Here is a 72,089-nt window from a genome sequence, read left to right on the forward strand (position 1 = left end):
CTTTTGTTGATGCTTCTATGGTTGCTTTGCTTGGGCTTGTCTGCATTTGCTGCAGTCAAAGGCTTTGCTATCCTGCTATTGTCGTTGTACCTTCTATTGTGTTATGGCATTACAGGTGCTTTCTTAGACTGTGTAAAAAATGTAAGTCTCTAATACAATCTCTATGTCAGTATTCAAAATACAACATCTAGACATAAAAATGCTATATATAGTGATCCAGAGCTTAAAAAAAATCTGTGACTTACAGGGGTTTGAAAGAATATGTAGCCTAACTGATAAATATAGAATAAAACAGGAAGTAAATACCTGCTAATGCTTCTCACTGAGATGATAAGAAACTCCAGATCATAAAAAGTGGGTTCTGGTTGTGATTTCATGAAAGACATTTCATGAAACACTGCAGGCAATAGATTACACCTTAGCAGCAGATACATTAGGATCCTGTCTAGCTCCAATTTATAGGAGGGAGACGGGGTTCTTTTAATATCTGTATACCTGGTGTGAGATTAAGAAACAATGGTTCAATTGTTGGTCCAACCAGTTTATTATAAATCCTAATCAGGGAGACAGGGAAGGGAAAGAGGGCGTTAGAGAAAATAGGAAAGAAGCAAGAATTGCATAAAACAGGGACAGTCACTGCTAGGATCCAGCAGCAGTCCCATTGCATGCTGTTTCGAAGGTCTGAGGCAAAAGCAGCAGGGGGGGAGAGCAGCAGCAGCGTGGCCAGCCTTGGGCAGCAAGCAGGTAGCAGGAAGAAGTTGCAGAGCCAATCCAGGAGGAAGCAGCAGGACTCAGATAGCAAGCCCAGGAGAGTCCATCAGCATGCAGGAATTCCATAGTGAGGAATCTGATGGCAGACACCTTTGTTCTACTTCAGCATCATGGTAGAGTGCAGAGCAAGTCCAGGAGGAAGAGAGGCAGGTCGTGAGGCTTTTCATGTCAGAAACCTCTTCTTCATGAGAAATCTGTTGCCAGAAAACCACTACCTCATGGTTGTAGGTCCCCTTTTCATCCTTCTGCCAGCATGGCATTCCTGGGTGATTGGGTAAGAGTCATGTGCAGAACTTCCTGAGATGGCCATCTTCCTCAAGATAAGCCCACAGAAAAGACTGGTTCCTGGCCATTAATCTGCGGCTTATCTCCCTCTCTTTGCCCCTGTCCTTGTCCATCTGTGTCCCTCAGACAAAGGATTTCTCAACCCTTGCCCAGGACTTGCTTGGACTTGTTCACCTGTGTCCCCTGCAAGATTTGAGACAATGATGTAAAAAAAATAATAATCATCATCTCTTACAGATCCCTAGCTAGCTTAGAATAACTAATAAAAAAGGAAGAAGAAAAAAAAAAATAGAAAACAGGAGTTCTTACATGTGAGACAATTTAAGAGATTGTGTAATATCATATTGTTAATATCTGTTTAATCTCTGATAAAATACAGCATGAGTGTCTTTGTAGATATAGGTTTTCATTCTTCCTTCACGTAATATTCTGCAGTAAGGAATTCTAAAAATTTAGTATATAGCTAGCACAATAAATATATGACTTAATATTTCTGTCTTAAATATTTAACACTGAAGTAACACGAGAAACCAAACTGAATACAGCAAAATAGTCAGAATGCAAAGATGGCAAGGAATATAACCAGAGTCAGCATAACAGATAGTCCATGGCCCAAATGAGGATAATGCAAACTCCTTTAAATCTATGGCTTACATAACATATTCTTCTGTATTTATTTGAGGGGGGGGGGGGGGGGAAAATGCTGATTCACAACAGCAGGGGAAAATTAAATCTCTTCTGTAGTTTAAAAATAATCTGTTATTCGACAATTTCAACTAACTCTTAAACCATCTTTATAAACCCCACTGACTGAAACAGATGGATGTGTAATTCAAATAATGAGCTGGATCCTCTCCCTGTAGCAGTCAATTATATAGGTTTTTCTTCAGTATAGTCTTCAAGAGACTAAGATCTTTCTCTATAAATAGATCACCTGAAATGACCTTGCTTAGGCAGTGTCAGAGCCAGAATGAACAGTAGGGTATGTATCTTGCTGCATTTTAAAAGCACAAAAATATTGTTTAAGAACGAATGTATCTGACAACAATTGTACTTAATTTGTCCTCAGTACTTATTATTGGGATCTTTGAAAGTGATACTTTATCTGGATAAACTGCCTAGAGACATCTGATATTTAAACATGAGTGCCGTGCAAAGTATTCCAGTACCCTTGTATTTTGCTGAGAAAATAAGGACAACAAAAGCAGTATACTCCTTTCATTAACATAAAATGTCTATCTCTAAGCAGTGAGAACTCATGATAAAGATTTAATTTGCATCTAATACTGCACATGAAATTATCCAAGGTGGTATGTGTGGAGTGTTCACGTAAGATATTACATGGGAACTTATCTTCCTTTATGCTTGTTCACAAGAACTCTGAAATATATTTTGAGAGAAGACAATGTAATAGAGTAGGTACTTCTATTTGTAAAAGCATTTGACAGTGCCGTGGAAATTTACCTGGGTCCATGGTAAAGAATCAATAACAAAAAATTGTGTGAACTGTATTCTAGTATTTGGATACCTCATTAAACAAGTGAAGCATCCTTCCTAACACTGGATAGGAGCCTCAGCACTGTTCGTATACACTAATCTCACCAGGAATCATTGAGAGGCAGGAAAAAACCAAACAGACTGTTTGCCTTTGGCTTGTGAATCTCTATTAAGGGTAAAATCTGTGTAGCTCATGGAGTAAGACAAATCCTAAAAAACCTTGCAAAGGCTGTGCAGCAGGCTGGACCTTGTCAGGAAACAGCTTGCCTACTTCCCAACAGAAAAACTCTTGCTCACTGTGGAGCAGCTGAGAAAGGGAGGATCAAATTAATTTCTGTTCTATTTTACATAAGCAGTTGGTATGTGAATATAATCACTGATTATATGTACCTGCTGTCGCAATGGTGTGTAACTCCAGAAACAAGAGGGAGCTGAAGCCTAGATATGCAGTTAAAACCAGACAAAACTCTACCTTTTTTTGCAAAGAGATGGAATGTAATATGCTAGAGTTCATAATCTGAGGAGCTTATTTAATTTTTAAAGTATTTTCTTCATAAAGAGACATGGGAAGTCTATAGAATTATTGTTACATGATACCTATGAAATAACTTCTGTGTAGCAATATTGAATATTCATACTGATTATGAAGCTTTCAAATGTATTGTGTTGATTAAATAAAGCTATGGATATACTCTGGCTCATTATATAAATGCAATTAACAATTGTATTAATTCATTCTGAACCACTATCATTTTTTTGTACATTTGTATTCAAAAGGATACATACCAAATGAGAAACTTTACAAATGATATGGAAAAGGATTTTTTCATCTTTATTTTGAGATGAGAGGCAACACTCTCACTTCTGGCTCACTGGAGGATCATTACTTTTTTCTTGCTATCTTAGTATTTTATGTCATTCAGGACAGTTAACAATGATAAGTAATTCCTTCTAGAGCTCAGAGCATGGTCGTAATTTAAAAATGTTTCTGTTGTTGAGTTCAGTGAGGTTAGTCATAAAACATTGCACTTTGTTTATTCTCCTTGATCCCATACCAGGGCATTTGTCTTGAATCTGCTGGAACTGGAGTGAAGGCTTTGGATTAGGTTTGGTGATTTACAGTAACCAAATCCTTGATTGACCCCTTCTGTTTACACAGCTCGTATTTTCTTTACAAAGTAATTGGTTCAAATTCGGCCCTCCATCTGGTCTCATAGCTGCAATTGTCTCTCAGGCATCCCTTGGGAAGATATTGGTTTCAATTTTTCTATATTCTTCCATCATATTCAGGGTACGCACATAGGAGAGTGTTCTCATTGCATTCCATGCTTAGTTACTGTGCTTTTCTCGCTTCTGGATTCTAGATATAGGAAGGAATATTGTATAGTTTTGAAAATATCTCTATTTTCTTTTTTTTTTTTGTAACATTCTTCCATGCTGAGAAAATGTAATTTTCAGAATGGTGTTCTTCCTATACTGATATAAATTATTTCTGAAAATAGTAAAAGCATGCTTCTCCTGGTCATTAAATTGTTGAGAGTTGAAGAGTTCTCTAATTTCTTTAGCAAGAACATAAGAATACTAAGTGCAATATTAAAGACTTAAAGAGCAGAATAAAATTTCTGGGAAAAAAATTTTTTAATTATTTTGACAGCATATGAAATTCATTAAGTGAAAAAGTGATGATTTGAATGATTTACATGAAGTAAGTTTAGGTTTCACTACAAAACTGTTGGGCTTTTTGCCAATAAATCTTTATACTCTAATTACTTGACAGGTTTGTTGAAGTCCCTTTATTGGGACTTCAAACACAACAATATTTGTCTATCCTCTGCTTCAGAACATCTTTAAAGTGTGGACTGCTGGAAATTAAGATGATAAACTGGGGAGATCTAGGTTTCATATTCTTGTTCTGTTTGCCTTACAAAGATAGTATTAACAGTCTTATTTGGGATGGTATGTCTGTAATTAGTATCTTTATATATGTGCCAGTATGTATGTGATATGTATAAAAACGCACTTCCAATAAATATTTTCTGATGTAAAAGATACCAGCAATATTTTTCTATAACTCATGCTCTCTTCTTCATTTCTTTCATAGTCTTTGTCCAAAACTCAATCTCTATTTGTCTCCTACTGTCTTCTTTGGTGCAGAGTACCTGATGATAAGACTTGCACTAGGGATATGCAGCTGTTAGGCACTAAACTCATCTTCATATCATGCTAATTGGATGTCTTTCAGGCTACTATTCTTGTTTCCCTGAAGTTTCAGTTTCTCCTTCCTCCAAGTTCCATGTCATCTCCTTATTCTTCAGTCTTATACTTTTCTAGTTTTTTGTTTATCATTCATCAGTAGATGTTCTCTAATTCCATTTCTTTCAACACTCATTTTCACAACTGTCTCCACTCCCTACAGTAGTCTGCTAGTAGAATTACTTTAGAGCCATACTTGCACATCAAATCACAACTACTATCTTAGCAAAATTTTGCATTTGAATTAAATTTCTGCCAGCTTTTGAAAAGGTGAAAAGAAAGCTAGAGAAAGAAACAGGTTTCAAAATATATCTCTCAATCTAATACAGCGTAGGTTACTTTTCAGAGTTAAAACACAGCCTTGGCTTCTTCTGGTCTGTGACATTTGCTCTATAGCTTCGTGCAACTTCAAAAAGAGAAATGGTGCTTGTACTGGCTGTAAGAAGAGTGATGAATGTCAGCCTATATTAGAAGAGCATCACATGCCATCTCCTTAAAATAAGGTGTTGGAATATGCTTGGCTCTGTCATCAGTCCATATATCTTGTGTTTGTTTTTTTTTTTTTTGTACACATTCTCTGCTCTTCTTGAAAACCCAAAAGAAGCTGAGTCACTTTCAGCTCTCTGGGGAAGGTAGGGAAAACTGTGCTACTGATGACCTGAGATACCATCTGCTTTCATTCACAGTATTAGTTAACATTGTTTTATTCTGTACTATCATGCTCAGATAAGACATTGCCACCTGTTTAAGATTCCCATTAATACTCTCATACTTTCTGGCTCTGCTTATATGAATAAATTAATAGTGTCTACATATTGGTGACTACTGGAAATGATAACTGAAAAGTTTAATTCCAGAATCATTCCAATTTAAATGTGCTGTAGTTGTCTAATCTAGAGACAGAAAATAAGGATAAGAAATGCTGTCTAAAGACAATAGCGTTATGCAATCAAACTTTCTGTCTGAGTCATCTGTTCTTTGCATAACTATTTGTGACTCTTACAAATGATTTTCAATAAATCTGAAGTAGAAGTAAATTTCAAGTAAAATTCAGCTCTCAGAAGTTTTGAGAAAATTGTTCCTGCCATGTTCCCTCTGTCAAAATATGTGCTCTCACTGACCACAAGCTCAGATACCTTACTCTCTATTTAAGAACTCTGTGGCCAATCAGTGCAAATGTAACTGCTAACAAGCCATGGCTTGCGCTGTCTTTTCTTCCAGTGGAGGTCTCAAAGAGAGACAGAAGGAGCTGTTTAAAAAAAAAAATAAAAATAAAAAATCAAAAAATAAAACAAAACAGGTGAGCAGCAGGGAGAGAGAGTGGGCTAAAAGTTACAAACCTACTGGAAAACATGCTTTCTTTGTTATTCTGTACTTGGGGTAAATTGTGTCTCCTGCTTTTTAGGTTTCTATCTTTCATAAGAAACTGATTATTTATGTGATTTATTTCTATCACAGTTTCTCTTACAATTTTAGGTGTCAAATCTTTAGGTATTAGTAGAAGATTGATTCATTGGATGTTTCATGTGGATATTTTCTCTCTGACTGATATCTCTAATATTTCTGTAGCTACAAATAGAGATAACGTTCCTGTGATACCATGAGATAATAATCTCCAGTCCTGGACTGAATGTCCAGTATGCAGCTGCTGTCATGATTCTTAGCTGTAAACAAATAACACTGTTTCTTGAGGACACAAGATGCTGTCTTAAGCTATTTTTATTTATTGTTGTAAAGTAAGTTTTAAGAAATATCAAGAAGTCATGCAATGTAAAGCAGACGCACTGCAGATAATGCAATAAATGTCTGAAAACATAAATAGCTAAAATAGATGAAAAAAATGATCTGGTTTATGAAAAAGCAAGACCTAATTATGATAAATACACCTAGTAGGAAATTTCTTCAAACTCCAGATAAACAGGGGGAGAAACCTAAAACATAGCAGTATAGAAAATAGCACATAAAAGTGTTAAAAAAAAAAAAAAAGCCACCATCACCAAAAAAATGTAGCAGCAAAGTGCTTAGAAAAGGTGTTTTCTTCTTGTGTGTTTTGTTTGTTTTTGTGTTTTAATAATAGTAGTACTGACGTGAATATAGCAACAAGAAATCGAGAAAACGATTCTAAAGTAACACAGGGCATAAAGACTCTCAGTCTCTTTCAGTCATTTCAGTAGAAAGTGAAATTACAACTGAGTTACTGAGGATTTGATAGCATTGGCTGAATATTGGGCAAGGAGACTCCAAGCATGCATGTGCTTATTGTTCATGCAGCCTACATGTAATACTTATAAAAACTATAGAACTGGACTGCCTTTATCAGCTTGATATTTTAAGTCATGAGTGTATGAATCTCATGATAGAGGATAACAATAATTGCAGAGGACAGTAGTGATTTTTGAGAAGATGCAGAGCCACGTGTTCATTGTTTCTTCACTACACCATGGAGAAATGATATAGTTGTTCCCTTTGGCTTAGAACAAGGGAAAATGACTATGAAATGCACAATTTTCAAGTATTGTCTGTCTTCAGCTTTAGAAAGAGGGATTTGAGTCTTAGGATACAAGATGTCGGTTTGTTTTTGGTCCTTTCAGAGAGGATAAGGAACTCGGGGTTTTTCAAGATTAGGTTAAAGACCTGGATAGGCAGCCAGAAAGCAAGATACAGCTTTAAGTCATGATAGTCATAAATGATACTTTTTTTTTCAGTCTGTTCTGAGTGCGTTTATATAAGTAACTTGTATCACCATGGGGGGGAAAAAGCTACATTGAGACAAAAAATTCCCACTTTTATATGTTATGTTCCACATAGACATTACTAAATGATTTTTGCTTTCAGAAACACAACTGTAGAATCTTGGACAACTTTAGCAGTCAGAATAAGACTGCTAGGAGTTGCAATGACAGTGTGAGCATGTTGTGGTCCCTGTCATATATCACCCAAAGAGAAGGAAAAATTTGAATATGTAGAAGAGATTCAGCTTATTAGCTATTGAATAAATGGCTGAAAAGCAAGTTCTTTTTATAAAGAGAATCTAAACACCTATAACAGTTTCTGTGATGATTAGTTAATATGTCTCTATCCATCTGCTCTGAAGGAATGGCTGGTATGGCATTTTCTATGCAGTTTGCCATGTGAACTCACAGGAACAGCTGAAAGTCACAGACCTTGGCTTGACTCAACAGTCCACTGGAATCCATGTGGAGTTATGGAATTTTTTTATTTTTAAGCTACCCCAGGAAACTTGGCCTGGTGAACTGATAGCAGATGGAAAAATCATTTCTCTTTTCTCATCTCTTAATATTAGAGACTTGTTTAAGAGGGACAAAAAAAAAAAAAAAACACCAAACAAACAACAACAACAAAAAAACAGCATTACATTTTTCTTTAAAAGGTATTTAAAAGAACTTCAACAAGGACACCAGAGACAAAACAAGGACAAGGTTGGTGTTCTTGGACTATGTGTTAAAATATAGCAAGCAGTAGCCAAAAATATTGGGCTGCTATGATTTGTCTCTGTCCAGCAGTGGCAATCTCTCCACCTCCACAGTGAAATTCTGTGTATTTTTAACAACCTGGCAGCTGCTGCAGTCTCTTGGTTGTTGTTTAAAGTTGTTGATAAACCTATTTGAGGAGGATGGACAGTGGTAGACCCCTGGGGAGCCTGAAAAGAAAGGCACAGGCCTCTCCTTCCTTTCACCCATGCGCTCAATGACTTGGATTTCTTTGTAACTTAACCCAGTGGAACACAAACGTGTGTTGGTCTTGGGGCTCAGATTGATTACTCATTTAAAAATCAAACAAACAAAACCTCTCTGCCCAAGAAAATTCTCTTTTCACCACCCACAGGCAGTGAGATTAGAATGGCATGATAGATTTATTTAACGGAAGTTTATGATGCAGGTTTAATTTGAAACATAAACAAAACCTCATACCAAAGTGCTGAGTCTGTCTGATTTTGATTCAGATTTTTGTACTAGTTTGGCTGTATTGAATGGTTTATTAAACTGTCCTGCCTCTTGTGCTGAAGTCTGAGTTTGTAAGCCTACATCTTTGAAAAGGGTAAGTGAACGGTCTCTGATCTATATCTCTCATAAAACCTTACAAAATACAGTAGATAATCCTTAATATCTGTTAATACACCTAGCTATTGATGAAAATGAGAATGTTATATATATGGGAAAATAGAAGGAAGTTTAACTGAAAGATACAGCAAAGAAGTCATCAGTGTCATAAAACAAGTTGTACCAGCTTTCAAATTGTGAATTTGTGCAATACAAATTTTAGAACAAATTTATCATTTAGTATTTAATAGAATTCTATCAAATCTACTTGCTGCCTCATGCAAAAAACATACACAATGACAGTCCAGCTATGAATGGTGTTTGAGTAGTGCATCTTCTATTCTAGATAATGAATTAAGATATTGTCTCCATTCTAAAATAGGATCACTGTGTCAGCTTTGCCTTTGTTATTGTGTGGCTCAGCTGTAGCTCTTGTCTGTTCAAGCAATTCTCTGTAGGACGCAGTTGGAGTCAAGGATCATGTTGACAGAAACATTTGTGGACCCATTGGCCATTAAATCTCTCAGTCTGAATTTTCTGGCAGACACAGATGTAAGTTGTAGCAAGCTTTCTACATTCTTCCCAGAAACGGACTTCCAGTTCTATATGGAGCTTAAAACACTGAGCAGACCATCACATACTTCAAGAAAAAAATACTTGGATTTCAAATACTCCTTCACTCACATTCTTATTAACCCACTTTTTCAGTAGTGACTTAGCATTTAGGGAACTAAGTCCCAGTGTTTAACTGCTCAGTGGTGAAAAATACCATTTCATTTGCTAGTTAAATCTTCCTTAAACCCTTATAGTTACATTTGAACCACTCTGTGGTATTTCTGAGAGTCTTAAGGGCTAGAGATCTTTTTTTGACCCTGAAAAATCATAATCTATTGCTATGATTTTGCTTTAGAAAAGGACTTTGAATGCTTGCCTCCCACTTAAATGGCTGAAATATATATGGGGGAGATCCTCTCCTTATTTGGTATGGTAGGGTTCTTCTTGCAGTTGACAGCATAAGAATGACATTTGGTCAGCTGATCAGAATCTCCTGTATATATGGCATAGATCTGTGAGCTAATTGAATACCTTCATATTATCTGGGTGCTTGAGATGGATCAGTGGGGTGAACCACAGTGTCTCCAAATAGTTGTATGTTATGCAATGTTGAAGTATAGATTTACAAAAATATAGATTTTTGGTCTGATTCAGGCACTGGATAATTACTATAATACTAACACAGGACTAAGCTCAGAAAGCTACACTGTTGAAAATGCAGGGATGAGCCATGAATCTGAATGGCAGAGGACTACTCAAAACTGGAAGAAACCTGGGGTTTACATGGCTATTTTTGTTTCGTGTGATACTGCAGGAGGAGATCAATTTGTGTGGACTTGTTTCTTTGGTTTCATCTGTGCTGCAAATTTTAAAAGTATTTTCGAGGTGGCAGAAGTTGAGTGGAACTGGGGCAAATTTAACTGTGACGTTACACACAAAAACAATTCCAACATTGACTTTAGGCAAAGCAAATACAGGATGCTATGATTAATGAATGTTATTAATGCTCAGTCTGAGTGGATAGTACTGTCTTGAAATGGATGGGCTTCTTCATCAGTCAGTCAGATGCTGGGTGGCTGCCATTTATGTTGGGTGGCTGTGGCCAGAACTGGACATCATTCATAGAAATAAACCAGTGTTTTAAAGAAAATGTTTGTTTTGTTGGTGGTGGTTGTTGTTGTTTTCTTAATAGTGGGACCTCATTACACTACAGGCAACAGATGGTCCTTATATTCTCTCTTTTTAAGGGTGTCTTTAAGGAACCTTCTCCACAGTCCCAACATTAGCTATTCAAAGGGGAAGAACTGTCAACAGATTGCCATGTCAGTCATATCAAAACAAAGAGAAGCAAAAGAGGGCCCCAAGCCAACCAGTTGCTTTTGCAGTTGTCCCAGCAGCTGGATGTTAAATAGAAAGTGAATTTTAAAATGGTAGCGTCTCAGCTTACTGTCCACATTGGTCTTTACCTTTTCCTTATGTTTTAATTATCTTTGATTTCTCAGTAAACAGTAAAAAAATATATATACACTATGTTTTCATGTTAAATTTTTGTGATAATCTAGACTTAGTTTAAATTAGTAATAATACATTTATTATATATACACAATCAATATATTTAGAGATATTTACTTTCAGTGTAGAGTCAGACAAGAAGTTATACTTCTCTTGGTGTAGATAGAGATATGTGGTTAGTTTTGCATGTCATTTCTTTTTTTTTTTTTTTAAATAAGTGAATCTAAATATATGTGCACTGGCTTCGAAACTTTTCATGAGTTTCCAGTATTCTGAAAATGCTGAAACTCAGTTGAATACAGGGGAGTAAGTCTTCCTTTGTCAAAGATTAGGAAACTTTTTTTTTTTTTTTCCCCTTATGGAAGTAATTAAATCTTTGGTTTCAAGGGTGGATGCTTGTGGCTCTGATTCAGAAAAGTACATAGTTCAAAGTATCCCTTTTAATCAAAACCTGCCCTGAAATACTACTGCTGCCATGGTTGCATATAAGGGTGCTTTATGTGGGCCAGGGTCTGATGGACTGTTTCTAGCTAAGAAAGAAAAGTTATAATACTTCCTAGATTGTAATGACTTGTGATGTGTCATTCTGCTGAGGACTGATGATTCTGTACACTACTGACATTTATGGTCCTTATAACTTCAGAATCTAGATGTTTTATGAATGTACTGAAACATATACAAAGCTGCCATATTTCTATATGATTTTTGAAATAATAAGTCTCGCTTTATTGTTCCATTCTTTGAGTTTTATTAACAGACTTTCAGGTTTCATTTATGCAAGGGATACGATAAGGATTGTTTGGCTTGAGTAAAGTTGTACTGAAAAGGAGTACCTACAGCAAGACTTGAGGCAAGGCAAGGATGCTATGAGATAAAGCAGGAAAAAAAATTGCAACATTTTACAAATAATCTGGTCCCAAGAGAATGTAACATCTTCATGCAGTCTCTTAAAAACAAATTTGCTTTTAGCTTCTAGTTTTAGTTGTTCACTAATACTGAAAACTCAGTCCCTTCTTACATAATTCAGTTATTCCATATCAGGTTTTTCCATGCAGGAAGAAATCCAGGGTTAAAAACAAATAAAGGAACAAACCAAACAAGCAAAGCAAAACAAACAAAAAAACCTGCATCATAGAAAAAGTAATCTAACCCCTAGAAAAAGCTTCATCCAAACTGGCTATCACATCATTCAAAATCCAAAGTACCAAAAAATAATTTCTTCATATTGCTCTAAGAGGAGCAGCCAGAACCAGTGACACTGTGACTTTTAGATGCATGCTAGAGTAATGGCTGGAAAAGACCTTGGTCTTGAGTAAATATGTGTGAGGATGGATGGGCCCCTGAACTTGCAGTCCACAGCTTAGTGTGTACTGTGCCATTAAAGAATTTGTATGCCAGGAACTAATATTGGCTTTAAAAATTCGGTTATTGATGATAAAAACTTTACATATTTGGATTAAAAGTAATTATCTAATTATCTCTTATGACAGATTTGTGGAATACATTCTTGATGTTATTGGAAAAGGTTTTTCTGTGTATCACTAGCCATTTCTTCTCTGAAGGCTGAATGTCAGGTTCACTGGCATGGGCTTATCCACTGGAAATGTATGAGTAGTAGGAAAAACTCCCTAACAGAATTAGTGAATACACAGTGGTTAGCAACACAAGCTCAGAATATACGGTGCTGCTACTTGGCCTAATCATGTGGGACATGGCAAGTTCCAGGGTATTGATCATTTCAGATTAAATCTAGCTCTTAAGTTTGAATTGGTCCCTCCAGCTCTGCTGTCACATGAATAGCAGCAAAAAGAAAGATCTCTTCCCTTCTTAGATAAGGAACATTCAGGCAGCTCTGTATCCCATCCCCCAAGCACAACTCTGTTACTTTAACAGCATTTACTGCATGATGACTGTGGGTAAAATGATATTTTAAGTACTGGGGCCATGTGTGCTTGCCATTTCTATTTCATTTTACAAAGCAAATGTACACAGTTGGGATCAAACATCTTGGCTGATTGGATTAAAAGACACATGGATGAGAGAAATAAATTGTCCACATACTCAGATCCAAAAAATATCTAGCTATTGAATTTCAGATTTATTCAAATATGCTTGAGAGCAGAATTTGGCCCACAATTGCAAGTTTTTAATATTGTGACTATGTTTTATAGGAAGTCATACATCTAGAGTAAAGAATTCAGTGGCAAACAGACTCCTTACAAGACTGAGAGGAGAAGCATATGATTGACCAAATAGGAGAACAGTGCACGTCTCTCTGATATCCAACCTTCCATCTTGGGTGCAAAACCACAGTATACTAGCTCCTTCAGCTGAAGAGCAGAAGGGATTTCTCCTGCCTTGTGCTGAGTGCTGTCTTCCCTATCATGATGAGTCAATGACACTGAGTTTTGATATTTAATACATACAGAGAAATTGCCAGGTTTTGCTGCTTGTTAGTTACGAACTATCAACAGGGCAACAATGTCTATCAAATACTTCCCAAAGTGAAAGCAGCCAAGCTGTCTCGTTTATAAATGTCATAGTGGCATAGGTATTTGCCACTGAAATTGGCAAGTGACTTAGAAACAGCACTTAGTCTATTAGTAAATAAGAAAGGAAAATAACAAAATAGTTGTGAAGGTAGTATAAAATGAACGTAATTCCAAGAGACACATGCCACAGACTGCAAACACAGTAATGACAGCATGTGGAAAATAAGGTATAACAAATCTCTAGATCTATTTCTATTCCTGTCCCCTTTTTCCCCAGCTGTAAGCCTGGCCCCTCTATGCCATTCCCCAGCCTCACTCACTGCACCCAAAATGATATGTCTTCATTCTGTGCCGTGTTTCCAGAATCTGCCTCTTTGCATCTCCTGTAGGAAGACAGTGTGGTCACTTTACTGGCATGCTGAAAAGCCATTATTCTACACACCCCAGAAGGAAGAAAATTGATTCAGGAGGTTATTTATAGATAATTCTGATTGCTTCAGAAGTCAACATCTAGGAGTTAAACATGAAACAGTTCTACCCTTCCTTCTCTCCTCTAAAAAAATGCATTGCAAAAACATGCATTCTAAATTGTGGATTGTCAGAATGGAAGTTGCTCACACATTTTTAATTCTGTATCTTTGTACTTATGCATTATGAAAGGAGATTCATCCTGGGCTGTTCCCATGGACTCTTCCTATACACGTTGTCAGACTGGATGATCAAGATGGGCCCTTCGAGTCCTGAAGTCTATGGAGCTCTGATCTAAAATGACATGATCACACACCACTTTCCCCTCAGCAGTGCCGACTTCAGTGCATCAGGTAAATCTGTACTGCGGCTGAATTAGTTTGCTCTCTTTTGGATAACTGTTCCATTTGTTGGAGAATTTGAGATATATTTAGAGTGGGAATTACAAGCACTCCTTCCCCACCATGTGTCCCCCCCCAAAAAAAAGAAAAAAAAAAAAAGAATCACTCTGGAGAATTGGGTTCTATTCTTGACTCTGTTACATAGTTTTTGGTTAAAATAAATTTGGGTGTCCACATGTGATCATTCATTTCTGAAGATGTATGTTGTTTAAAAATTCATTTAAAAGCAGAAATACACATTTTGTATACAAATGATGGCATATATTGATAAATTCTTTGTACACTTTAAAAAAACCTGTTTATCCAAATTTGCACAGAATTTTGAATTGATGCATCTGGGTGTAAGAACACCAGCTCACTACAGTGGTATAAAGTTCAATAATATTTGTAAAGAGCTACAAAAGCCATACAAATAGAACTACACAAGGAAGTAATTGTGTTTTTGGAACACAAAACAGCTGATGTGCAGTAAATAAGACAGTCTTTCTTTCTTTTCTTCTTCTTTCATGAAGACAAAGCAAAATAGGAAATAGCTGTTCACACCTCAACTGAATTAGATGAAAAATGCTCCTATAGAAAGTAAATTAAATTTATAAGAAAACAGTTAAAAACATATGAAAATGGTCATATTGATTTTCATATCTATTCTATTAATGTACAAATCCAGATAATGTCCTGTTTTCAGCTCATTTAAAATGTTAGCTGAGTGCAGATAAATTATAGCAGGTGGAGATCTCCAGTGATCATTCAAATGCCAAAGAGCTCTCTACATTCTACTTTAAAATCCATAATAGCTAATTATAACCAGAATAAATCAAAAAGGGTTCTACTGCACAAAGTAACTTGAAGCACTTTAGTGTCGAGCCGATTTTTGTGTCTGAAAATTATCTCTTGATTTACCACCTGAAAATCGCTTATCAAAAGGCCTGTTAGATAACATACCTATAATTTTAGTTATATAGCTCCTCTCCCACTACAAGCATTTTCTTTGATAGCTGAACAGTCTTTTTGAACTGCTGTAGTGTTATGTCAGACCCCTTGGCTCACGCCAATGTGAAGCAATCCAAAGGAAATGACTGCAGTCTTATAGCACATAGTCCCACATGGAGATCCTGAATTATATACTTTTGAATCAGACATACTACAAGTAAGTAAATGGGATAACTACCTCCTGTAGAATAAACTCTTAAAATGGAGGAGTTGCGGATACCTGCAAGGTAGTTTAGCCTTTTAGACTTTTAAACATGCTTTATAGAGAGAATCTCTTGTGACCATTAATTAAGGTTGTGGTGTTATCAAAGGTGGTAGAAGACTAGACAGAAGCATCCTGTAATTGCTACAGAAAATAGTTGAAAAAGTTTTACACGTACCTCTAGCAGAAATATATTTTCCTGTCCCTCTATCAGATCTATGTATTCTAGAACAAGGATTAAAGCGTAGTTCTCTGGGGACTATAGTCAGTAGTGTCAGTAGTATCAGTGACTTAATAGTCATTGTAATTAAGGAATAAAATGTTTGTTCAGCTGGCAGGCCTATATTCTCAGTGATAAATGTGGGCTCTTCTGCAGTGGTGGGAAGGATCTGATTCTTACACTGAAAGAATACTGCTGAAAATCTATAGCTTATTTTTTTTTTTTTTTTTACACTGCAGGAGTCACCAAACAAGGATTTTGGAAGATGCATCTGATTTACCAGTCTACTATGCTAACATCATTTTGACAGGTGTGATGCATCAACACAGTATTATAAGCTTAAGATAAATTACAGCATTCTTTTTCATCAAGCAGCAAACTGCAGTGGCATACTGCACAAAGCTCAGCGTGTTCAGTCAGTAGGCATGTGCGCCTGAAGCCTAAAATAGAATGTCTTTCTGTGATGGGTTAATCCCTCTTTGGCTCTGATCCTGGGTAGATTACTAGTTATAGCACGCCATGAAAGACTGCTGTGTAAGGCAAGTATTTCAGTTAAGTCACTTACCACATTCTCTGGACAACAGAAATTTCTTGTGCATCTGCTAGAAATGTGGGGATAATTTAATTGCCTTTGCTAAGATTTCCAATGTAATTTAATAATCATTTTTATTATAATTTACATATTGTTAGAAGATATCAGAACATTGTTACCCCTGGTGCATTTTGAACAGCAGGGAGAAAAATCAGAATTTGATTTTGACTAGGGATCCTAATCAGTTTTTCATAATTTAGAGGACAAGATGTGTTTGGTCATTCTCCATCACTTTTTTTTTTTTTTAATTCTGGTTGTCTAAACAGTAAGACAAGACTGAGGTCTACTTTACATTCACCCAAAGGTCAATAAATATCAGAACTTGGGAAAGAAGAAAAAAATATTCTTCAAACATTTCCCTACAAGAAAAATGGGTTTATTTCAGCTGAGTGGATGTCTCTATTTGAAGGATATTTTTCACTTACATTCAATTAATTGAATTTTCCTGAAGTGCATGTATGTAGAAGCGAAGTGATAAATTTTAGGAAGTGCATGCTTTTATTTCCCTTAGTATTAGTGCCAAGTAGGGCTGCTTTTATAGTGCTCGTTTATTTTTTTTTTTTTTTTTTTTTTTTTAAGATGGGCTATACAGTGATTTTTATCAAATGGTCCTATTTGAAATGTTCTAGCTTGGTATCCAAATAATTATCTTCATTTGCAAGTCAGCAAAATTCTGTTGATTACAAACACTTAAGCTTTCAGATCTTGACATGTGGTCAGAGAATGGAAATGGCACTGTGCAATGGTCATAACTAACCAAATCTCCCAGATATTTTGTGGGAGCTTTATGTATGAAGAAATGTAGAGACATTAGAAAAATAGAACATTAACCAACAGTAATAAAAATGTCAGTTAAAAAGTACTGAGTTACTATTAATAAAGACAATTCTTGAGGAAATTAATTTGTAAACATTTGTGAATAGAAAGGAGAAAAGCTTGTGAGAAACTAGCACTTGAAATAAATATGGGTAACTATAAGGAGCAGGAAGTGTTTGTTTTTTTTTTTAATTCTAATGTCATTTCTTTATTTTCTGTACTTTTCCATTCTACTTCTATTTAGGTTTTAGCTCAAAACGGATATGAACTGACTCAGAATATTTGTCAAAAACACAAACACATTGAGAACACAAATATGCTTTTAAATACAGTCAATGTGTGTCTTCTGTACATAGATCTGTGTTCATAGTACTAGAAAATTTTTGAGGCCAAATAGTAGAGAGCTTTGACCCTGACAGTATGCAGTCTTGTTTACACAGATTAGTCTGAATAGAAAGTCTATGGCTGGCTGTGAAGACTGTAAGATTTCCAGGCTGAACAGGCTCATATGGAAGCAACTGAGGCTTTGTTTGAAAAGGTTGCCTTTGTAAATGAGGAAAATGAAAAATCGAATGAATGCTCAAATTTTATTCCCTTCTGGTATAAGAAAGTGGGAGATATTTTGTATGGGTGATTAACAATTGTGCAATGATCACTTTTCAGACCAGCCTCAGCTCCATTTTAGACATCACAAAAAGGCTTATAAAGCAAGGTAGTTTCAAAAGTTTCTGACAATAATAATTCTGAGACAGATACAAAAAGTCAGTGAAATCAGAAGGACCAGGGGTTTACTTGGAATAATTGGTGTACAGGGAAGTTCTGTTTTTCAAGGAAGATCAGGGAGTTCAATGGTAGATACAAGGCCACAGTAGTAAATGCTGACATGGACTTTCCAAGGTTGCCCAGAGTAGTTGTGCTAAAGTAAATAATTCCATATTGCACCTGTCAGAAGCTACAACATAATTGCTTTGAAGTGAGTTATATTAGCATCCACGTACTCAGCAAACTAAGCAATTACAAACAGGTCTCTGCTCTCCCTGTTGGCTATTATAATTATTTGTTCAATTTCTTGCTTTGCCTCAATTCTAGTTAATGTGATTTATGAGCACTTAGCACATACTGGAAAGACAAAGGAGAGAAGTGGCTGCTGATGGTCTGGCAGTAGTCCACAAATTGTGACCTTATAGTGACAGGCAAAGATGGGGCTGATAGTCAGGAAGCTGTACAGATATTAGAGCAGGATGATGCCAGTTGAAAGCAGTAACACTCAAAGCATTAAGATTTTAAAGAAACCAAACATTTTCTTTTTCTTTCTTTTTTTTTCTTTTTCTTTTCCTAGAATATGATAGTGAACATTTCTCTAACTGTTGCAGAGACTTCTGATTTTGCCTTTATAAGATCAAACACACAGTGCTACAAGAATTTGAAAAAACCATATATTTCTAAGTGTATTACATGGGAAATGAGGCAGATTAAGTTCTTATAAACTTTCTTATCGCTAAATTCAACCAATATGCAGGTGATGACTTGAATTTTCCAAGCAGCAGATGTTCAGAAATGGGGAGACCGAAGCTGGCCAAGAAAGCTGCCTCAGCAGTAGTGTGGGTTATAAAATCAGCATGGACAATCTGTTCTTCAAAGTAGAGCTAAAGTGATTTAAAAGGTTCATCAAGGTCACTTAGGAATACTATACAGGAATACTCCAAAGCACCAGCTGTCGGGACTGTCAAGTCTTGCTAATGAACAGTGGAATTTGTAGAAAATAATACTAAATGCTAATTGAAACCTGAATAGCTTAGAAGTCTATCAGGTCATTGCTACTGATTCATATCCTATGATAATGTCACCTACAGAACATGCAGTGATGCCTGCCTACCTATACTAGTTGCTAATCCATTGTTGATGCCATTCATACAAATATCTGGAAGGTCTGAAGCCATCTTCAAGAGAGGTGTTCTATTACTTCAGAGATGATGGATCACTTTTCGATTTTGTAACAAATTCTGAGCAGTATCTTGGCCTCAGAAAAGGGGAAGAAAGTGCCCTGCTTCCAAGATAGCTTACAGTTCGTTAGGATTTTTTCCAAGGTCTTGAATGGGTCTGAATAATCTCAGTTAGAATTTAACTAATCTATTTATCTTAGTTTCTGTTTTGGGGGAGGAGCTGGAGGCATTTTTATAAAATTTAATATGGAACCTAACAGCAGTTTTGTCTTAGCTATCTGTGCCAAGTCTGACCCTACCATTGAAAGAGAGATATGTAAATTCTGGTTCTTAAAATGCTAAATTGCCCTTAAATTGCAAGTTATGGTCACGTATGTCTGCATAGGAGAACAAATCAGAACTCACCATAGCTCTGGCCTCATGGTCCAACCACAGGCAACAAGCCCCGCTTCTTCATTCAGGAATCTCTGAAACTCCATGATATGTGTTCCCTATATTCCTCTTTGAATTCAGTTCCATCTTAAATTTAAAACTCAAATGCCACTAAGAATAACACCCATATCTAAGCAGACTCTCTCTCAAGGGTTACGTGACACATGTAACAAGCATGCTCAATTTCAGCGCAGTTTGTATACTTTGTTAAAGAGAGCAGCATTATCCCACAAGCAGCATCTAAAACATTCAGGAAAATCTTATGGACCACCGGTGAAGGCCTTGATAATGAAGAAATTCAGACAATTTTTGCTCAACTTTGACTATTTCTTTAATTGAGTTTGTGACATTTATCTCAGAAATTTAGTAAATAAAAATCACAGTTTGCAGAAAAGGTATTTGTGTAGATATCTACACAATATCTACAGGAAGGCCCTTCAGGTTTTGGGAATGTGAGTCTATTTCAATTACTCAAATGTTAGAGATCCTCAGAGTCACTTATTAAGTTATTACTATAAAACCACAAACTTCTCATGTCATCATTTGGACATCCCTTTGCTTCTTGTCACTGCTTTTACTGCGCTGCCAGAAAAAATACATTCATTTAGTGGTAAGTTACAATTTTCCAAATTTATGCTGTGTTGGAATATTCCCCATGATATCTTTCTGTGCACATTTTGCAGTTCAGCCACTTAAGGAAAATTGTTGGATTTGAATTGCAGTTATTTTTAATTAACAAGTAATTTAGTATAAATATGGTCTGGTGAGTGTTAGAGTTGTACTTATGGACTTAAGTTTTAATTTTGCACTGTGAAGATAGCAAGGTTTGTTCATCAGCTAGATCTTGAAGTTATATGCAATATATGCTTTCCTGATATCAGGGTAAAACTTTACCAACGTATCAATAAAAACTTTCCAGTTGTTTTTATATTATTCTGACACTTTCTGAACTGTTTTTACAAATCACTGACACATAGGATCATAGAATCATAGAACAGCTTGTATTGGAAGGAACTTTAAAGAACATGGAGTCCCAACCACCTGCTGTGGGCAGGGCTGCCAATCATCAGATTAGGCTGCCTGGGGCCCCATCCAATCTGGCCTCGAATAACTCCATCTATGCCTAATATTGAATAAAATGAATAGAAATAGTATAAGATTCAAGGATCTTAGGATTTAAATAGGGCAGTTCAGTGCACATTGGATGTTCCAAGTATGACCAGAGTAAGACCTTGTCTTTCCATTTTCACATTCGTATTTTCAGGCTAGCACGAAGAAAGCTAAATTTCTTTAATACAAATGCGATTATCAAAATTATATTTATCTATCTGAAAGATTTTGAAGATTTAATACCTGTATTAGTCCATCTGCAGAGCAAACGGAAACCCTATGATGCCTATCTTGACTGATTTCATGTTTAACATTCAGCCACCATTTCTGTCTTGTCTCAGAAATATGTAATTTGTGGGAAGCAGACAGAAGCAGCATTAAGACAGCTGCCTGAACTCTAGTTTTCTGGTCAGGTAAGAATGCTGCAGAAACTAGAGATCTGCATGGCTGAGGAAACTGTATGGAGTGGTTAAAAATAGCCGATGCACTGAACTAGACAGTTTTCATGTCAGGCTTATATAGGGCAGAGACTGTTAATGATTGTTGAAGCATGTATTTATAGGAAATTGACCATGTGGAAGTCTGGCCCAAATCACTTCAGCCCCCAGTACATACACAGAAATTACCTAGAACCTTGTAAACAAGGAATATTCATAAATGTTTTTCTTCTTTTAAAATGAGTTAATGGTTACAGATTTCCATTCAGAATACCTTCAGCTGTTTAGTGAAGCGTTGTGTACTGTATTAACTACATAATCATTATAGGTTTTGGAGCTGTTTGTAAGTGATGGCTTGCAATAAAAAATGTCTGACTTAAGAAAACAGTCTTGCTCACAGAATAGTAATTTTAGCATTGTATGAATGCTGCATTCTTCATCAAATTTTATTTTTGCTTTCTGTTCTGTTAAAAAATAAAAATGTAGCATGCAAGTACAGAGAAGATTATTTCCTACTTCAGTGTTTTATGCCTTTGATGTAGAGTGAATGGTTAAAAAATGAAAAAAAATATTTGTAGTTCTTAATAATTTTCATTATAGATGCATGAAAAAATTAGAAAAATGTAAGATAAATAGAATGAGCAATATTCTGTGGCTTCCTGTTTTTGTGCTTTTGTTGTTGATGTCTTTTGTTTTTCTTTTCCTAGAAGTGAAATGAATATTGATGAAAGAAAGGAAAATAAAGGTAAGAAAAGTCAATCTTTCTATTCTTTGTTATCTTATGGGCGAAGCATTCTGACCACAGCTAACAAAAATTACTAAAATAAATCTTTAAATTATGTTAGCTGCTTATCTCATGTAGGCTTAGGTGGAATTGAAGTACACTTAAGTTCTTTGTCAAATGTGAATGTGATAACTCATGTAAGTGCAAGTGTTTGATCGGGACTAATCAGTGAATGCTTATGAGAGTGTTACTAGTGTACAATCTTTGTCAGCAGTGATGAGAATATTTTTATTTGCTGTAGTGTGTTCTATGAAGCCAGTCTATTTCAGTAATATAATCTCAATTTAACCTTCAAAATAGTCAGCTTAATTACTTGATCTTTCAGGTATCAAAATCATCAGACAGAAAATTCTTTAAAGATGCTGAAGCAAAATCCTAAATGATGCCTATATAACCTCTTTTGCTGACTCTTTCAAAATAAATATTTAATGACTCATTGGAAAGCACAGTGGTAGTCCTACCCTACTTCTTGCAGAAGAAAACACTAAAATGATGGAAGGAGAGAAGTTAGAGGAGACTATTCTGCACTCCACTTAAAGTCTAATTTTTGGGATCCTTTCCTTCTGTTTAGAACACCCCCCTTTTGTCAGTAAAGCTGTTTAGGCACGACTGTTTAGACAAATTTGACACCCTTACTTATGAAGGAAGATCATAATATTCTCTTCTGGCATGCGGCTGCTACTATGAATAATGTACTCAGCATTTATAGTCTCTTGAAATTGTAGAGCTATTGTGTGAATGTATTCTCTCAAAAATAGCTATTACTGTGATTGTAGATACGAAGGTAAGAAAAGAGTACTCAGTACTGATATCTACTTTAGAGTGGCTGTAGAGAGTCACTCCATTATTCACATGTAAATCTCTGCTTCATATATTAGTCTAAAGCATATTTTTCAAGCTGGTCATAAAAGTCTTAATGACTTTTCACAGCTCCTTCATGCTGAGAAAAAGTTCAGAAGTGATATTCATCCACCCTGCATGGATGAATAAGGAAGGGTTTTAATGAATAAACAGATGTTCAGTCCTACGTAGGATTTTGAATTTGATCATTCAAAGAAATGGCAAGAAATATCAATTTGTCAGGCAAACCATTTCCCACCATGGGCAAAAAATACTGGAACCAACCCCTGCATCTGTTATTTTCACTTGAGCAGAAGAACCTCAACAGCTTCAATTCTAGTTAGATTATTTTGAAAACAGTTTACCTGAATAAACAGTGGAAGTGCCACTTCTCATTTACAATATTTTGAAACTTGTCAAAAACTGTAATTGGACATGTGAACAGAAGAGAAAGAATTCAGAGCTCTGTAACACAACAGCAGTAAGATACTTTACAAAAATGTGGCAGAAATAAAATGATGTGCTTAGTGCTTAAGAATTTGCCACTTGAATAAATTGATAAAGGAATAGTTATAAAATTGAACATTTCAGTAGACCACAAATAGGAGTATCACCTTAAACATTTCGATGAATAATGAATTACTAATAATTTATTAATGATTCAAAGATCACAGCCATTACAGGGCAAGTATAAGGTATTTAAAAAAATATGTGAGTGAGCAAACATACAGTATATTAGATATTTTTTATTCAGATTTATATTTGGATTTCTGGATATTGATTGTATTTTACTGATATGCATTATCTCAAAATTATAGATGAGTAAACAATGTCATATTTTCAAAAATAGTGACCACATATTAGCTTCTATGTCTGTAGTTATATTCTAAACAAACAAACAAAAAAAGTGTTTTGAGTTTAGATTTTGTTTTATACCATAGTAAAATTTCCAAGATGGTCTATTTGAGTCCAGACCGCTTGTTTAAGTACAATAACCTGAGGAGTATATTAATGACATGCAATGATTTTAATTTCCATGTCATTCTGAAGAGACTTTTCTTTTTAAAATGGATAAAGTATTTTAGAACTTAAACCTAGAGATGAAATAATTTGAAAATATCACTCTAGGTGTATTTTTTTTCAAGGCTCCTAACATCACAGTGACAGAGCTTAACTATCATATATTTTCATTCTCAATAGCATGTTCTTTGCTCTATCCAAAATATCACTTCATGGAGGATACAAGTTACTAACTTTTACAGAATAATGTGTACTCTAATTAGCATTAATTGTAAAATTCTTACCATTTTTTAGAACAAAAACAAGCTATAAGTGGCATATATACACAACCTGTACAGATCCTGTCAGTTCATAATCTAAAAGTCTTTAATGGCTAGAAGACTGTAGAATAATAAAGAATTCAATAGAACAGTCCCTGTAACTGAAGTGCCCAAAGCCCAATCTATCTAGATAGTAATAGACAAACATCAAAGATGGAATTAGGTTGATTATTACATCAAGAACAATGTTCCCACATCCCATTTAAGAAGGAAAAAGAAAAGGAGTCCCTTCTATTGCTGAACTTTATCAGTTTTTCATTTAATGAATATACATGCTATGCTTTTGGCTTGAACTAGGTGAGTTACAGTTATTACTTACACTGTAGGAGAATAAAAATCTGTCAGCATCATTAACCATGAAATTTTGTCTCGAGACTGAATCACCGTTTTGTTGCTTGACCTCACTTTTCTGCCTGTCTGCATGTCTGAAACTGTGTGATGACCTTAGGATGGTTATTTCAGCTTCCTAGGCTCCCTATTGAGCAAGACTGTTAGTCAAGACAGCTGCATGATATTTGGTATAATTTGTTGACACTAAAAGTCCCTGAGTTCAGCTCTAATGGAAGACAGATCATGTAATGCCCCAGTGAAGTACTGGGAGCATACTTAGTGTAGCAGATTTTAAACAGGGAAGAGTGCACATATTCTAAATTGACAGAAAATCGGAGAGTCTTAGTAGTTTTTGCAGCTAATGGAAATCTGAATTATACTTTGCTGACGAAGTCTGGGACAAAGACTAATAGAAAGAAGAAAAGAGTAGGAATACAAGTCTTGTGGATAACTAATCAAGGCAGAAGAGCAGAAAAGAATACAAATGTAAAAATTGTTCTTTGTGATCTAAAAGATATGCTTAATTTTCATGGTTACATTTAATTAAACAATTTTTTTTCAGTAAGTTGCACAACCACAAAAAGAGTTTCTAATGACTATCTGCCCAAAAGGCATTGAACAGTGCTCAGATTTATTTTTTTGTTCCTAGCAGCAATAGAAACAATGAAGTGATAACAGTACATATGCATATAACATTCTGGTCAGTGTTTTCTTACTTAGAAAAGACTAAAAAAAGCTTATGGTTTCTGAAAGATTTCATTGTGAAATTTTTAATGATCATCTCTTCTTTCAAATCAGGAATGAATTCCTCTATCTCTGTGTATCAGGTTTATTTCTGACAGAAAATAAAAAGAAGACATTGCCATTTTTTGGTTTGCTACTTAATATGTTATATGAAAATGCAAAACAATATCCCAGATAAAATTCCTCTTACCATAGAATTTTGTTCTTCTTTTGATCTTATCTGTACAAGTCTTTATGGAATCTTTGGAGCTGCACGCATAATCTGAGAGTAGCTCTATCTCTTTTAACACATTTAAAAACCTAATAATAATTATGGTTTTTATGTAATGGTGATATGTGATCTGGCTTATGTTTATCAAAACTTAAGTATATACTAACAAGCAACACTTTTATGTTAATTCTGAGGACTTTCTGGAGCACATCCGTCCTGTAGAAAAATTGATATTTATTACAAGCCCTAAGCAGATGGATGCAGCAAACAAGCTGCAGGCCAGAGAAGGGAATGAAGGTGATAAATTAGTATCAAAAACACTAGAAATGTGAATTCCCAGGCAAATAAAGCCATGGCTTTCTGCACAGAATTTACTGCTTTCTGGATGTCTCATAGCAGAAAGGAATCTGAGGAGGAGATAAGGGGAAGAAAAAATTAAACTTTATGGAGTGCAATTAAAATGTGCTTGCTAGATTGTAGACACATGATAAGAATGAGAATATCAGTGAATTATTTCAGTACTATTATGGTTAGAAGTTGTCTTAAATATATTGCATCAAGAGATTATTTCTTATAATATATAATTTTCATTAGGTTTTTGAAGATTCATAGAAAAACATTGCATTTCTTAGAATCACCAGTCCCGAGGGCTCTTGCAGCCATGTTTGTGCAGAGAGGAGATGCTTGAGTACTGCCCACTTCCTGTCTGTGCTCTGACAGCTGCCCTAATGCTGTCAGCCATGGAGGAGCTTGCATGTAGGGAAGAGCTGAGGCTCTCTGCCTGGTTACCAATTGAACACAGAAGCTCAGAGGCCAGGGTGTACCACAAAGAGAAAGCCACCCCAGAAGAAAAGGGTTTAGTCTAGTTTGGATGTCAAGAGACTGGGGAAAGCATGGTTCAAGAGTGGGAGTGAAATTCCATTGTCAGCATTCATGAAAAACTACTAGTGCTTCTAATAGTTTTCTTGGAGAATCAAAGCACCTGAATTGCATGTGCACCTGGCTTCTGTGGTTGGAATACTGGATGACTGCCCTTGAAAATTCCGCCTGGTTCATTAGTTAACTGAGAGATGCCCAGAGGGTATATATAGAACATCACTTCAAATTTTGAACATAGGATCTGAAGGAAACCAGTTTCAGTGAAGGCCATTAAAATTAACCGGAACTCAGTGCTACTGCCCAAAAGCAGTGAGCCATGCACAAAACAAGTATCTACAGCTTCATTGATAAACAATAGAAACCTCTATAAATGGTATACCACAGAAATTCACAATTAAACAAAATAATGTTTTCCTCCTTTTATTCTATTTCTGTAATGGCTGTAACAGCTGAAGTATCATGTCAAAGGCATTAATTATACCTGGGCCCTGAATCATTCTACATGTTGGCTAAATTTACCTGGATCACAGTTGTATATTTCAGAAAGTGAAGAAAAGTGATGCCGCACTTGAGATTTAATTTTGACAGGAAATAAAGCAGACGCAAAGTTGAAGCACCATCTGTATGGTTAATTTGGATACTTTGAGACTTCTAGCTGCTGTGGTGTGTGAAAACTCCAGCAGGTAAACAGCAATACTTTCCTAGTATAGATTTTATCCTTGCACTGATTTTTGTAAGTATTGATGATGAATTGTTAATAAATAAATAAATAAATAGTTCCCTGTACTCAAATCTCTCAAAAATCAACATTCTGGATTAAATGATGAACAGAAATGATTGCTTCTTAGCAAAACAAATAGAGCAGGTGTACACAATCTGTGTTTTGAGAAGAAATGTTTTAGCAAAGTCAGCATTTGCAAATTGGAAAATATCAATACTGCACCTCAGCCATGCATCTGCTTGCACAGGAGTCATTCTTAATGACTTGTGAACCTCACAAAACTAAACAACTAATGTAAGCTTAAAAGGATAGTAATAATTATTCAGAAAACAAAGAAAATTCTTCTCCAGAGACACAAGATTTGTCTTCATTATACTTCCATTTCTTGAGATACATTCAGAAGGGACTTTAGACTTTTGCCTCAATGGATTTTGGTCAATTCATTGTCCTTTCTGGTTTAAGGATTGAGCTGAGAATACTTTTTCCAGTATTCAAGGCCACAATGTTAAGTTTGCGTTAATATTCCAGTGCTTAACTAGTTAGAATTTATATCCTGAATTGTACTGAGGAGAAAATTAAAAGCCAGTGTGTTTCCATGAAGCACAAGTTCCTGTTCAACCTGTTGAAGTGTTCCTTCTGTTTTGTTTCACACAAGCACTGTTTAGATAGCACATGTGCCAGTTGGGCTGACAATTTGCCTCACAAGAGTCAGAAGTGCTAACAACTGAGCAATGTTTTGCCAAATTTAGATGAAACATTGTCCTTTGTGTAACTATGTCTTTATGTAGTAAATGACAGAAATTCTGTCTCTAGATCCACTTCAGAGGGAATGTGTAATGCAGTGTTCATCAGGAACAGACTTATCAGGGGTCAGATCAAAGATCTACATGGCCCAGTATCCTGCCTCTGATCAGATTCGTAAGGAAAAGCAGAACAGGTGGAATTTGTTTTTCTGACTGTGGAAGAAGTCCACATTTCAGTCTGAATCTATTACTCGAGGTTCTTTTCACAGTGAATAGAAGTGTCAACAGAGCTGATGGGAACGTGTTTTGGAGCAGATGCTCAAAACAGGAGAGCAGTTTCTTCTGAGAAGTGCTTGTCTTTCTCCCTTGAATGCAAAGGCAGCCTGGGAAGATTAGCTCAGTTGTATATTTTTATAATGTAAATATAATGAAATGAGAAGAATGCCTCAGTGTTTAACATCTCATATTTCTCCTGCTAATTCATCCATCTTCCTTTTTAACGCAAATAAATAAATCCACGATGCAACCCAGTGTTACTCCTAATTACCCATTCTGAGAAGAATTGTCTTTTTTTAGTTCTAAATTTGTAAGCCATTAGTGTCATTTCTTGTTTCTTACTATTATTGTGTTGCTGTGCTCATTGAAAGGAAATCAACTGATAATATGATTCTTAACAACAAGCTTAAATGGCATAGACCTTTGTGAGACTTACCCACCTTTTCAGCATATAGGGCATACAGGAGCAGAATGTACTGTGTCATGGAGCATCTGTTGAAGGACATCCAAAAATTGGATTGCATAGCTTGAGTAGCAACCAAAGGGTTCCCTCTGGTATCATCATGTTGATTTGACTGTTATGGTTTGAACATAAAAGATAATGATGATTTGGATGATGCTCAAATCTGATAAGCTTTTTCATAAAAATTCGGTGTAGTTTTTGATCCTAAAATATCACACAGGTAAAAAAGCAAAATACGCTCACTGATTTCTTACACAGACATCTAAATTGTGAATGTTTTAAGATTAAGAAATGTATTTTGTTAAGGAGCAAAATTGAACTTGCCTGTCACTAAGAGACAGATAGTTCTGTGGCATGAAACACAAGGTTATATTTAGAAAAGGTTTATTATGTGGTCTTCAGTTTTAACTGATTGATGCAGAAGGAATTTTGGAACTCTACTTCCCTTGGGTGTTTGATGGAGAAGGTTCTTGAGAATATATACTTTACCCACTGCCTAGTCAGTCTTCCTCTGATCTCTAGGTTTCCAGTAATCTCCCGGAGCAAAGTTTGTAATTCACTGGGCTTAAATCACAAACTTTGATGTGAATAATTCTGCTCACTGAGCTGGAGTAACTTCATAAATAAACCTTGTACCCTGGGGAGTCCAACCTTCTCATAATGCTCTCCGAAGTTCTCCACCACGCTAATTAGCACAAATGGGGCAAAAAAAAAAAAAAAAAAAGGATCTGCATCCAATAAACAACTCCAGCTCCTTGTAGAAGATGATAAAGGTGTCTATTCTTATAATATGGATTAGAGAAGTCTTGAGCTGAATTATACATTACAGACATCCTACCCATTATGCAGTGTGTGTTGAAGGCTATTATCTTCAGTCCTTTGGGAACTGTGAGGTATGAGAGACATAGAAGCTAAGAAGAAAGAAGATGAAAAAAGAAAATTTTTTTTGCTAGAAGCAAATTTTAGTTTATTATTCAGCTCAGTTCCACTGTTCCACTTACTAAGTTTCACTAGATGTTCCAGTTAAATATCAAACTATCGTTTGAAAGATTCCTTTAAAGTAGAATTTCTTCACGGAGGACAGGTAAGGTCTCCAGAATTCTAACATTAAAGTAGCTGAATTTGCCAAAATAGGTTATGCAACTTTTCCTTAGATTTTCTTTAGTTTTTATCCATGAAACAAACTCTGCTTACCACAGCTTATAGCTATTTATGATGACAAGTTTGACTTCTGTCTAAACCAGGGTGCTACTTATTTTATACTCATATTTTAAGACGAACTCACTTAAGAACATATTTCAAACCACTTTTCTTTTCCCCCCTCACCCCTTCCCCTCCCCATTCTTGAGAGTTTGAAGAGGTTGGCTTCATTCCTTAGAAGCTAAAAGTTAATGTATTCACTTTTTGCCCTTATTTCCAAGAGGCATTCCCAATGTGTCATTAACCAGCAGTGCTATCTCTCTGTAATGCAGGCTCTCCTATGTCTTGATCCATATTTCTAGTAGTCTGCACCATCAGCTTAAGTACAGTAAACACCAACTTGCTGAAATCACACTCGAATACTGGAATCCCTTGTGATTTTTCATAACTTTATAGGGAAGAAACTATAAACATTCTTTGATGAAAATGTTGTAATCTCTATAGATAATTTGTAATTATGCATAAAACAAAACTATGAAAGTCAAGTGTACCTGACATTTACCACTGAACAACTTGTATAAGAATAACTTTTCCCACTTCACACTCCAGTGAAAGAATATCTTGATAAAAATGGTTCACTGGAAACAGATGTTAGGTGTTGGGAGAAAATGCCTGTAGCACCTTTAAACAAAATCATATCTATCTCAGCTAAGCCTACACTTGACAGGGTACAAAGGGCCCCATCTTCTTTCTGTTGCTAAGAGCAGCACAGGTAACATACGTTTTCTGATTAACTTTTAGTGTGGTGGAAGCTGCTCCAAGCTGAGAGCCAACTCTAGTAGGCAAGGGGAGAGGCATCTGAGGAAAAAAATCTAGTCAAATATAATGAATTTATTATTTGAGTTGAAGACAAATACACATCCATTTCTTAAGACCTGTGTTCTGATTTTAAATTTCTGTCACAAGATTAATGATTAGTACTATCAGAAAAAGAAGTGAACCTGGCAACATAGTCATTGCCTCTCATAGGCAAATACAGGATGAAAATCAGATCTCTACTTTAGGGAGTCTAGGAAAGCTTTTGCTTGTCTTAAAAAAAAAAAAAGCCTTAGTTCCTTCTCCTCCTTCTTCTTCCCCCTCACCCTCCCCCCCCACTCCCCCCATTCAGTTGAAAAATAAATATTAAAGAAAAATAAATTTAAGTAAATGCATTCTAAAAGCAGAATGGAGAATTATCTCAATAATGGAGAAGAAAACTTGTCTTCCCTTCACCTGTACCCTAGAAATTCATGAAAGTTACTGGAGGTTTATCAGAAACAATCATGAAATCTGAAACAAGTTCCATTGTTCATGAAAAACAAAAGAGTATTTAATGTATTCAACCTCCTCAGTTCTACAATAACTACAATAAGCTTATTTCTCAGTTATGACTATCACTAAAGCTGTTATCTCGAAGGGTTGGAATTCAAATCTGTCCTACACTTACCTCTTACTAACAGAACTTTCTGAGTGTGGACTTCAAAGCAGAACCTGATTGGCAGCCTAGGAGTCAGTGTAATCTTTTGCTCTTAGATATTTGTAACACTGTTTTTCATCTGTTACAGTTTGAAACAAAATAACTAACATTTGCCCCCCCCGGAAGTGATCCAAAATCAAGGTTCTTATGGGAAGGACACAGTTACTCTGTTTTGTTAGTTTAGCTTATAAATATACTTTATTATTGTTGCTGTTTGTTATTGTTTTGTTTCCTTTGTGTAGAGCACCTCAAGTGACAATGTAGGCTGAATTTAGTCAGAAGTGGAAGTGATTCAAATACTTTTTGTTTGCATCATAGTTATAGTGGTCCTGGAGCAAGACTGGACATTCATTTATTTTTAAGCTGCCACCTTTAAAACAGTCTCTGTAGCTATACTGTATGTAGCTATACTGTGATGTTCTGAGGCCAACATTCATTTGAGTGAGTGCTCCTAGCTGACTGTTCCCTGTGAGACCTCCAGACATAGGCATTCAGTATCTCTATTCCAACAATTGTGCAAAAACAATTAGATTCATTTGTCTTCAGAACAAATAGTAAACTCTTGTAAAAGAGGTGATCTTTGGTTGGTGGAGTTCAAGTAGATGAAATGGCTAGAATTTGCTGTTGGCTTGGAAGCTTTGTCTTTCTCTCACCACCTTGTACAGGAAAAATAGCTGTTTTTACTAAATTCTCTGAAACTTGGTTAGGCTTTGTAGAGATTTGTGATTTTAGAAATGTATTTTAAACAAAGCAACAAACTGAAAAGACATTTGTGTTTGGAAATACTTAAGGTTTAATTGTGGTAATGGTGGGTTGTATTTGTGCTATGTTTTACTCTCTGGATTTCCCTTCAAATGCAAATATCTACACAGACCCAAGAACATTTGCTCTGCATGCAAAACTCCAGTGTTTTTCTATCTAAAATCAGGAGTTATACCAAAATCCAGGAGACTTTCTCACCTGTTAAATACACCCAGAGTACACATTATCTAGGTAAACTTCTGACCTTTTGAAATTAAATTATCCACTTCCAGTGAATCAGATTTAAAATCATTTTACAAATTGGGATAAGCTCAATTTATCCTAGTTTTTCAGATTAAATATTATTAAAATCCTCCTTTGTCTGAGTCACTTTTCTGAAGCTTGCATGTCTCAATGTCCTTGAGAGAATTATAACATTTGTTGGGATACTAGGGAACACTAAAGAGCTACTGTTTCCAAAAACAAACAAAACTCCCTCACTTGTCATAGTTATATTTCCAGATTTACTGCTTTAGCATTTTTTTAATGCCATACCTTTTTTTTTTTTTGTTACATCTACAATTGGATTAGTATAGAATCAAGCTCTCATCCAGAATACTTTTTGCCTATATGCCGCTTTGAATGGATTTAATTGTTTTGTATTTAAACTAACATATTATGTAAATGATGTTGCTTAACCTAATTTAAAATACCATCTAATATTCATATATATATGAATATTATATATATATATTTGCTTTCACATTACTTCGACAAGATCAGTCCTATTTTTACACTGATACAAAAATTAATATAGGATTGCTCTTCACGTGCTTTTTTTAAAACTACTTTCCAGTGCAAGTATCTTATTCTTTCAGGACCAGCAAAATAATATTAAAATTGCCTGTAAAAATTTCTGAACAAAATTGAATCAACTAGACAGAAGTCAATTTAGAGAAGTATATATTACACGTGTATAGGTGCACTAATCTTTTCTCATTATTTTTAGATTAAGCATTTTCCTACTAAAAGTAAAATCCTGTTACCAAAGAACATTGAACATTTCTCCAAAATGGTAATTTAAATTGTTCATATTATCTAAAATATAAAATTGATAGAATACACAGAAAAGGCGCAGACATTTTTGTTTTCTTTTCTCCCCCCCCCCCCCCCCCCCCAAATTATTTTTGTATGGAATGCCGTATGGAATTTGTTGTATCAACAGCAAACTATTTTTTTTTATTTTGAAAAAGGATATTTTACTGATATTACTTGATGTTTTTTTAATTACTCCAGAAATCAGGAAGTACAAATGAAACATATCCTTATGATTGCTACTTTTTCAGAGAAGAGATGAAATGCAGTATATAGCATGGAAGTACTCTTTATCAGTTATAACTTATTATAACAAAGTATTCCTTTCCTGCTCTCAGCTGAATTTTACTTCTAAGGTAAGATGAAAGGCTAATAGCAGAGATGATACATGTGTCCTGTGTGGGTTTATTTGTTAAAAATGTGTTTAAGTGTCTTATAATAAAAGTAAAATCCACCGTCAAATAATATCCTTCAATATAGTAATAAAAATAAAAAGATTCAAATATATTAGAAATCACATATTAAAATTGATACCTATAAAAATCTAAATTGTTCTTTCTTTGCTATTGTTTTCAAACTGCTGTTCTAAGTAGGGCCCGTGGCAGGTCCATGGCCACTTTTATCTATACTGTATGATCCAGAAAAGCTTTTGAAAAGCTTTTGCAGTACAACGTAAATATAGAAATCCACTTTCTCAGTAAACTTAAGGTTAAATATACACATAAATTAATGATTATATTCAAGCTAACAACATGTCATTTGTTTTCAGTTATGAAATATTCAAAGCTTTGTTATGTTGGTGAACTCAGAGTGTCAAAGACAGACACACATTGTTTGAAAAGCTTAATCGGGAAAAAAGCTAGTAAAGTTTGAAGAAGGACATGTGAGGGCATATTTAACTACTATAAGACTTCTTGCATGCATGGATGTTCTCCACTTTTTTTGAGAAGACCTATTGAATTTGGCATGATAAAATAATTTATTCAGACATTCAATTTTCCTCCTAGCTCTGTCTTAGGCTCTTTCTTATTGGACAGGATACATTTGAATACTCAAAGGAGATTTGATCAAAGTCTCCATCAGTTGGCAGGGCCAGGATTCTTTCTACTTCCATCTCAAAAGTCAGTCAATTTTTTTCTTGTATCATTGTACTGGAAAATAATAAAGAAGGTATACTTTGTTTAGTTACATCTATTGCAAATTTGTGAGGTGGTCCCATTGCTTTAATGCAGCTGGAATCTTTGCAGTAACAGAGAAATGTGTTTGCACAGTTATGTTTATTCACTCTCATATTCTGTCTTTGAAAGGACGACAAATGTATTTGCCTAAACTGTAAAATGTTGATTGGTAATGCCTCTGAAATCTTTACACTTACTGTTTTCCCTTCTTCCTATGTCTCTTTTTCCTTTTGGAATATGATCTTTTTCTCTGTCCTTCCTATTCTTGATTGCTGCAAAATTCTTTCCTGCTACATAGGAACCTATGTTTTTGAAGTTTTCATTTTTAACAAAAGCCTCATCCTTTGGCTCATTTTTTACCCTCATATAACCTTCATTGAACTGAAAAAAAAAATGGTACAAGAATTGTCTTTTAAACTTGAATGAAACAATATCAAACACTGTGCTGCCTAACATAGAGAAATGAATTGATTTGGGGAAATTAAATATTGATATTATGTTCTCAAGGCCAGCACAAAACTAGGCAATTTCACAAATTTTGCATGGAGCTCTGAGAGCTAGTGTGAAGATTAATGAAAATAAAGGAAGTAGGGCAAGTGGCTAAAAGAGAAGAGCCTGTAGCTGACATGTCAGCATTGTTAGTTTTCAGCCTTTCTGAGCACAGCTCCACTGAATGCAAAATGGCAAAGAGGAGAGGGTCTTTTTTGTCTCTCCACAGATAGGGATACCAACAACCTGATTCATTTTCAATACGTGTGGTTGTACCTGCATGAAGCATCTATAGAACTACAGATAATTTTCACTTGAATTTGGTCCCTAGCTTAAGCCAAACAAAGACTTCCCGTCACAAGCTGCAGAAATAGTTATAGGGTAAGAAATTCTGTGTTGGCTGTCAGTATCAGAAAGTAAGAAAGTACTGCTGTGAATAGTTTTGTATTTATTTTGATCTATGGAGATGAATGTTAATTTTCTTGATAGAAAGATTTCTTTAATTCTTTGATTTATTAAATGAAAATAGCTAAAGAATATTGTTTTAAAGATACTCTTAAATGTATCTACTATGATTTAAATTAAGCATTAGCTTTTATCTCTAAAGATGAAGAGCTAGATTTACTTCCCTTAGTGACTTGGTTTTTAGAAGAAGAACTTCTGTCCATGTTCTCTTATATATTTGAAAAACACTTAGGTCAGTTATATATACATCCCAAATACCAGTAAAGTTTCCTCCAGTTGTCTGCGTGTGTATGTTTGTGTGCGCACAGATAAAGATAGATCAAGCTCTTACAATCTAGACACTCTTATATGTATTAGGAAGGAACACATTGTGAACTAGGGCATAAGCTGATCATCCAAGGTCATAGGTTTGGAACTGCCTTTGCAGTGGTATGTGATGCTCAACAAGACTGCTTTTCCTAACCTTTATTTTTTGTGAAATACAGAAATGTATTTCCTGTTCATACTAGTAAAAATAACTTGTCCTTATTTTCAAAATGGAACAGATGAAAAAACAGTATAAAATGTTTTACCTACAATGGAAAGTTTGACTTGCTTTCTTAAAAATGAACCCACTTATTCCTTCTAGTTATTCAGCATTATCATTTAGCACAATCTGAGAACATATACATTATCCCCTATTTTTCTGTGTTCTTATTTTCTTATATCCCATTTATGAGCAAAACTGCTTTGTACACTGCTATGAAAAAAGACAATATTTAGAAGCCATAGAGAAAACAATTCATGAATCCAAATTTTGTTCTATAAAGAAATTCACTCTGAAGCAAAAGTATCTTTTAAACATTTTTCATTCTGAATACTTTTGAAAAGATTAATTTAATAAATCAAAAATTTCTCAAAATTGTAATAAAAAGAGAGAAAACTTAAAAATAAAAATGAAACCTCTTCAGTGTCCCCATTCTCCTCCACCTAAATCTTCTGTGAAATATCAAGCAAGCATCTACAGTTAAACCTAACTTAAACTCTTTTAAAATAGGGTTTTCTACTGTGATTTCTGTATTATTATTCTGTGCTAGCTTTACCTGTAGATCTTTACCTGATCTAGCTGAATTAGAACTTTCTACTACTACCTATATTTATTCTTTGACATATGAAAATGACTTTACAACATTTTATGAATACAACTGTATTTATTTCTTCTAGTAGGCTGATAGTCTTTAAGCCTTTTGCTATTTATTTTAAAATGAGTATTCTGATGAATTATGAGCATGTGCTGAAACGCTATCTGTAGCTCAAGCTGGAATACAGCTTTTTCTTCTATGTACTTTACAGCACTTAAATCTCTCTTTCCCAGACTCTCTGTATCTGTTTCATTTTTAAAAGCCTTCTGTTTATTGCTTCCACTAATCTTTAGATCTCTACTTAACCTCATTGCCCACTGTTGCCCTTTTCTACATTTAGATTTGACCAGCATGTCAATTGCAGTCTCTACAGAAAGTTTCTTAAGCGTTTTCCATTTTTAATTAAAAAAATCCACTTTTTAAAATAGTACTTGTACAATATCACAACTTTCCTCAAGTACCGTGTTCAGAAAATTCTATATTCTTCCTGGTCCTTAGGAAGGGTCAGTAGAACTGCAGAAAAACTGGCATATAAAGATATATATGTATATATGTATTTAAATATCTCCCTTCCAAAAAACCTCATGAAATTCATTGAATGTACTCACTATTGCTTCTGATACAGTCTGAAGAGAAAGGCGAGTCACAAAGGTTAAGGGATCTCAGTCTTACACACAGAGGCTGAAGCACCTGCGAGAAGTCTGAAAGAAATCAAGAATGGGGTAACAGATATGAGAGGATGAAAAAACATACAGATGAGTCCTTAGGTTCTAGAGTAGGGCTAAGAACGCCCTTCTTCCAAGCGTCACTCATTGCTTGAGTTACTGTTTTTTATTTTGCTAAAGCATCATATTCTTGGCAGTTTTTAACACTATCAGCAAATTCATTTTCTTAGTCTACATGTAGATAAAACTATCATTTTTAGCTTTTGAGAAAGTAGAATGCAGAAACCCACTGTGTTTTGCCAGATTTTTAAAGATGACTTCATAAATATTGAAATCAACATTCTAGACTGTCTTTTGTTTGAAGATTTTCCATACGTTTTTCAGTTGTAAAAATAAGGCTTTCTGAATTTGTCTTGACAATTTTATAAGATTGTGTATCATCTAATTGTGGCTCAGCTTTATTCACCTTCAGTTCTAAAAGAGAAATTGACATCTTGGAGTTGTAAAGTTTTACTGTTCTTGTTCAATTATTTCTGTCACTTGGGTCACGATGTGTGACTCTAAATAATGCCTTCCTTTAGTTATCTTCTTTACCTTTCTAGCAGGTATGATGAAACCAAATCCTTAATAAATCATAAATAATTTACTTGCTTCTTGTATCCTGAATTTTTCTTAGTAGCTACAAATAAAAAATATTTTTTGATAAAGGCAATTAATATTCTGATGGTGCCAGAATAGGTGCTGGAATTTATTTGTCAATGGCGCTAATTTTCTATGTTAAAAATAATATGGTTCTCTGCTCTCTGAATGAAAACTTCTCAGAAAGTATGATGTGTGGTTCAACTAAGAAGAGGTGGAAATTTACTTTGGAACAGGAGGGCATAATTCAGTTCATTGGGAGCCAGTTAGTCCTCTTCCAAAATGCAGGAAGAGTATTGTAAGCAAATGGTACTATAGCTGCATTTGAGTAAAAAACCATGGAGCTGCATTACCCAACTCAATTTTTATGTTTTAAACAATCATTTCCATTGCCCCTGTGAAACATCACACTTGGAAGTTTCTTGAGGCTCTGTATTTCATCAGCGACTTTCTAGCCTACTTTCCTCAGCCTGTCTCATTTTTTAATTGGCACAGTACACTTGAGTTCTTTGGTTAGACAGTCAAAGAAAAAAATCTGTCAAAGGGATTAGTAAGAAGACTTAAGGTTGTCTCAAGCAAGCTTATGGTAAAAGGATTTAATCATACCAAGCATTAGTGAAAGTGGTTGGCTAAAGAGGTGCAAACTTTCTACCTGTAGCCTGCTTTTCTGCAAGTCCCCAGTCAGTGAACAGTTATTCACCAACCATCTACAAAATACACAGAAGAAGTGTTCATAATCTTAATGATATGGTCTAAAACAGTGCAAGGGGCAAAAAATAGAAGCTGAACAAAGCAATCTCATCCCATCTTTCTCTACTACAGTACATACTATAATAAATATGTGTCATGTTTTTATGATTTCTGTTATCGGTATTCCACATAACATCCTCTAGTGCATTCAGAGTTAAAGATTTAATGCTCCAGTTCCATGGATTGTCAATACTTTTAGGTACTTTGTTCTCAGAAGAGAAGAACTACATAACATCAGCAAGCAATTCTAGCCAGGGTGCCCATGTATGCTTTCTGAAAGGGAAGGGCATGTGTTTACAACTGCCAGTCATTCTAACTGAAAGAAGGGACAGTCTGCAAGCAGCAGGGTCATGACTTCTAGCAGCCTGAAAAAACAAACTAGTGTTTCTCTCTCTCTCTCCTTCTTCCTCTTTCCAAACTGCTAAGGAGAAGTCATGAACATTTTACTTTTTCGACTATTTACTAGAACAAAAACTCTGTTTTCCTTTTTTTCATACAAGATGGCACTATAGATGGGGAATTTAGAAGATTTAGAAAATTTCACCGACTAAGTCCGAAAATACAAGCAATCAACAGAGGAAAAGCTATATTTTCTTTCTTATGTCAGATTGTTGTATTATACTTTGCTTAAATATATACAATTACTTTATCCAACAAGTATTTTATCGCAACTCATTAGAAGAAATTATACCTTTAAAATATAGAGTAATATACTTAGACACATTTTTTCAGCACAGCTCAAAGGCTGCTTTCCAATGCTGGACCCCAGTTCTGCTTATTCATGTGTAACCAAGATTTGGAGTTTCCACATCCACTTTAAAAACCTTTAACTACTTAAAGCACTGGAATAAACCTGTCCACAAAGATGGAAAGGGAATGGAAGAGTGATAAGGAAAATGAAGTTTTGAAGAAGAGACCAGAAAAAGAAAGGCTGAGAATGATTATGAAGCTCACACAAGACGTAGAGTGACTCTCTCTCCTCTGTGTTCTAGAGGAGCTTTAAACAGGAAGCAACAAAGTTGGCAAACTGAAGCATGTCATCCAGCTGTGTTCGCTTTGGTGATAACTGGCAATTCTGGAAGGGAGATGAGGAAGAAGGAAAGAACTTCTTTGTTAATCTACTGGTGATATAGTGAACTTTGATTAATTTCACAGCTCAGTCAAGCGGTATGCTAAAATCTTGATAAAGTTGTGTTTTGTGTTTGATCATTCTAGATCCCAGAACATCCTCATTAACCTTGTTGCAGCTTTCAACAATGTAAAAAATATTTCCAACCAAAATATATTTTTAATACAATTTATGATTTGGTGTAGATATGAATCTAGATGAATAGGACATAGATATGTAGAAAAATCCACAGTCCTTAAAAAGATCTCTGCTCAGTTCTGTAAAGGGACTACAGCAGTCTTTGTAGTATTTTTTTGCAGTTGCTATAAGAATTCCTCTGAATGACAGGAGATAACTTTGGCAGAAAATACAGTGGAAACTTCAGCAGCTTAGGCATGGTTATATACAAGTTTTTAAACTAAAGTCTTGTTTAGTTGTCTGCAAAAGATGGCTTGCTTTCAGAAAAGTACAAGCTATATTTCGGTGAGACAGACCTCTGGAAAAAGTGTTTGACAATATTTACATTCACCGTAACTAATCTGAATCACTGATTCTGGTAGGGACTGACATCCCTGTCTAAGTCCCAAAGCTAATATAATTCTGTATGTAGGGCCAGTTTAAGGTCATAGGCTCAGCTAGGTCTAGCTAGAACTGCTGAAGAATAGAAGATACAGATTAAACATTTTCATCTATTGTGAGACTACAAATAAAAGTTCGAATGTGACTTTATAGCCAAATGATTTATTCACTGCTACTATATCATTTATATCAATGTGAAATGTGTTACTTTGATTACTGAGAAATGGAAGAATTTTGTGAGGATAGTGAATGGGGAGCAATTTTTTTAATGTCCTTAAAATATAAACTGATGGAGTTTGCTTCCTCTGTAGAAACAGTACTTTTCACTCAAAAGAATAAATGACATCACTGTAGTTATATATATCTCAAGTGATCTTTTAGACTGTTTCAGTTGTGGTGAAAACCCAGGAGTTTCTTGGCTTTTTGCTTTAAGTAGAGGACACTCACAGTATTCTATTACTCTGTGAGAGACTTCACTTGGACAAAATAACATAGAAATGTTAACTTAGAAAATACACCAAATAATCTGCCACAGCTGAGGAGTTTGTTTGCCTTTAAAAAAAATCAGCAATGAACAATTTGACCTAATTCAGAAATAATCAAAGGCTACATAAATATTTGGCTGGTTCATGTTTTAAATAGAACCACAACAAAATTTCATGTACATATTAGTCTTCTAAGAACATACTGTTTATTTCATTACATTGATTAATAACTTGAATTATTTTTATCAATACAAAAATAAATGACAAGTCTCCCTACACTACTCTATTTGTTTGAAACAATCACTTTTTAATCAGTATATACTATATACAGCTAGTACCTCTTTCATTTTTGTATCTCCAATCTGCTTCACGGGGTATTAACTATGCACAAGTTAGCTACATCTCTCCTATCATGCAGAATGGCCACATCTGCATTTAATAATTTACTATATGCTGTAATCTACCACCTAACTTCCAGTCATTTTTACTAAGTGTGGAGGACAAAAAGCAGATAGCAGGTACTTGAGAATCTATCCCTGCATATCTAAATGCATACTTAACTGATTAGTTTTATATGACAGTCTCTTATAAACAAGCTAATATGTTGAAAACCCTTCATTTGCATCTACTTGCTATTGATTTCTGTATGATTATACATAATAAACTCATTGCAATCACACCTAGTGCTGGTCTTCTGAGAATCATGAAAATATATGCAGTTTGGAGAGAAGGATGTAGCCAAAGGCAGAAACGATCAGAAATATGTTGCTTTTTAAGAGAAACTTTATACAGGTTTGCTTTGAAAAATGGCTTATTCTGAATACTTGAAGAGGAAATAAAAGAACCACGAAAACCTGGACAACAAGGTAAACTAAAGTGAAAAGAATCCACATAGATGCTCTTTTACACCTAGATCAACTAATAACACCCATCATGCTCAGAGATACAGGAAAAAGTGAATCCATGCCAAATAAACCACCCCAGGGGTCAGTACTGGTGACTTCTAGTTACTTCCAGGTATCTCAGTTATTCACAGAACAGAGGCAATGGGAGAGGTCCAAAGGAATTCTGTGTATTGCCATGTCACTGCTCTCTAGAGTATTTCAACGCCCCCATTAAGGTAATGTCATTACTATGATCAATTCACAAGCTTGATTGAAATTTCTTTAACAATGCACAGAGTTGCAGACAGGATGAGGTTACCCATTCCACCTCTGCTTTTTCTAGCACAATAGCTGAGAAAGATATTTTTAAATGTAAACAGAAATCTGAGGTAATTCATAGAGAAAATGAACACTTATTAACTTTAAAGTAGTTATTGTTATACAAAGTGAGTTTTTGGGGTTACCACAGAAGGAGAATGGCATTAAAGGTTGATAAAAAGTACTTCCCATTGTTCCCTGCATTTGTAAATAAGTCTTAGAAACAGCATAATTTGTAGATCTAATACATATAGGTAGCCTCTGGAACCACAATGAGGTTATCCATGATTTTTCACTTGTTACTAAAGGGCATGAATTCTTCCAAAGGGCAAGGCTAGTGCATTTACTCAGACTCCTACGCAAATTGTCCCAGGATCCTAATTTGATGTACCTCGGTGGAAAGTGATTAGGGTCAGAGGACTTAAGCTGTATTCTAACACATATTAGATTTAAATAATCCTGTCTCATCTCTTCTGGCTCCTAACCAGTTTATTTTAACACTGAGTGAGTTTGTTTGTAAAGTCTAAAAGAATTTTAACAGCATCTAGTGATATTTTACTAGAAAACAGACAAATTCCAGCGATTCAGGTTCCTAAGTGTATCAGCATTCAATTTTTGAGGGTTTCCTCAATAGACTGAACTTGCCAGAGATCCTTATTGTTCATATAAAATAGATTGGGATAATATGCTCAGAGTTAATCTATTTAAAATGAATAGTGATCTTAGATCCTTTCAGCATTGGCTTTATTAGGAAGGTGATATTACTGTGGAGATAGTGCCACTTCCAAGGCCATGCAATGGCTTTTCTCAAGCAATTATGAAGCTGCACAACCTGCACCTTTAAGATAACTGTGGAAGATATAATCTTTTAAGATTAGACTACTCTACTGATAGAATTTATCTTCTTTCTCATTAAAGATTTTAAGATTTTATTTAACAGACCCTATTCAAGAATTTCAGAGATGAATAAAGGCATATTTACATTTTTTGAGAGTACCTTATTCAGTCTTATTTTAAAAATCTAAGTCACATACACATTATACATGTGTTTTTAAATACATTAGTCAGAAGGAATTGAGTAATAATACTGCCCTATAATTAACGAGTACATCCACAGCTAGATCAGGTTGCTTAAATTTGTTCCAGCCTGATCTTAAATGTTTCCAGGGACTGGGAGTCCACCACCTTTCTGGGCAACCTGTTCCAGTGATTGACTGCCCTATCATTAATAAAAAAAAAAACTTTTTTCTTATACTTAATATAAATCTTGTCTCTTTTAGTTTGAAGTTATTTCTCCTTGTCCTATCAGAAAAGGCCCTATAAAGAGGGTATCTCCTTCCTTCTCATAGCTCCTTTTGGATAATGAAAGGTCATTATCATGTCTCCCTTGAGCCTTCTCTTCTCCAGGCTGGACAGCCCCAGCTCTCTCAGCTCTGTTCTCATAAAGGGATACCCCCTGGATTTGCACTCTTCCTAAATTAACAATTTGCTGGAAGCATCTAACTTTATCATTTTTCATTACATAGACTATTATCTTACCTGTACAATTAATGAATATACCAATGTTATGGTATAGCAGTGAACAATTAACAAATATACAGATATTAAGGTATAACAGAGAGCTTAGCTATGATGCTATTACACCAAAAACAGGAAAAAGAAATGATAGGTACCCATAACCTGGGCTCACATAGGAAACACCAGTGGAGTAGATCCTCAGAAGGGATCCTTCCTCACTGGTGGTCAGCTCTTAAATATGTCTAGGAGAGGTGGAGCCAGGCTCCACCCCTTCCTGCAACACAAGTGAATTGCCTTCACCTGTGCTCCTGTGGCTGACTCATTGCTCACCTCAGGTGATTAATCAGAGATTCAGGCCGTGATTCAACAGTCCCCATACACTTAATAGACCAGGATAAGAAATGAAAGATTGTTTTCTTTTGACACTAGGACATCTATGTAGGGGAAAAAGGGAAATGTATTAAGAAAGTAAGCAATTGATCACAGACATCTCAGAGAATGGGTGGATCTTTTACACTGAGTTATAATATCAAACTACACTAGGGCAACAGGGAATTCAAAAGGTTATGCTTCTTTGCATCTATAAATACATAGATGTTTAGAAAATATGTTCAATGTTTTTAAAATATGATTCAGCAAAGAAAAAGAGCAGTGCAGTGAGATAAAAAGATGATTTATCCTGTGGCCAGTGTGCTTCAAATTGACCAGAGAAAGTAATCTAGTCAAACTTTATTAAACTGATTCTGCAGTACATCTCCAATGCCTGGAAGCATTGTCTGAGCTGGTCTGCAGTCCAATCCTACTTTAGGAGGTTTGCCAACTATTTAGCCTTTTCTAAGTAGAAATAGAGCCACAAAAATTAATTACTGCTTACTGTTTTTATAAGGAAAATGTAGAATGTTGACGATGTCTGACATATGGAAGAAGCTGCATTAGTGACAACAGTATTTAAATAACTCTAATTGAGCACATCTTTTTTTACTTTGAGCAAGATATAGCAAATATTGCAGGCTCAAAATCCAGCCTAAAGAGCTGCTTCTGGGTTATATAATCTTTGAGCACTCATCCAAGGCAGTCCTGAAGGCAAACTCAGAGAGCAGAATTGCTAAGGGGTTGTGTTTGCTTCAACAATTTCCCTCACTGCATGACAATCCTGTCCCATAAGCTTGCAGAGTTGATGGTGGCTGTTTCAGACTCCTATAGAAAAATAAGCTCAATTTATGTAACAAAATGTTTCCCACAGATGACCTAAAAAGCACATCCAGAAAATAAGTGCAGACTGTTATCAGTCCTTGTTGGCATTTGCAGATGTCTAAGTTTCCTTTCATCATCCTTTGTATGTAGGTTAAACCAGAAAAAGTTCCCATGTCTCCTGGTAAAAAGATTGCATGGAGAAATTCCTCTTAGATCACACTACAGTGAACAAGTTTCCCAATAAGTCACTACTTTTCATAGAATCATAGGATCATTTCATGTGCATCTGTCAATTTCAGGAGGTATTACATTCTCTTGGGCTCAATCCCCTTCAGTGTTTCACTGAAGATAGGATAATGTGCTCTGCCTAGTTTCCTTTCACACAAGAGTAATATGGCACTTTTCCACTGAAAAAGGTCAGAAAATCACAACTTGTTGATTACACTCTTCAAGAAATGTGTCTCTCTTTTGTATTTTGCCTGAAGTACTGCCACTGCACAACATTCCACCTCGAGTCTTGGGTCTACATATGTTTCTGAAGTAGCACTACTTGTGTAATCCTCTGATGCGTATTAATGCCTCAAAATTGCTGACTCTGTCTTCTCTCCTTCTGCATACGTCTTCCATTTTTTCATGAACTTTTGTCCTTCAAGGCACATGTCAGTATTTGTTGTGAAACAGACAACGTCTGCCAGTACTCAAGTACTGAATTCTCACTGTCTTTTCTTTTTGCCTCAACCAGGAAGGCCTTGCGTTTACAGCCCAGAAGACTAACTGTATTCGAGGCTACATTAAGAGAAGAATGACCAGCAGGACATGGGAGATGATTGTTGCCCTCTACTCTGCCCTCATGAGGCCCCATCTGGAGTACAGAATCCAGGTCTGGGGCCACCAGCACAAGTGAAGCTGTTGGGGAGGGTCCAAAGGAGGTCCATGAAGATTATTAGAGGACCAGAGCCTCCAATAAAGAAGGAGGTGTTCAAGACCAGGTTGGATGGATCCTAAGCAGCCTAATCCAGTGCTTGATTTAGAGATTGGCAACTCTGCCCCATGGCAAGAAAATTGGAACTAGATGATTCTTAAGTTCCCTTCTAACCCAAGCCATTCTATGATTCTATGATTTCAATGATTCTGTGATTGAATTCTAATCTCTACTCTTCACTGAATGAGGCTGGGAATGTGACCACTGAGGACAAGGAAAAGGCAGAGGTTCTGAATGCCTACTTTACATCTATCTTTAAAAGTCAGACCAGTTATCCTCAGGGTACTCCACCCTCTGGACCTGGTAGTCTTGGCTGGGGAGCAGACAAACCCCCCCACGATTCAGGAGGACGCAGTCAGAGACCTACTACTCCAACTAGACTGCCACAAGTCCATGGGGCTGGATGAGATTCACCTGAAAGTGCTGAGGGAATCATAGAATCATAGAACTGCAAGGTTGGAAACTGCCTCCAAGATAATCTAGTCCAACCATCCTCCCATCACCATTGCTACCACAAGCCTCTAAACCATAGCTCCTCATCCAGATGCCTCTTGACCACTGCCAGGGACAGTGATTCCACCACCTTCCTGGGCAGGCCATTCTAACCACTCTCCGACAGAAAAAGTTTTTGCTTATGTCTAACCATAACCTCCTCTGGTACAACCTACGGCCAATTCCTCGGGTCCTGCTTGTTGCCAGAGAAGAGGCCAAACCTCTCCTCATCACAACCTCCCTTCAGGAAGTTGTAGAGCGCAATAAGGTCTTCTCTGAGCCTTCTCTTATCCAGACTAAACAATCCCAGCTCGCTCAGCTGCTCCTATAAGACTTGTGCTCCAGATCCCTCACCGGTTTTGTTGCCTTTCTCTGGACATTTTCCAGGGCCTCAATGTCTTTCTTGCAGTGAGGGGCCCAGAACTGAACACAGTACTCGAGATGCAGCCTCACATGCGGCCTCACATGCGGCTTAAGTACAAGGGGAAAATTACTTCCCTGTTCCTGCTAATGACACTGTTTCTGATGCAAGCCAGGATGCCATTGGCCTTCTTGGCCACCTGGGCACTGTGCTGGCTTACATTCAGCCGAGCATCAATCAATACCCCCAGGTCCCTTTCCTCTTCATATTCATCCAGCCACTCATCCCCAAGCCTATAGCACTACACGGGGTTATTGTGGCCAAAGTGCAGGACCTGGCATTTGGGAAAGGCTGTTGATGTAGTCTACCTAGACTTCAGCAAAGCCTTTGATACTGTTTCTCACAGTATTCTCCTGCAGAAGCTGGCAGCCCATGGCTTGGACAGGTATACTCTTGACTGGGTAAGGAACTCTCCTTACCCAGAGAGTGGTGGTGAATGGAATTAAATCCAGCTGGCGACTGGTCACGAGTGATGTTCCCCAGGGGTCAGTGCTGGGGCCTGTCCTCTTCAATATCTTTATTGACGACCTGGATGAGTGCATTGAGTGCACTGTCAGTAAGTTTGCAGATGACACCAAGTTGGTTGGAAGTGTCAATCTGCCTGGGGGTAGCGAGGCCCTACAGAAGGATCTGGACAGGCTGGATAGCTGGGCTGAAGCCAATGGGACGAGATTCAACAAGACCAAATGCCAAATGCCAAATGCCAAATCATTTGACCAATACTATCATGCTTCCACAATACTCCCTGATGGGTGTTGTTTCACTTACACACATTTTATTTCAGGAAACTTTGTGGAACTATTTCACTTCATATGTCTGTAAAAATATAGATTAGAATTGCTCAATCCTGAATGATATATCACCAAAGAAAAAAGAACAAGCAAATAATGTCAAGTCCACAAAATTAAAGGTAATTATATGTTATTTTATATACATTAAAAAAAAAAGCAATAAAAATTCAGTTTTGAACATCCTCAGTGATTATTAGAGATTAGCTGTTATGTTTTTATTCTCTGTTATCTTTCAAGCAGAAAACCAAATCTCTAGCCTGTTCCTTTAAAGTTCCTATGTTTTGTACGTGCGGTGCTCATTCAATTATTTTATATATTTATTTGCTTGTATGATGGCTTTGTATTTGGAAGGCTGCCTGAGGAGAGACGCCTGAAGGAAAAGAGGGAATCCAGACAACTGTAAAAATATCCTACATGTTTTCACAGCAAAAAATGCATGGATATGATGGCTGATCTCTCCCATTTTAACGCTGCATCTGCATATAACAGAGGAGACTGCATCACTATCACCCTGATGTGATATTTTTGCAGTTAGTACAATGCTGTTACATTTACAGTGTTTGTGCTGCATTTAACAGCAGATCTGCTAACAACAGCAGATCTATTCCTGGCCATATAGAGTGGAATGCTGCCTACTCACCCTCTCCCCTCTGCATTGGTTTCCTGCTGTAACATACGTTACATTTAGAACTTTGATGTTAACTGAAGGCTAGCCAAAAAAGTACTTGGAATCTGAATGCTTTCATATTTTGGATGTGGCGTGGGATTGAATTTCCAGATTAGTATTAACTGCTGTGATGTTAGTGTTGGGTTATTTCCAGAACCATATGGGACCTAATTTCTAATGCAGCCAAGAACTTAAAGACAAGCTGAAGAAATGTGGAACAAGCTGACAAAAAAGTATTACAGGCAGAATAACAGCAAAAGATTTACATCAATTTTCACATCATAAACTTTAGTCATTTTGACCCTATAATTTTTTGTAGGTTTACAGAAAAAACTGAACTCTAACTCTGATTTGAGATTAAATTTTCCTCTTGCTCTAAACATTAAGCTCTAACCATTTGACATTCAAAATTTTCTGTGAAACTCCTGACACGATGTATACTACATTTTGTTGTACAGTAAGAGAAAATGAAAAATTTTGCCTTGAAGTTATTCAGAAGCTACAGTGATGTTTATTATTTTTTTTTATTCAGTGGTACAAAGCTTTATATTCATGTCATCTGTGTAAATATTAAAGTGATTAGATCAAAAGAAAACTCATTTCATTATCCTGAAGTAACTAATTTTATCAACTAAGCATTAAGTGTACTTTTCAAGATGATCATTCATGCTTTCTCTGATAAACAGGAGACAACTAACTCTGCATGTCTCAGGCAACGATTTTATCGAAGAGAGATGAATGATTCTCTGGAGGCTCCTTTCTCCATGCTGTGATCCTAGGCAGTTATTCTGTTCTAGACATATGGTGTTTATATGTGTCAGTGTTTTCACACAACTCCGTGTTCCTTCCCTTTGTGTAACTCTTATATGCAAAAACAATGAAGCAGTGTAAAATATGACCCCCATTTTACTACAATCCCTAGAGAATTTTTTTCTTAAATGAATTTCACCTACCTGGAGAAGTTAGGACAAAAATAAGATTTTCTTGGTTTTCCATTACTCCCTGTAAAAGCAGAGGAAAAAAAGTTTGTTAAATCTATGGATAAAAGGAAATAGTCTGAAAAGTGCTAATTCATAATGAAACTAACTTGACAAACTATTTTCATAGCACCATCTGTATAAAGACTGAAAAAAACAACACCTCTCATGCTTTAACCTTTACGTTATTAGCCCTTATAAATTTAAACTACTGCTTACATTGTAGAGACGGAAGAGAAAAGTTTAAGCTAACAGGATGAGATAAAAATAGAACCTTTTCTTCTTGCTCCTATAGCTAGGTTTTTAATATATTATCATTCTTTTCTCTCTCTAAATTGGTAAATTAAGAGATGTTAATCATCTAAAAAGCAGCTACACTTCTAGTGCACGTGTAACACATAGTAAAGATGCATTTGAGCCTCCTTGGACAAGAGAAAGGATTGATCCAATATATTGCTTCAGTGTGGGGAGGCATTGGGACACCATTTTTTCTCAGTATCTTTCCTAAAACACTGGCATAAAAAACATCTCTAAAATACCTGTAGTAGAAATCAATATACACAGTAGGATCTCAGCACAACAGATGAAACTGAAGTGCATAAATAGTGAATTGCACTGCAGCCAGCTTTTTAATTTGTGGGAGCTTCAGTTACCACATTCTCCCCTTTACAAGGCATAAGGATGCAACACATTTGTGGCAGGGTAATGTGAGCATTCCCTGCATCCACATCAATGAAAGGCTGAATCCATCACCACTCACAAAGAGCATACACAGCTAGGGGAAATTGAGCCTGGACAATTCAGTCTTTTGTATCAAGGAACAAGAATTTTTTAATGTCCATTATTCTTCTGAAGAATGTAAAATATTTTCACTTGGGACTTTTAAATCCTCAGATGTACACTCTATGAACTGTTAATACGAGGTTTTCAGCTCAATATTTCAACCAGATTCAAAGAATCAGTAGCTGCTATTGTAATTTTCCTATGAGCTTCTATTAAGTTATTTCAAAATTTGTGTTAAAAATCATGCTGTGATAAATCTGGAAAGGTGAAACAAGCAAGCAAAAAACTTTTGAAAATTATATTTGTTATGCAAAAACAATTGTCCATTTGCACATTAATATGCACTATTTTGCATGTATACAGTCTGAGTACAGGCATTTCTGTCTTGTCAACATCATGATATGTCAGCAGGTGCTTATATTTAAAATCAGTAAAAAAACTCTCCCCTAAGAAATCATGCCATGTTACACAAAATTATATGCACAACAATTCATTGCACAGGGGCCTTGTATCACTGTTTCTTTGGCAAGGCAGCTGACTGGTACTGCAACTGCAATAACCACTCTTTCAGGGTGTGAAAAACACTGGATTTCACTGCAACTCTTTCCTCCCTGAATAATCAGATTTCACTTTAAAGTTAAGGAGGATGTGTGAGGGTATGGTGTGCATACAGGTACCATTCTGATATAAAGCCTTTTGTCATACAGCTGAGATGCAGGCAGTGGTTTGGCTGTGAACACATTGAAGAGAACAACTTATTTTAAGAGTGAACTCAGGTCATATGTTTCTAAACATTCTTGAACAAACATTAGGCATCTTAACAGTGTATGATGGCCTTGTCTTCCTGTGTAGACTTGACTGATCCCTTAGATAACAAGAATTTACCTACAGGCTCTATAGGATTCCTATATTTAGCCATAAACAACGGCAGTAATGGAACATACTGTATTTTCCTTCTGCTCCAGTTAGTGTTAAGTGTTACAAAAATTAACTGATACAGACTGTTATATTCCTTGCATCAAAATCTTTGTGGAAAGTGACATCGCCATGTGCTTTGTAACTAGTGAGACATTTTTTTTTCCCCACATACTTTGTTTCTAAATAAAGCAACAACTATTTTGCCCTCCTCCCTTTTGTATCTGGTTTCTAATGCTGTGATATTAATAAGGAGTGACATGTATAAAGCCTTTATTTATACTGGTGGAGAGTATTTTTACAAGATAGGTAGTGTAGTGCTCCAAGATGAGGACATATTATTGCGATGCTTGTAAGGCAAGGGAAGTTTTTCAACACAAACAAACCAAGAAACAAACAAAGAAAAAAAGGTAAGACCGAAAGGCAAAATGAAAAATCCAAACCATCCAACCAACGAAACAACATTAGTTAAATCACTATATGGTTATTGTATAGACTGAGTAATTATTTTTTGTCATTTCAAATAATGTAATAGTCACAACTGCACTTTACAAAAAGCACTGTGATGATATCTGCCTGTTCTATGCAGAATTTACTTTAGCATAGGATTAGGTTCAGGCTCAAAGTGAGAATAAGACGAATGGAAATGTTTTCAGTCTGATAGCAGCAGGTAATGACATAACGGAGAGCTGTAGTGCTGCTGACCCACCTTCTTCATCTTGCCCTTCTTCAGGATTCTCTTCAGTCTGAATGTCAATAAATTCCTTAAGTACTCAGCACAGATTTCCTGAGGCCAACATGCATTATGGGCTAATGCTCATTACTAGAGGTGGCACAATACCATGACGAATTTTAGACTCATCTTCCACTGTGCTGCATCAAATTCCTCCCTCCTTTTTCTCAGTGAGGAGAAGAGTTTACTTTCTAGTGATACTCCCAGTAGCCTTAACACCTAGAAACACCAGATCCAAGTTTTTCTTTCCTTAAGTTTCATCAAGGTAGATGGTGCTCTACTTGCTTGCTGGAGGAAAAGGAGAAGTCACTTCAAGCTACTGGACAATAAATTCTGTAACTATCCACACAACAAGATTTTGGATCCTCTATGCTAGAAGTAACAGAACCAATACTTTTTGATGTGAAAAGAGTGGACATAAAGCTATATTCTTTCCTAAAATCTGCTTTAATACAGTCCTCAGGCATGGCCTGCATAGATCCCAGAAGTTAGTGATCCTTGTTAGTAATCCTAAACTTTTAGATCATGTTAATATCACTATTAATTCTCCACTTCTTGCATTACTTATGATAGGAAAATAATTCTATTTCCATACTTAGATTTTTTTTTTTTATGTTCTCTTAGGGTTCCTATAACTTGTAAAACTGAACTTGTGTGCATTTTTCTAAACAAGATGATTAAGAAGTTATGTTACTAATAGCACAATAGCTTCATGCATTTATGTATGTTAATAATTAGAAAGTTTTTTATTTGCACTATATTGAAAAAATCTCAATGTTCTGTTATATTAGGTGCCACAGAAGTTTTCATACTCAAAATATTATACTTCTAAATATTACACATAATATCCTGCTCTTCAGAAACACTTGTGAGTTGCTGACTTCCTATCCTGTATTGTTTCTTTTCCTTAAAATACTCTGAGGTTGTCAGTGTTTTTTAAAGCTATATGTAATTACAGTGAGGCTAAAGACTATGGAACAGTGGAGACTTCACCCATAAATGTTGAACTACTTTGTGTGAAACATACCTCATATACTATTCTTCCCCGATCTAAATGGTACATATTTCATGTAGGACATGTGAGAAATAGCCTCTGTCTTTAATTTAATTTTCTATATCCAACAGTTTACATGATGAACAAAAAATCATCCTTTACAGATCTTAGGATTTAAATTAATCGATATCATTAAATTGGCAGCTAAAATTTTGACAGAGTTTTTATGTGAGTTTTACCGTAATTGAGTCTGAAACTTCACCAAATAATAAAAAAGTATCTATCACATCTAGTTCCAGAATACTCATTTCTTTCATACTGATTGCCCAGTTATTTTAAGGCTTCTTTAAACCCTACTCTATGTCCGTTTAATTTTGGTCTTGTGCAGTCATTTCACTTCCATCCTTTATCTGTATCCGAGAATGGCCACAAGAAGTGCTAAGGAGGCATCAGAAAGTCTGCTTCTTGCAACGCTCTCATACAGTTTTCTGAAGTAATGAAAAACTGTATTGCAATTTAGTGGTATCATAAGTACAGTTAATGTGGAAGGCTCAGGTCAATGAACTCTGTCCAATGGTGTTCTTTCAACTTAAGAACCAGGATTTTGTCTTTCTGACTTCCAGCTAGAGGACAAAAGAGTGAGAGACTGACATGAAAATGAGGAAATTGAATTATTGGAAGCATTTCAGAGGCTTATAAAACATTTTCCAGTCTATTTAGCAAATAAAATCTCAGTAAAAATGACAATCTATATGAATAGCTCAAAATCTCTAATTCTCTAAATGCTTATGCAATAAATACTTTAGCCTTTTTTCTCCTCTTGTGCTGACTCATCAGGAAAGAATCAAGGGAAGATGAATGGTATTCTTCAAGTAATTTCCAGAAGTACACAAAAACTTAGTGAAAATTCCTTTTCCACTTCCCTATAGTGAACTGTCAATGTTCTTGACAAAAGCTTGTAAGGTCTTTTATTAAAGTTATATTTTGACAATTATATTTTAGACATATCACATCACATGTAAAGTCATTTTTTCAAAAAACATTTTCACTATATGCAGGAATCACTTTCCTTTCCCTTCCCTTCTCTGCCCTCCCGTGCCCTGCTCTGCCCTTCTTCTCAGCATTCAAGTAAGTACCAGATATATCTAAGCTAGAGAAGCATAACATGAAGAAATGATGTGGAAGTTGCTTTTATGCTTTGGGTGTAATGTTGCCAAATCATTCAATAATTTTACTCTTAATAACTCCTTTTTATTTCACTTCTGCTAAAAATATCTCAGAAGTCCATAGTGAAGCCATACTTCACAAAATCTAATATTCTGTAAGAAGGAACAGATATACAGAGTCCTCTGCCATGACCTAGGAAAATCAAAAGAATTATTGGTATTGTATAGTATATTTGGGAAAAGATGATGTCATAATCATTTTTCAACCAAAATCATTTTAAATCTTCTGAAAACATTAAACCTACAATTGACAAATTCCAGGAAAAAAATCTTTATCACTTTTCACTGATTTTGAAAACCTACTTAAAAATTTTTTTTTGCAAGCAACTGGTACATTTAAAATATTGTGACACACTAGAGATGAATTTTGTTTGAAATCACAAACAAACAGATTTATGTTCAGTTATCTGAGAGCTGATGAAATAATTCTTTAACAGAAGGTTAGAGTAGAACAGTGGCAAGGCAGAGAGGGCAAAGGGCAAAGTTGGGACTCTATTTTCATTGAAATCTCTTGTTCTTACTACAGAGCTGGAAAACAGTCCAGCATGCACACTTTGAATTTCAATTACTGGTGCTAAATAATGTCAGGGAGCAAAAGAATGCATTTATACCTGTATGAGACTTTGATGTAAAAACAACAAACCACAAGTCAATCCTATATGCATTTAATATCATTTCTATTTAATCAACTGCAGCATTTTCCCACAACATATATGTGGAGGGATTTTCCCAGTACAATTTGAAATAGAAAAATATATTAAAATAAATTGAAATAAATTGAAATAAAACATGCAAAGTACAACAGCAGAAATATCCGTAACTACATATCAATGGTTTAAGGACTGGTTCAGCTGGTTCCATGACTAGTGGGGTGGAGGGATTTAGCAAAATCCACGCCTCTGGAAAAGGGAAACAGGGGACCCCAATATTATTAAAAATTAAAATTATTATATTAGATTTTTTTGACCAGTTGTAACTCAAGATTACCATGCTTTTACATGTAATTATCCTTTCCCATAAAGGAAAGACATCATTTTTCATGTGAGATGTAGAACAAAAAAAAAAACTTGGGTTTAAACAGCAGTGACTGAAAAATATTCAAAGTAGCTTTGCCTAGGTAAATACTAAAAGAATGATCAGAAATAAGATTTCTGCTTCATTCATTTACTGTCTCAGAACAAAAGCTCAAAATCCAAACATTTCCTCTGTAGCTTAATTTATGAATTGTCTTTTTTATATCCCAGCCAACTTTTCAATACAGGTAGGTAGATTAGACCCACAATGTGACTTGTGGAACAACTGCGCAGTCCAATTGACTAGTTCATCTACATATGTATATTGAAGAGTTATTTGAGTTAATTAAGAGACTGGAGTGTGAAAAAGTTGATTCATAAATCAAGCTGCAATGCATATGCAGTGATCTTATTTTAATAGCTGTAGAAGTAGGCACATCCTCATAGTAGAGGTATTGAGCTACTGAGCGTCTAGCTGACATGATGTAAAAGCAGCCCATAAATGTACGCACTACAGCTCAGATTCTTGTTGAATATAATACCTGAGATACAGTGAAAAGATGGCTATATCCCTGCTAAAATCTTGCCTCCATAATCTCATATTTCATTTTCTTCTAAGACAGACAACAAAGCTTCTCAGAAAAGGATACAATGAACTCAGACACAGAGCTGATGTTGTGTACATGTCACAGTAGCTGGGGTCATTTCTTTGACCAAGTATTTCATTTTCCTTTTACTCTCTTCCTGCCAAGTAGAGAACTGATTGCAGTTCTGTTTGGATGTGGTAGGGAGTGCTGGAGACTTGCTGCATCATTCCGAATGGCAAAACGTGGAAAATCTACTCCTTTTCCTTCCCTTCCCCCCAGTACTGCCAGGCGGCCAAGTGTTCCGTTCTGTCCTTTCCTTGGTTAGGTCTGCACCATTAACCCACAGGGAGACAACCAGAAAAGCTCCACTTCCCACCACACTTGCTTTGATGTTGGTCAACAATTTAGCAGCCCAGTCTGGGAAGATCTATCCTTGCCAAAGCCACTTCCATCTTATTATCTATGCCTGCAGTTCTTCCTTCAGAATTCTGAATTCAGAAGGCTTGCATATGATGGAAGCTAGTCCTGGTTGCTCTCCTAATTGCTTTATATTTGGCAGTATTTGACAGACGCTCCCCTCATCTCCCAATCCTTATATTTTATACTATTCTGTGGTAATATTCAGAATGTCAGTAGAGACACTTTGTATTTCCAACTTACCACATCATACCTGGCCCTGTGGCTGGTATTCACTAATCTGCAAATGCTCTTGTTCCAAAACACATGCCGGATCTTGGGCTCTGGGCAACTGAAGCCTGAACCTGTCATGAACATGACGTATATAGCTACTAGAGGCAGCAGGTTCTGAATATTCAGCAATGTTAGAGCAGTATGCTACATGGGCTCTATGTTGTGAACATTATTTATAGTCCACTTGTGAGTCAATTGTTTGCAGCATTTGCTAGAGGTAAGTAGGGTTTTCAACCTTTAAAAATAGATTTTAACAATAGGCATGAATGTTCCCTTATATACATATACATGCCCAATGCAGAGCTACAGCTGGACCTCAGAACAGAAGCAAATAGCTGTGTCAGCACAATACAGGGGAACAGATAGGGCCTGCTACAAATGTAGGGTTAACCTGATGAAGTGAGTTGCTTTTCAAAGTCATTCCAGTTCATCACATGGAACTGAATGCAGACGTGGCTAAATACAAGCGACTCATGGTTACTTATCATTATACATACTTCAGACATTCAGCTATGCACTGACAATGGTACTGGAGCCAGATATGCTACAGTGCAAAAAACATAGTGGAAGGGAAAAGATCATTTTTGTCTGTACACTGCATTGTGATCAAGAATACATCAAGTTCAGTTCAGAAAAATGAATTGTTTTCAATATCCTATAACGTGTGTTAAGTTGAATTTCTTAAAATATTTCTATACTGTGAAGAGATATTTAACTTCCAGGCCTTAGAATTTCAGGATTATAGGGATTTCGTTTACAGTAATGTTGGTCTATCCTGAAACAAGTGGGGCACTTCATTGCTTTGTTCTTGTTTGTCAGCTCTGGTCAGGTAATGAACAACTCTTACAGTTTGATATAACATGACATTGAAATATATATGTTAATAATACAAAACAGATTTTAATATTATATGATACTAACATGATAAAACAACAATCACAAAGGAATTCTAAGGAGTCCTAAATGATTCCTGACCTCTAGAGATACTTGTTTGCCACCTAACACATCCTAACATGCACTGTGGAACATTACATGTTAGTAAAAATATTTTAAGGATCATTTCTATATGAAGAAACAAATTTGGATGAAGATAGAAATATTTAAGCTGGTTCTTTTTGTCACATTAAATTATCATCAAAAAGGACTTTAGGGAGAATAGATTCTAAAAACACAGTCTAGGTTTGGGCTAAAATCAGCATGCTCCTAATCAAAATCTCTGGTTTGAGTCTAATTAGACATGAATGGGACCATCCTTGCTTTTTGCACAACCAAAATCTGACCTGGATTAAGAAAATAATAGTAACAATTGTAGTTTTACCCAATTGTACATGACTAAAATGCACTCAGAAAAAAAGTCCTGGGTGGGAATGGCTATTGTACTAGGAAGAATCTTAATTTTTGTCCTCTAATTCTTGCAACTGAAAGGTATTGTTTCAACAACCATTTCCTCCCTAAGTCCTCTTACTTCAGGAGAATACTGGAGTGCTGTAAGTGTCAGTATAGATAACACCTTCGCATGTATGCTGCTCACTGACCTCAAATTACATGAATAAAAGGCCAAAAGAAACCATGGTGGAATAAGATGCAGTGTTTTTGTAAGGAATGCAATTTTATATTATTTGGCATTATGCCACTCTGTTCAGAATTAAAGGATGGATTATTGTGGATTTGTTTTCTTTTAGGAATTAGGGCTGGCCCTGGCTTAGCTTCAGTACTGCGGAGGTATTAACTGCAATGCATTTCTGTCTTACAGCTTCATCCCATTTAGCCATTGTGACTTTGGAGTGACTTCCAAAGCAATCCAATCAGAATGAGTTGGCAGATTAATGTTAACTTTCATGTCAGGACTGAAAGCAAAGCAAAATGAAAATGCTAAAAGAAGAGGCATTGCACCAGCCATAGTGTAGCTAAAAATAAAACTGAACTGTCTCATGTGAGCTAATGAGTCTTTGTTTAATCTACAAATGGGTAAAGCATTAGTAAACTGCCTTTGTTTATATTAATCACTCTCAAAATTTAAATAAAATTGATAATACAGCCTCTGGCAAGTATAGGAGATTGTACCCAAGGGCTGCTATTTATTCATTTAAAATTTTGGATTATCAGAAAAGTTTCCATCTTTCTTAGCCTTGGCAGCCACTGAGTTTTTGATAAATTTCCTATTGCAATTTCCCAGAAACTGAGTGCTGGCAAGATTAGAAAAAGATTGTTTCACCTTTAGTTTGGGCAGGAATTCCTCCTTGCGACAGATCAGAATTGAGTTGTCTGGTACATTTTTGGGGTCAGAGTCCAAGGGGAGAATTTGAAACAGTATTAATTAACTTCTCTCCTCCATAAAAATGTGTATATTTGTTCTAATTCAAATATCAAAGATCAATAATCAGAAGTGCATTTCTTTGTCAGGACTGTGCTACAACTGTGAACAGCTTGTATTGTCATGTGTGACTCATGCTTCTAGCCTAACACATTTCCATCAGTCTGATTATTACATTTCTACTACTAGTTAAAATACTTGTTTCTTCTCATCTGCATAGCACTAACTATGGAGAAAGATACGTTTTGGCCTAACAACTTTGGAATGTTATATGTTATGGTACCTACTTTGGTATTTCTGCTCTCCAGAAATGCAAATTATACAACTGCCACAGATAGCATCCTAATCAGCTTGTTCTCAAGCGGGGAAGCACGACAGTACTCAATATGAGTGATCAAGCTTCACGTCATTGTTGCACACACAGAGTTTACATATGACTCCAATACACTTGTGTTCATTTACTATTGGAGCACAAGGTGGGTGGTGAGGTGGCCTGCCTAGCTTCAACCAATGCTCAGCCAGCATTCACACCTGCTGCTGAGCTCATCTGCGTATCAGCCCCCCACATATCCACAGAGCACAGCTGTGGATGTGGGCCTGCTGTTTACATGCTGCCCCAAGGATGTTGTGACTCCCATCTTAACTCCTAATGTTTTCTCATGGGTATGCACTTTGTGCTGCCGCACCAGTTATGCTCGTACACAGCCTCATGTCCACCCTGCTCTCGCAGCCATTCCCCAACATACAACAATGTGTTACTTTTATTGGTCTGGTTAAACAGTTACTGACTGTCATTTATCACTGACTTAAACACCAAACAGTAAGCCTGAAATTTGTTTTTCAGTTTTAGAAGCTATTTCTTCAGTTAACAATTTGTTAATCTTTGAGAGAAATAGAGGCTTGGATCTCTGTGATGTAAGGGAATAGTATCTATTGGCAATAGCTTGACTGGGATGTTCTTAACACTGACACAAACTACTAACATTACAGTGCCAAACAGCAATATCCCTATTTTGGTCTTCCCAGGTCTGTAAGTAAAGTTGATGAGTTCCTGGTCATAATAAAATGAAATTAGGTTTGCTGTTCTTACAACATTAGATTTTTTTCTTTTCACCAGGATGCTTTTTCTCTTTTACTGAAAACAAATTTCCTGTGTTAGAACATGATTCATATAAGCCACTATTCATGTGTTTCTGTGAAGAGAATTAATAATCCCTTAATTTAATATATAAATGCAAATCACAGTACTGTATTTATACCAAGATTAAAATATCTTCTGTTATTCATAATAGAATGAAATATATGCTTCTTGTTTGTTGGGTATTACGTGACTGGAACAAAAAAAATAGCAATAAAAATAGTAGGCATTTAGCAGCAACAATAATATAACAAAAATTGCAGGGATTATTTCTCATTTTCACACACGGCTCATGTGCTTTCTTAAAAGTATACTGATGCACTGAGCAGTAAATTAACTAACATTTCTCTGGGGTCTAGCTGCTGTATTATACATAGACCAACCAGATAATATGGACATGAAAATTTCCCTGTACTTACCATATGCAATTATTCTAATGATAACATTTTAGGCTAATAATATTGTCAACTTAATATCATCTGCATAGTTACTGACATTTTCTAGAAGGTCAAAATCTGAGACATAATTCCAAAAATTAAATATAAAAATGATGGAACTAAAATCAGTTAATTTCTAATGGAAGAAAGTCAGTACATCAAGTTCAGTAGATATAAAATATCAGATGCATTTGCCCCACTTCCACACTTGACTGCTTTGTTTATTTATTTATTTTTTTCCCCAGATTGAATGTGTTTACTCAGGAGGTGGCTACTGTGAGCTATAGGTTCACGTGGGATGTCAAGGTGGTGGAGAGTTCCTCCTGCTGCATTTCAGCTGATGCCAGCAGAATTCAGTCACAGCGTTGCAGTTCTTATGTAATGTCATAGGGCTAAAAGCTGATTTTCCTCCTATTTCCAGCAGTATGCAGCTTTCATTTCTTCTTCTGCAGTGTCACAAACCACTAGACAACAAAGTTGACACTCCTGAAGAACAGAATGCCAGCTGTTTTGAAACTTGGACCTAATTAACCTTTAGGTAATGTAAATTGGGCAAAACAATCTTAGGTACATTTCCTTGTTTCTTTTCAAATTGATTTTTCTTTGTGTTTAAGTGTCTGAAGTGATGATATTTATAATTCCAAATTATTTTCTTCAAATGGCGTGTTCACAACTAAGATATTAATTAACTGATATTTGCCTGTATAATAGAAGTCATTTGTTGAAAGATTTCAGCTGTTCTTTTCTCAACACAGAATGCACAAAAATGCATAGAACATTCCCTGCAAGTTTAATATAATTTCATAATGAGGAGTAGCAAATTCTCTACAGAAATAATTTTCTTGCCTTCAAGATTCTTAATATAACATCACTGCTTATACTAGTTTCTATCTGCTCCTTTTGAATGTAACCATATCTTGATGTAAAACTGAACTGGAACAGGAATGAGCTTGGGATGAAGTGGTAAACATATCCATAACTCATGGTATGTTATTTCTGTGAACACTGCATTTCATTCACACCTAATAAAATAACCTTCTGATTAAAATGATCCTGTTGTTTGGCAGATTGGGAGGTTTGTAGCATTTCCTGTTGCTGGAATTATATAGGGAAAACACAGAAAATAAAAGCATAATTTTACCTTGTAGCAATAATATGTGTTACAAATTCCTCCTATAGCTATAATTTCTCTATGAGAATTAGATAAGCAAGATCAGCTCTCACATACTCACAAAATGTGCAGTGTTCTGACAAAATAGCAATGTTTGGTTTAATTCTGATGACCTTGGATCTAGCTCCAGTCTTGCAGACAGAGTCTTTATGCAGAACGCACAGCCATAGCTAGTACAATATCATTTAATATTTTAAAAAAATTTCAATGTTCTACTGTAGCGCTGCATCCAAGCTAAGGCTGGTGTACAAGTCTAACACGTTAACTCAGTTACAGTGCGAAAATAAAGTATGCTGCATTACTTACCAGTTTGGACTCAAGTTGCAAATCTCTCCCACAACACAGTATAGAAGTACATAAGTCTCTTTGTCTTCTATAGGATGAAATAAACAAGAAAATGATCTGTGAAAACCCTAAACTGTCAAATTCTTCATCAAGATCATTTAAACATATCCCATAAGTTTTTTACTATTCATCACCTCATAATATTTAAAAATATTGTGCACACTATAGCTCTGTTGGAAGTGTTATCTAATTGCTTTGCATTATCAGTTTATGTATACCAAAAGAGGGATTGATTCATTTCATTTTTTCAAAATGTCAAAAAGCAGACTTTATATATTTAAGAAACTATAGAACAAAAATTTAAAGTGTAATGGAACAAATTTAGCTATTCTTTCCATGATAAGTACATGTTAGAGTTTAAATAAAATAAGATGCTGATGTGCCTTAAATGTTGCAAGTTCCTAAATAACAAGTATTACTCTAAAGTAGTGATTTCCTTTTTTTTTCCCCCCAAGTATTTTTCAATCAAATCTACATGTACTTATCACACTTGAAAATATATTCATCATTTGCTGATTTGTGTTGAATGTTATGCAAATATCTTTTTTGACTTTCTGTTGTTCCACTTTATGTTCATTCACTTTGTCACATCCTGAGAATCTACAACAGATTTTTTTTCTTAACTGCAACTTTTTCCTAGCAGCTATAGAAATAATACTTTTTTTTTTTTTCTCTAAAATTCACATAAAATAAAAAAGTCTTCAGATTCCAGTCAGACCTCTAAGACTAATGAACAGTATTGTCTTAATTTCTTTCTTTCCAGTTTTTGGGTATTATTTACTATAAAATTCTTTGAAGTAACATTTTTAAACCATTAGCAAGGAAAAATCTCAGATAAGGTTAATCGTTGGTGGTATTTTAACAGAGGCTACTGTGTACTTAAACTGTATGCCAATTGTCCAGACAATCCTGACAAAAGCTGATTTTCCAGACTAAGTCCATTTTCGGTATGGCATGTTAAGCCCAGCGGAGTATTTTTAAAATTTGCTATTTATGGTCACTTTTAACAAACTCCTTTCATCCTCTAATAGCATTCTCCATCCTCTTATGACTATAATTTTTTAAGTGCTGCAGGTGTGTATGATATGCTTAAAGCAGATAACAGACAGTACTGAACTCAAGGGAGTTGCAACTGAAGCTATAGGCTTGGAAATAGTTGTATATCTGCCTAGCTCCTCCTTGGGACAAGGCCCTTGGAACTGTGATCCTGGATCATATCTGATTCAGTGTCATTTAAAGCGGCAATAATTTGAAATAAACGTCAAATTCCAAGTAGAATTAGTTTTAGTGGATCTGATTGGTAGGTTGACTAGTGAGACTCCTCAGACCAGATTTAGGAATTTCCTGAATTAAAGAGGCTTCAGATCTTAAGAATAGGATCCGCAGCAGCAAGTAGCTGGGTAAAATTCACCCAAGCCAGCCTGTAACAAAGACTAACTAAAAAAAAAAATAAAAGGTTGCTACAGAAATGAATTCTCCAGGACTGGGGAAAGGGGCTAGTTGCATGTTGGATTCTTAACCCTATCAATTCATTTGGCTTCTAATAGCCTACTCTGAAAAGCAAAAAATCCCTAAAAAACAAACAATAAAAATCAGGCAGAAATACTGTTTCTGTTTTATACCATATCTCAGTGAAAAGACTGAGGTACTTAACTTCCGTGTAGCCCCTGATTTGGAAGTGGAATTTGTAAGCAGATCTTTCCTGTGATCCCTCAATAAATGATCAAGAAGTGAATATTATTTAGAGATAATGTAACATCTCCTCATAGGATGTCTGAAATCTGATTTGATTGTTGGCGTATGAGGATGTCTCTGAGATTAGTCCCAACAGACAAGCCAAGTTACAGAATGCCTAATTTGAGAATCTGTCATTTTCGCATTCACAGCTGCTCAGCATCTTCAAGATCTGCATAGGATATGTCTATCTAGCATCAGAAATTTGGGCACCTAGAAGAATTTACTGAGAGAGTGTTTTGGAGCTGAGATAATTTCAGTGCCTTTCAGGCTTAGTAGGCTTTGTGAGGGTCTCACAGTTTTAGGGAACTGAAGTGGCTGTCTAAATTTGAACAGCTAAAGTGCTATTAAAATTCTACTGTGAAGCTATATGTAGAGAGCTAATCTGCTGAAGGAGGATAGGTATTCTAAAGGTTTGAAGAAAAGAGATAATTGGCCAATGCAACCACTTAGATCCATAGAATTCAATACTTGCTTTTTTTCCTTACCGTGTGTGGAAAAAATTGTTTGAAACTTGCATTTATTATTATTTATTTTTAACAGAAATACAGTAAAGCATTCACCACCCATTCAAGGTCTTGCTTTAACTGTTCTTCCTCCATACTTAAAGGGGTGCTCTGAACCTAGGGTATTTGGACTTAGATGCCTTGAGTAAGAGTTGTCTGTGTAGCCAAAAATAGATCACAAATACGTATATGGTTGGTTTAGTTTCTGAGTACATTAGCCCTTCTTGCCTTCCTTTTGCCCTTTAAAAGGCATGTAATAAACTCATATTGAATCTGCTAAATCAAACACAGCACCCTCTTTCATGTCTTTTCTTACATCAACTACACACAAATGTTGACTTTCATTCTTTCTTTCTTTCATTCTTACTAAAATCCACTTCAGAAATATGTTGCAAGGGAAAAAAAAAAAAAAAGTAGTATCCCAGAGTATAGTATTTTTTCTGCGAATAAAATATTTTCCTTCGAGAATTTGTGCATAAAATCTTAATCCGGATAGGCTATTCATCAGTGAGTTACAGTACGTTAATTGCCTTTAAAATCCAAACTTTCCGTGAACTCACAGTTCACATGGATACATAACTGTTGTGAAGTATAATATGTTTTTATCCAAGTTCACACTGCACAGACAGTTCTTTTATGGATTTGGGTTTAGTACAATACATTTATTACCAGATATTTTGTCAACATAAATAAAATACACAGGGAATTTTTTTAGATTAAAATGAAGTCTGCTTTAAGTACTCCATCAAGAATTCCTTAAAATCTTGAAAAATCAAATGAAAATACTCAAAAGTGAATACTGTTTTAGCCTTTGTGATGGGGACATCATTTAGACATGGTTCAAATCTGTATATAGAATTAGATTAAGTTGCTTTATTTTTTACTTTTAAATCTTCTTTGTGAATGCCATAAAAAAACACTATCCTTTACTCCATCTTGTAAATACTAGTAAAGTATTGTTATTCTACATATTACTGGACTAAGTGCTTAATTTCAACATGAAAGGCTAAGAGAGGATTTGCAATTTTCTTGACAACTTAAGTCATTACTTACCATATGAATAGTAATTCTTAACAGCAGGATAATGTTTTTGCTCTATAGAATAAATGTTTTTTCCTCTTATTTTTTCTTTAGTGAGAGTGGAGGATATTATATCCTGGAGTCTACTTGTTACAACACATTTGAAGGAAGAAGTATAAAATTATCAGAAACCATGTTTTTCCCTTTCACTCATACTCGCACTATCTAACGGTACTTAGTAATAATTTTCTCAGTAGTAGTTAACCACCAGCAGTTAACAACCCCTTCCGGCAATTAGTTAATTGCATTGTCTTTGACTGGTGAAAGGAAATGGCTATCAAGGGCATTGTTTGCTCAATTAACCAAAAGCAATAGAAACATGCTTAGTAGTAATTGTAAAGGGAAATCCCTCAAAATCTCCCGTCTTCCTGAATTTTCCATGGGTGATATGCAACTTGAAACAACAAATTAAAGTAGAATACTTTTTCTTCCTCCCCTCCTCCCCAAAAAACAGGACAAGAACATTCTTCTGTAAGATACAAGCTCCTAGGCTCAGCCAAGATTCATGGCATTCTCAGAACAGCTGTGAGTAACTTTGGCCAGGATGGTCCCTTTAGTATCCTATGAGCTGAGCTGGATGTGGCCCAGCAAATGATTCTGCTTAGCCAGCTGCCTTTTCCTTAGAAGAGCTGCCGCAGCTTGATCCACATGTGGAGAAATGGGTGGAGGGGTCTTATGAAGGGCCCAGCACCATCATTCATATGGACTATACAGAATGAACAATACAGAGCTGGTATCTGTGCTCAGTAAATCAGGTTGGGGTATACGTAAGCTTTGTAACAACAACAAAAAAAGCACTAATCAACTAACTTACGTGCAGGTTCACAAATAGTTCTTCAGTAAAGAACTTCCTGGTTTATTATTAAATATTTTTGTAAATAAAAAAAGACTATTTCTACTCAAAAAACAGCTGATATCACTAATCATTTTCCATTTTTCCCATCAGGAAAAAAAGTTGTATTTTCTTATATGTCAAAAAGCTGAATCAGTTCTTTAATATCAATCATCGATGACTGTCACAATGATAAAGGCTAGTGGGGCAGAAAGGCAATATAAAAATGTAAAAATAAGGGACCAGTGCAGATAGGGTGATATTTCAAAGGACAATAAATGTACTCACCTGTCTCTAAAGGCCTAGGCTTGCAAAAAGGACTTCATGAGTGATCTCCAATCAGAGATCCCTCCATAGTGGCAGTCAGCCCTTAAATGGGGTCTAAGAGAGGTGGAGCCAGGCACCCCACAGGTGACTTGCCTTCACCTGTGTTCCCAGGGCTGGTCTGGTCCATTCCCCAGCTGATCAATCACTGGTTCAGACTGTGACTCAACAGTTCCTATACAATGATATAAACACAACTGCAGGCAGCCCTTATCTCTTTCTGCATGATCAGTTTATTGACTGAATTGAAATCTTGTATAATCTGAAACAACAGAGAAAATTGTCTGTTTGTAGCCTTCTCTGTAACGCTGTCATATCAGAAAATTTAGTTGAACTCTTATGCTTTGAATGGAGGATCAAGTTCCAGTTTAGCGAAAAGATAGATGTAGTAACACATCATGCCTAGAATAATATGCCGCTTACAACACGGATGGAGCCCACTAACTCACACCGGTTTGGGAAAATAACCACAAAATCAGTGCTTCAGCATGAAAGAAGTAAAACACAGAAGAACAGTAATTATTATTCCTAGAATGACCCCCAGTATATTCTCAGAGAAGTTACTCCTCGTCAGAGAAAAAAGCCCAAGTGATAATTGACTTTCTCCAGCCTGTTGCAGTGGAGCAGATACTTGACTATATCCACTTAAAGATGTCCAGAAATAACACTGTAAAAATACTTTGAAAGGATACTGTTGTGATTAATATTTTAGGATTAGTTTTTTTTTTCTTTTTCATTTTGTTTTGTTTTTCCTAAGGCAAATAATTAATCAGCTTTTTTCATCTGCAATGTGGTATCATGTTTACATCCTTGAAGGGTTCACTGGAACATAGGATGTAGATATCCAGAAGAGTTGTTTGTGGCTTGCATTACTTTCTGCCACAACAATGGCTAAAAGTTCTCTTAAATCTCAGTGGGAGCAAGATTTTAAAGGTTCTACTTATAGTCTCTTCTAACTATATGTGTCTGTCTTTCTGGCGTCACTATATAATTTTTAAGGTTTCTAGAAGCAGCACTTTTCACACAGCAAATATTCAAACAAAATAGTTTGTATAACTATTTGATTGTTTTTTTCCAAGTAGGAAAGATATAACCACAAATGTAACAGAACAAATTATAATTAGTTTAAATTTCTTTTTCAGCACCATTAACTAGGATAAATCTTCTATGAGTTTCTGTGAAACTGCATTTGTAGGGCTTAAAATGAACAAAAAAAAAGTATATGCCATTTTGTAGGACAGTTCAGAATGGTAACATACAGCGTGGGCATAAAATGGCTGATTTCCACTATAAACAAAAAAAAGCATTAGCATTGCATAATAGCTCCAGGGCTGCTTTCAGCTGTATTATGTCACATAGGGATGAATGTGAGAATTGCAAGGTGATCTGGGGTGAGAAGCACAGTATGTTTCCTAAACTAGAAACAGACAAAACTATTGATACATCCTGATAACACTTTCTTTCAAAAGCACTGGATAATCAACCTACCTCCTTAAAAGTCTTCATAAATTCTTAATACTTTGGCAAAAGATTCTCTCCGAACTTTGTGTAAAATATTTTGTCTTGATTTCAAAACATGGTTTACAAAATACATTTTTCAGTCTAAATCTGCAGGCATCCTTTGACACTCCACACTCTCAGTGTTTGTCAGCTCCATGGCTCTGGCTTGAGGCTCTCAGATAGTCATGAGACAATCTGAGGGAGTAGCCAGAGGTTTGAAGTTAACAAAAAGTGACTGAGTTTATATCTAGGACTATGTTAAATAAGGCTAGATCAGCTGGTTTAAGTAAGAATTCTATTTATAGATTATGATGTTTTTAAAGTAAGTTTTTTTTCATATAAAAAGTTATGTTAGTGCACTGTTGTGCCCCTCAATTTGTCCCTTAACACAAAGATATTCTTTGTGAGGGGTCATTCAGAGCTATCACTTGATATAATTTCTTAATGTATTTATCCTGTCCTAGGAGAGCTCTTTTGTAGAAGGTGGTAGAAATTGAATGTTTACAGTAGTACTGAACACTGTAGAATGTTATTTAACAACTGAAAGGAGAAAAATAGAAACACAAAAGTTTTGGAATTATTTGAACAATTGCTTTTAAGAAACCACAGACTGTACAGAAGCTTTGAGACAGAACAGCTAAAATTAGTTAAATTATGCACTTAACTCTGTTTTTTGGGGAAACTGTATCAGAGAGCATTAGACTGTGAAAAGGGCAGGCCTTCAACATTATTGTTTTTAAATGGGTTAGCAATGCAGTTAGCAAGAAGACATTATCTCTTTTTGTCAGGCTAGTTGCTAGAATATCTGTTTTCTTAGGAGCAGATAATAAATCTCTGTGATGACTGGGAGATTAACTTTGTAACAGTACTTTGAGTGATAGCTGTTCAAAATTGAGTAAAATGCTAGAAAAGAAAGAAAACATTATTTCAAGACCAGAGTAACCATTTTGCAGATACAAGAATCTACAAACAATTTCAAGTGTATTTTTTCCTTTGAGCTTCTTTTAATGATGAATACCTAGGAAGCATGTAGGTTGCTCAAAAAGTAATGCCTCTTATTTATTTCCTTGGAAACTACAACAAAAGAGCACAATAATGCTATTTGATCTAGCAAATTCTCAGCTATAAAATACCGTTTTTCAACATAGTCAACACCAGTAGCTATGCTTTTAAAAATCTGAACCAGCACACGTGACCCACTGTTGTTGTCACCACTACTGAAATGAACTATCCACTGCCTCACTGTGCTCACATCCACTGTTTGGTGTTCATATTCAGCAAGTGTAAGTCAGTGAATGTCAAGGAGTGAAATTTTTTCCTCGTGGAGGAATTCAATGACACTTTTCTTCAAACACACTTCCATGTCAGATGCTGTTTTTTTCAGACGCTGTTTTTTTCAGACTGCCCCTCTGTTGTCATCTGTTGCACAGCAACGAAATGCAATTCTGATGTCGTGTATATGGACAATTTCTACCATAAAATTAGAAGAGTGGGAAATAATAAAAGATAAAATATTGAGTTCGTGAAAAAAAATGTATAAAGGATCATTATCTAGTATAATCACTTTTTTGTTGATTTTGTAGTATTATTTATTCTACACACATTGATTAAACAGTCTAAAAACAACCCAACAAAATCTGTGAACTTATTTCCACTAAGAACTTAATTTATGGTAATTGATTTTCAACTAGGTCATTCCACATTGAGCAACAATGAATGTGTAGTGAAACTCTCATCTGTAATGGGAAATCAGTAATTGGTCAAAGGTTTTCAGAAAAATATGCTGTAAAATGCAACTATAAAATTCATAATACTACAGTTAGACTATGGCACATGTTGCAGGGAATCCAGTGCAAATGAAACTGACTGGGATTGTCAAAATCAAAAGGAAGTCGAGATTATTGACTATTTTCTCAATAAAATAGATGCATCAACACCAACCTGACTCAAAAAATATCTGCACGAACAACTTCTTGAGGCCTTCCAATACTTAAAGAGAATTTAAACAGGAGAGAGACCAAATTTTATGCAGGTAAACAGTGATAAGACAAGATGGTTTAAAACTAAGAGAGGGGAGATTTAGATTAGGTATTAGGAAGAACTTCTTTACTCAGAAGGTGGTGAGGCTGCCCAGAGAAACTGTGGATGCCCCATCCTTGTAATGTTCAAGGCAGATTGGTTGGGGTGCTGGGCATCATGATCTATTAATATCTCATGGAAACATGGAAAGGAAAGTCTGGGAAGAACCCATATTATCCAAGCTCTGTCTCTTCCACAGACCAAGATAGCCATCATCACTTTACTTTTCTGACTGCTAGCAACCTTCTCAATACGCCAAGAGAAAAATCTTACCTATACCAGGTAACCTGCAAATGTTTGTTTATATTTGCTGTAGTTGCCAGGCAACCATCACAGTCTTCATGTTACTAAAAATTATCTGACTGGAGTTGACCTTACTTTTATGCTACAGTTAACCCTGAAGCCTTCCCCAAAATAACAAAATTCTGTCAATCTGCCAGAAACAAAATTCTGTCATTACACTGAAATTTTGCAGCCCATTAGTCCCTAATGTGAACTACTGCCTTTAGGTTTCCCAAAGGGATGAACCATTCCCAGAGCAAATGATTTATTTCACTTAGAAACAAGTTTTATTTTTATTTTTCAGTGCGTGTACATTTTTTTCCCTTCCCCTCCCTTCCCTTCCCTTCCCTTCCCTTCCCTTCCCTCCCCTTCCCTTCCCTTCCCTTCCCTTCCCTTCCCTTCCCTTCCCTTCCCTTCCCTTCCCTTCCCTTCCCTTCCCTTCCCTTCCCTTCCCTTCCCTTCCCTTCCCTTCCCTTCCCTTCCCTTCCCTTCCCTTCCCTTCCCTTCCCTTCCCTTCCCTTCCCTTCCCTTCCCCCTTCCCCCTTCCCCCTTCCCCTTCTCCCTTCTCCCTTCTCCCTTCTCCCTTCTCCCTTCTCCCTTCTCCCTTCTCCCTTCTCCCTTCTCCCTCCCCCTCCCCTTCTTTCTTTCTTTCTTTTCAGGACACAGATATTCATAATGATTCTAAGCATTAGACTTGGGACAAATTCTGCATTGTGATCTTAACCAAAATCTAAATTAGATTGAATAAGAATGCAACCTGTTTGTACAAGTGCAGTATTGGCTTAGTGGCCTTAGAGCAACAAATTTCACATCACTAATTACCATGTTTTGGAGTCAGTATACAGATTAATATCAACTCAGAATTCATTACCAGGAAATTCCATCTCCTTTAAATCACATTATCTTTTAATATATTTAGAATTCATTACTTTTACTGCAAATGAGCTGTAAGAAAGAAACTGTTTTACAAGAGTAGTTAGATACCATTCCTAATTTGGACCTAGAAAAAAATAAAATATAGACATATTAAAGACTCCTAAAGACAAAAAATTCAGCCTGAATTTCACTGTTGTGTAATGCTCCTAATTCAATGAAATCTTAAATTCACAGAGACACCGTTCAGAAAGAAACTGAAGCTTTATCCAGGGAACTACTTGGATGACCTTTAGCTCACTTAAATTTACCCAGCCTAAAAAGAAAAGTTCAAGTTATTTTCTCTCTATAGGCAAAGGAGAGAAACCCCAAGGATGGTTCATCCCTTTTGGATGGTATATTTATGTCTGTATTGACAAGACATAAATGCAATACAGATGATTAACTTAAAGCAGGTATACTGCTGAGCTTCAGTGAGATTAGTCACTCAGTTATCAGCAATCAATGGAACATACTATGCAGATGGACTTTACGGTCACATTGCAGTTATGAACAATCAAAGGCCTCAGATTACCTAGCTCTGTGATTTATTCATCTGACACTACCCTTTCTGCAGATAGTTATCCATATGTTGGAGAAATCTTTTCCTAGCAGTAAAGAAAAAGATATTTATTAGATTAAGTGACTCACTGTTTCTTTTCAGCTGAATTTCATTTATACTCTGTAAACTCAGCATCTTACTATATCACTCAGAAATGAAATATAAGAATAATTTACTTCTGCTCTACAGAATATTTAGACTTCATCTGAGCAATATCTGACATTGAACAAGATGAAATTTTACATGTCTTCTTCCAAGATGTTAAATGCTCACAATACTGCTGGTGAAGACAAAATAAATAAGTAAATAATAATTAAGAGCTCCTAACATTATTTCTTCAATTACTGTTAAAAAAAAAAATCATGAACTAGTACCATGAATGTGATTTGTATGTTCTTTGTAAAATTTCTAGTTGCATGTGTCACTCTTTTGATGTCAAACGGGATTACTTTGTCTCAAAGTTCTCTGTGATTCAGGATTATTACAATAGCATTACTGTCTGCACTTATAAAATGCTGATTGATGTGGTACCTTGGTAAGAAGATATTTAACACTTCAGCTATGTTATTCCTAAACCATAAACTGGTCTTAGACTGGCCACAATGGAGCAAGAGGTACAAAGCAAGTAGTTTCACAAATACTTGTGGCTTGATCACTCATCCCAAAGAGAAACTGAATAGTTTTTATGCTTATTTTCACATCCTATATTGTTCTACTCCTTATTCCAAAACAATCATTTGTGAATGTACGAAAGAACTACAGAACACAATAATCATTCATTTATGTATTTATTGTGCTGAATTAGTTTTAACTCAAGTAATTTACATTATCCCCATTTTTGAATCAGAATCTTATGGATGTAGCATAGGATGCAATTGTGAAGAAGAGAGATCATGTCATAGGAAGGAGAAACAGAAACAAATGAAGAACTGGGGCTATTTACCTGCTTAACTACACTGATTTATGCAGATTTAATATTTGTAAAAAGATTTTCACAGTCACCTGAGTAGTAGAATTTTTGAGTGGTTAATATGGATTACTAGGGTCTTGTTAGTCAATTTTCCTTCAGGATAATTAATTTTTAAATAGCTTTATAGTAATCTCATGAAAGTCAATGAGTAAAAAATCTTGTGTTTAATATTAGCAAGTTTAAAACTAACTTGAAGGATTTTAAAATATCAAATCACAGAGATGCTTTGTTTAAAGAACACCTGCTACTTTCAATATTTGACTGCTTTCAATGAAGACAGCAGAGCAAGCCATCATGCATCTAGTGAGACTGTGCTCAAAGACGAATGCTGTCTGGAAGTAGAGCAGTAGAATGTAAGCAGATATGCTAGAGGATATAA

General features: G+C 35.7%; 1 long non-coding RNA gene across 1 annotated transcript; it reads right to left on the reverse strand.

Annotated features, from left to right (window-relative positions):
- Positions 1-36,717: 36,717 nt before the first annotated feature.
- Positions 36,718-49,193, reverse strand: LOC109368014 (uncharacterized). The gene is made up of 3 exons (XR_014883280.1): positions 49,123-49,193; positions 48,560-48,608; positions 36,718-36,814 (listed from the first exon to the last, which is right to left on the reverse strand). It is a non-coding gene; the product is annotated as an uncharacterized LOC109368014 (long non-coding RNA).
- Between the last annotated feature and the right edge of the window lie 22,896 nt (positions 49,194-72,089).

This window comes from Meleagris gallopavo, chromosome 5, assembly GCF_905368555.1.
Source record: "Meleagris gallopavo chromosome 5, MGAL_WU_HG_1.1, whole genome shotgun sequence".
Taxonomy (NCBI): Eukaryota; Metazoa; Chordata; class Aves; order Galliformes; family Phasianidae; genus Meleagris; species Meleagris gallopavo.